Consider the following 67744-nt stretch of genomic DNA (forward strand, 5'->3'; position numbering starts at 1 on the left):
CCTCTGTCCAAGCACTTCTCACGTATTATCTCTTTGTATCCTCACAACAGTCCAAAGAGGTAGGTATTATTATTACCCACATTTAAAGATGGGGATTGGGGCTCTGAGGGGTGGGAACCTTGGCAGAAGTCACAAAGCTAGTCCCCAAGTCCCTAGGAGTCACTGTATTCAGTCTTTTTCTCCGGGGTGCTGGGCGGCTCAAGTCCACCAGGGGGCAGAGAGGAGCCAGGAATTCAGAAACAGGCTCCAGGTTCTCCTGAATTTCCCTTAGCCTTCCTTTGTGGTCAGAGATCCTGATGATCAAGGGATCTGTGACCCCACCTCTCACTTTACAATAGAATAAGCTGAGGCCAGGGAGGGGTTGTGGCCGACACAGGTGGCAGAGCCGATCAGGAGCAGAAGTGGAACCAGAGCCCAAGACTCCAACTTCCCAGCAGCTTTGACCCTGGCCCTACACTCAGGTGACCCTCAGCACCTGGGGGGAGACGGGGTGGGCATGGATTTTGGATTGTGGCCGGGGCTCTGACCCAGCTGTGACTCCACAGCCACCCGTGGCTCCACACAGCCCACACTGCCCTGCGCACAGAAAGGAGACAGCTGCCATTTTCTGAGCAAGGCTCATCACCCGTGAGTCCTGACTAGGTTCTTTGTGAAGTGGGGACAGCGCCTCCTTCATAGGAGTATGGTGAGGACTCTGAAAAGCACCTAACACAGAGGAAGTTCTCAAGAAGTGGTGGCTGCTTTATTGTTGTTGCTGCTATTTTATTATTAATGGCAAGTTGCCTGGCAACCAAGGGAGGCAGGTGTCAGTCATTTATGCCTGTTCTACAGAAGAGGAAGTGAGCTTACAATGTCCCACAGCCAGCGAGTAGTGGAGCTGGAGATTCTGGGACTCCATGCTTGCCGCCCAGCCGGGAGGTGAATGAGGGGCAGCTGTCGTGCCATTACCATACCTCTCTCTCGATCGGTACAATTATGATCCCATCTCACACACAAGAAGTCAGTTTGAGAGAAGTGTCATACGGCTGGTGCGGAGCTTTGATAAGAGTTCCTGTCTGTGTGACTTCAGAGCCTGTGTATTTAACTATTATTTTGCCCTCAACCATTGCCCTCTACTGCAGGAGTGTGTAAGTAATCAATGCAGACTTTCTGTCATTAGGGTGTGTGGGTGCATGGTCATTGGACTCTCTACCTGTTCCCTGCACTCTGCTTAGTCCATTCTAGAGTGTGGTTTGAGTAAAAATGTCTAGAAATTACTTTTGGTCACTATTTTATTGTAAAACATACATAACAAAAATTACCATGTTAACCATTTTAGATATACAGTTCAGTGGCATTAATTTTATTCACAGTGTTGTGCAACCATCACTACTATCATGTTTCCCCCAAAATAAGACCTAACCAGAAAATAAGTCCTGGCATGAATTTTCAGGATGACATCCCCTGAACATAAGCCCTAATGCGTCTTTTGGAGCAAAAATTAATATAAGACCCGGTCTTATATTCAGGGACACATGGTATCCATCTCCAGAACTTTTCATCATCCCAAACTGAAATGCTATACCCGTTAAAAAATAACTTCCTACTCCCAGCACCCCAGCCCCTGGCAACCACCATTCTACCTTTTGTCTCTGAATTTGACTAGGAATCTCAGATAAGTGAAATTATACAATATATGTCCTTTTGTGTCTGGCTTCTTTAACTTAGCATGCCTTCAAGTTTCATCCATGTTATATAGCATGTGTCAGAATTTTCTTTTTAAGGCTGAATAATATTCATTGTATGTGTATCCCACATTTTGCTTATTTATCTGTGATGAGTATTTGGATTGTTTCCACCTTTTGGCTATTGTGCATAATGCTGCTATGAATGTTGGTGTACAAATATCTATTCAACTCCCTGCTTTCAATTATACCCAGTAGTGGAACTGCTGGATCATATGGTAATTCTGTTTAGCTTTTTGAGGAGACACCATGCTATTTTCCACATCAGCTGTACCATTTTACATTCCCATCAGCAATGTACAAAGATTTCAGTTTCTCCACATTCTCACCAACACTTGTTATTGTGTGTGTGTGTGTGTGTGTGTGTGTGTGTGTTTAAATAAATTTTATTGGGGAATATTATGGAACATTGTGTTTCTCCAGGCAGTTGTCCTTCAATCTAGTTGTGGAGGGCTCAGCTCAGCTCCAAGTCCAGTTGCCGTTTTTTAATCTTTAGTCGCAGGGGGGCGCAGCCCACCATCCCATGCGGGAATTGAACTGGCAACCTTGTTGAGAGCTTGCACTCTAACCAAGTGAGCCATCTGGCCGCCCTGTGTGTGGTTTGTTTTGTTTTTGTTTTGTTTTTTAAACAATAACCATCCTAATGAATGTAAAATGGTATCTCAATGTGGTTTTGATTTGTATTTCCCTAATGATTAGTAATATTGAGTATCTTTTCATGTACTTACTGGCTGTCCATACATATTCTTTGGAGAAATGTCTGCTTAAGTCCTTTGCCCATTTCTAAATTGGTTGTTTGTTTTATTGAGTTGTAGGAGTTCTTTATGTATTCTGGATATTCTGGGTATATGATTTATAAATATTTTCTCCCATTATGTGTTGCCTTTTTTCCCTGTTGATAGTATCCCTTTGATGCACAAAAGTTTTAAATTTTGATAAAGTCCCAAAGTCCAATTGATCTGTTTTTTCTTTTGTTGCCTGTGTTTTTGGTGTCAGCTTGATAACTTTTAATTGTATTTCTAACCATTCTAACACAGAGGTCCCTCTCTATATAAAGTTCAAGCAATATTTCTCTTCAGGGGGGTTTCTTCATAAAAGAATCCCTAAAAACGGCGAGGTTTGTGTGTGTTTTTCTCAGGCAGCACAAGTTGGAGGAGGCCCTGCTGTTTTCAGGCCAGTTCATGGATGCTTTGCAGGCCTTGGTCGACTGGTTGTACAAGGTGGAGCCGCAGTTGGCCGAGGACCAGCCTGTGCACGGGGACCTGGACCTCGTCATGAATCTCATGGATGCCCACAAGGTGAGGGGTGAGATCTGGGCTGCGTGGAGGCAAAGCTGTTGGGGCCTCCACCTGTGTGTGCCTTCTGCTCATGCGCACCTTCCAGGGGAGAAAGTACATCTGAAAGAGCCTGGATCTCTGCTTGTTATAGGGGCGGCTCCCTGCTCTGTGTATTGAAACAAACTGTTGCCAGGATTCTGCATTGGTCACAGAGAATTTACCAAAATTGGTTAGATTCAGATTTGGCAATGTGTAAACTTCTCTTGGAGAGGTTTCCCCCACTCCCACCTCTACTACCATCCCCAGTCCATTCAGCCATTGGTGTCTCTCATATGAGTCACAAAATGGATTTAATTTCAGGTGGAAACCTTCAAAGATACCCATTTTCACTGACTCCCAAAATAAATGTGAGATCTCTTTAACTACTTTAGACCACACACATCAATATTTAGTGTAGCCTGAGCCTGTCGTCTTGAGCTGCATAATGTCTTCCTGTTTCAGTAGGATGGATTCTGACGAAGTGATACTTTTATCACTCTCTGCTAATATCCTTTATCTTGATATTAATACAGCCACTCCAGGCTTCTTACTCTTTAATTTTCATGATACATCTTTTTTCCATCCATTACTTTCATCCTGTTTTTTCAACCTGTTTTTCTATTTGTAGTGCATCTCTTATAGACAGCTGGTCATTTGTTCTTGTTTTTTTTTTCCCTCCCTTAACTTATCTGACAATCTCTGACTTTTAATTGGAGCATTTAGTCCATTAATAGGAGGTGACCTGACCCATTGGCTGGAGAGTCTCCATGAAGACAGGATCTTCTCATTATGTTTATTTTTTTCTTCTTGCGATGTAGGCACACCTTGGGAACATGATGAGCTGGATTTTCCCAGCATCCTAGATGCAGCCAGCCAGGAAAGTGAGTGAGTCACCCTTTAGGCCCCTCAGCAGTCATTTAATGAGGCATTATTGTATACCTACCCCATGGCTACCTCTGGGTTTGACATGGTCATGACATAGGAGCTCAAAACAGGATCCTTTGATAGGATTAAACAGGTCCTCAGATCACAGAATGCAGAGGTTAAAGGTGTCAGTGGTAACATTATCTCCATTCCTGGAGTATTTTTCTTATGGAAAATTGTTCTCTTTGCTCTTTTAAATTGCTGTTTCATTTTTATGTTCTCTATACAATAGGTCTTGATGACCATGAATTTAACCTTGTGGTTCCAGTAATGAAAATTCATGGGTTTGCATTTGTGGCTGGTGTGCAAGAAAACCAGTCACATAGCTAGAGAATAAGCCTGGCTGGCCCCCATCCCCCACACTCCAACACAGCTTCATGCTTCTGCTCACTGCCTCCCATGCAATAATAAACAATTCTTAATGAAAGGATTCGTGAAGGTTGGAGGCCACTCCTTTCTCAGAGACTAGTAAATTCAGCAAATATTTATTGAAAGCCTGAACATGAGTCTGACACTGGGATCCAAAGGTAAATTGGGACGACAGTCTCTGTCGAGAAGTTCACAGTGGAGAGAGGGAGTGGAGGGAGCAAACAGGTGAACAAATAAATGCCTTTCAGTTTGATAAAATGAGTGAGTAGGGAGGAGGAGAGATCGACCTACCCATGAAGGTGGAGGGGGCATTGGGAAGATAGGTTGTTGCTTCAGCTGCATGTCAAAGAGAGGTAATACTGGATCAGGCAGGCAAAGGGGATCGGGAACCACATGTGCCGATTAACAGAAATGTCAACAGCAGTACAGGTGAGGGGGCCCCAGCTAGTCCCATGTGACTAGAGCAAAGAGGACACCATTCGTGGCTAGATAAGACTGTGAAGGGGGGCCAACAGCAGGGACCAGGTGACAGATGCAGACCACTGAGATCACATAGTGCTCTCCTGGTCCCCAAGATGTGGTCTTCAAAAAAACCCTCAAAATCATGGTCAAATGCATTTGGGAGACATCGAGTTAAAGCTAAGCATATTTCTTTACTGCAGGATTTCTCAGCGCTTACAAAATGACAATTGCATTAGGGCTCTCCTAGGGGAAATGTAGCATACAGCATTTACTGAACTCTTTTTTGTAGAAAAGCCTTCAAAAGCCTCAGTTTGGGGAATTCTGCTGTTAGCAATGAAATACTATGGAAGGATTTTGAGTCGTTTACAGATAGCAGATTTTTATTGAGAAATTCAGTCCGGGGAATGAGGCGTGAGGGAGGGCTGGGGAATAAGATGGGAACCAAGGAGGCCAGTGGGAAACCTGTTTGTTACAGGCGTCAGTGTGGAGGGGATGCTATGTGAATCACATAGTATAGGAGGGTGTGTAAAGGCTGGAGGATTCAAGAAGCATTAGAAGGTAGAGTCAGTAGACCGAACTGCCATCAGGAAAGAGGGACCTGATTGACTCGCAGGTTTCTGGCTTTGATCGTGTCTAATGAGTGATTGACTATAATTTCTGACCTGCAGGAGTGGGGTCTGTGCTGGGATATATTTGGGAGTCAGGAATGACTATGATGGCACTGAAGTCTCAGGTGGATGAGCTCATCACCAGGTTAAAAGTCTAAGAGGGGAACACGACTACGGACAGAACTCAGAGGAATGTCAGTTTTTAAGAAGTGGGCGGGAAGGAGGAAGGAGGAGAAGCAGTGGTGTCCAGGGAGCCAAGGGAAGAGAGTGTTTCAAGAAGAGAGCAGTTAGTAATCCCCCCACGTGCACATTACAACAGCAGAGAGCTGTTTTCACTTGTCACATTGTCAGAGATTTATTTATTTTATGGATTTAACAGTAATACCTAGTGTTGGCAAGGGTGGAGACTGTGAGGCTCTTTACAATTAAGGTGCGCAAAGGCGGCTCCCTGGCGCTAAGGGCGCGAGAGCTCCTTGGCTTGGCTGGAGGCAGCTGCGCGTCTCCCGCGCGTGGCTGGATCAGCACCGGGGTCCGCAGGGGGTACGGCGACAGCTGGCGGTGACCCCGCAGCCGCTGGAACAGAGTGGGCGGCCCACCTGGGGCGCTGGCCGCGCGTACGCGGGTGGGCGCGCTGCGAGCAGCAGCTGAGCTGGCGTCGGGGAAGGAGAAGCCTCCAGCAGTGTACACATGGGGACAGCGGGGAAGGAGCCAGGAGGCCAGCTAGGAGCTGCGGTGGCGGAGAACTGGGTCTGGCTACTGCTGGCAGAGGAAGGCGCCCCACTCTCGGGCTGGTACCCACGGAGCCCTTGCAGACGGGACTGAGGCCTTGTTTCGGGTCCTGGGGCGACACTCAACGTACCAAGGCGTCGCCGCCGGATCACTCGCTGGCGGGACTCCGGATCCCCACTCCGGCGCAGGCACTTAAGGACACGCCCCGCGGGAGCAAAGGTTCCTGCTTCCCCCCCGACGGCGCGGCCAGCGGTCGGGTGAGAAGCCCAGGACGACCCTGGCCACCCAGACTGCGGGGCTGCGAACCGCTAGCCGGATCCGCCCACCACCCTCCAGCAGGTGGAATCTCCGGGGGCCACCACCCGCGACATCAATCGCAACTCAGCTCTCTCGGGGAGGAGGGTCCCGCGGGTTTGGCCCCGCCCCCCGAATCCCCATTGGCCCGACCCGGAAGGGGCGGGGCTGGATCTAAGGCCGGCGCTGGATCTGGACGGGCCGTGACGCGGGAGCTGGGCAGAGACTGCAGGTCCCACGAGCGGCTCTCGCGGGGCCGCGACTCACGGAGCTCCCACCGGAGTTTGCCCGACTCCGGACTGAGCGGTCCTCGGCAGCAGCCTGACTGCAGGGCCCAGCGGCGACAGAGAGTTTACCCGACGGTCCCCAGACGCCCGTGTAGCCCCTGCCCCGAGGCGTTGGCTGCCGCGGCCACCGATCCGGAGCCGCGACAGGTGCCGCGTGTAGGGCGCTCTAGGGACGGCGCTGCGACCGCGGGCGACTCCCGCGCTGTCCCCCGTCCCCGAGCCCGGCCCGCCGCTTGCCGTCCGGTCCCGGCCCAGGGCCGACGGCGCAGCGGATGCGCGCGGGGTGAGCGCCCCCAGTCGCCCCGCCATGGCCGCGCGCCCCGGGCCGCTCTGGCTCCTGGGCCTGGCGCTGTGCGCGCTGAGCGGCGGCGGCCCCGGCGTGCGCCCCGCTCCCGGCTGTCCGCAGCGCCGTCTGGGCCCGCGCGAGCGCCGCGACCTGCAGCGCGAGATCCTGGCGGTGCTCGGGCTGCCGGGGCGGCCCCGGCCCCGCGCGCCGCCCGCCGCCGCCCGGCTGCCCGCGTCCGCGCCGCTCTTCATGCTGGACCTCTACCACGCCATGGCCGGCGACGACGACGAGGACGGCGGCCCCCGCGGGCGGCGCCTGGGCCGCACGGACCTGGTCATGAGCTTCGTCAACATGGGTGAGTGTGGGCTCTAGGGATGGGCGTTTCTGACCGCGGTCACCGTGCCGCTCGGCGAGGACGCGCGTGTGGGGACGGCGAGCTGAGCGTCCCGGCGCCCCCACGGAGGCCCCTCGGGGCGGAGCACGGGCTGCAGGGTCGAGTGCACAACCGTGGGCGGCGGGTGCCCCTGCGGTGACCCGGGAGCCACCGCCGGGAGGACGGACCCGCGGAGGAGTGGGAACTGCCGAGGTCAGGGCAGCCGGGTCTAGGGGCGTGGGGGTCGGCGAGCTGTGGGTCTGGCGGGGCGGACGCAGGAATGTGAGTCCCAGGGGCGTGCACAGTCACCCGCTCGCAAACACACCCAAGAATAGGAATCATGTAATGTCGGGTGGACCCGGGCAGTGCCAGGAAGACAGTCTGGTCCTGGGAAGACGGATGAGTAAACAGAGGCTGTGATGCTGTCACTCCGATAAGAGCTGTACTGAAGAGAGGGACAAAGTTCGCTGTGGAAAACACTGCTCACATCACCAAAGTGACCAGAGCTGAGAGGAGAACCCACATGTCCTGATGCGCCGCAGCCGCCTCGGGGCCAAAGCCCAGGGGCCTGGAGGTGGGGGCGTGGCCGTCAGGGGAGCAGGTGGGAGGAGTGGACGCGGCCCAGTGGGGCGGTCTGTGGTCAGGTCACCCACACCCAGCACCTGGGACATGGCTTGACATGCAGTGAGTGTCCAGGCCTGTGGAATGACCTGTTGGGCAGCTTGGCTCCTCGTTGTTCTCCCAGGCAAAGCCCAGCTTTTCCTCTGCAGAGATTTCATTCCAATTCGTGGAGCCATTTACCCTTAAAGTTCTCAAAGGTATCTTTTTCCATTATACTAAACTCTTTAATCTACAGTCATGAATATTTGTCCCCCATCTGCTCTGCCTCCTCTCTGTGACCAGTGAGGGTCAAGGGTCTGGGCTCAGGCAGACACCAGACTGGACCTGGGGACCTAAGAACGACAGCTCAGCCCAAGGTGGGGAGAGCGATGGGGCCAAGAGCGGAGCGAGGACTCTTGCCAAGGCCACGAGCCTCCCGTCACCCGTGGCATCAGTCTTCATCCTCCCAACAACCCAGTTAACAGCCTATTCACCCCCATCTCCCAGATGAGGATCGTGAGGTCAGAGACATTGTCACGCCCAGGATAGCACGGCCTCTACGTGGCTGAGCCAGGACAGGCCCAGGTTGTTGGGCTCTACATCCAGTCCTCAAGGACATTCCTGCTGGCAGGAGGGCAGCCTTTCAGGGTGGAGGGAGCTTTAAGAGGGGTTTAGGCGGAGGGCTCCAGGGGACATGGAGCAGCAGCAGGTATTGTGGAGTCCTCAGCTATTTGTTTCCCACACAAGGTCAGGAAGAGGGGACAGCTAAGGAGCCCTCTGTTCCTTCCAACCCAGAACTGGTGGTGGACTGGGGTGGGGGAGCGAGCTGCCGGAGGCAGCTGTTAACCTCTGCTGGGAGCCCAGTGCCCGGCACGGGACTCCAGCCTGTCGGTTCTGGATGCCAGCTTTCTGGTTAGACGGCAGGGGTGGGGACTTGGGACAAAGAGTATGGGAATTGAGGCTGGAGCTCTATCCTCGGAACATGCTGACCCAGGGCTCAGGACCAAGAAGAGCTGTGGAGGCAGTAACCCTGAGAATGTCCCCCAGGAGCCATCTATTAAAGTGAGTCACCACCCAGGCCATGTCCTGCTTCCTCCCACATCCCCTGGGTCAAGGCTTGCACGGCTCTAGTGGGAGCTGCTGCTGTGAATTGAGCAGCACCCTGAGCTCAGGAAAACCTGGTTCCCCTTCTGACTGCTGTGTGATCTTAGGCAAGTCCGTCGCCCTCTCTGAGCCTTAGGTCCCTCCTTGTAAAATGGGACTCCCAGTCATCAGTGAATCCTCAGAGTTGTGTGATTGGTTGATACCTGGGAAGAGCAGAAAGTTATCCTCTTTTAGGGTGAACCTGGCCCTGGTCACTGCCCCTGACTCCAGCACCTCCCAGCTGCTGCCCAGCCTTGCGGTGGATGTGATGGGAATGTCCCCATGTGCCTTTTACACATGTGAAACCCAGAAACAGATTTTAAAAGCGAACCAAAGGTATTTCCAGCAGTTTTAGAATAAGAGCATTTGAAGTTCCATAGCCTTGTAAGTCCTCATATGCAGCGCCATGTGAAGCTGTTTTACCAGCCTCATTTCATGGGCTCAGAGGGGTTAAATGGCCAGGCCAGGGCGACACAGCCGTCCATGGCATCATCCAGGCTGTGGATTCCAAACCCCAGCTTCTTCCCCCGCCATCTCTGCGTGTTTCATTAGGATCTAAGGCCTCTGACTCTGTGGGATCAACAGGCAGGTCCTTGTTCAGTGGAGCCCAGTTGTGGGCGGGCCCAGCCAGCTGCCAGCAGGGCCTTCTTTATTCTGTCCTACTAATTGCACTAGCAGAACTCTCAGTGAGAGTGGTTTGACCTGGTAATTACCTGGGCTTATGTGGGGGCTTAGGCACCCAGCAGGATTCTTTTCTCCTTTGGAGGCCCAGGCCTCAGGCACATGAAGTCGGGGCCCCTAAACCCTCTGGAGTCTAACAGCAGAGAGTCTGTGCTAACAGCGCCCACGCCCAGGCTCTTGATACCTGGGAGGAGCAGAAAGTTATCCTCTTTTAGGGTGAACCTGGCCCTGGTCACTGCCCCTGACTCCAGCCCCTCCCAGCCCTGTTGCTTCCAGCTGCACCTCTCCTATCGGCCTTACCTGGCTCCTGAGAAGCCAGGCCTGCTGCCTACTAGGTCCCTGACCATCAATGGCAGCCTGTAGGAAGCAGAGGCCACGGGCCTCTCCCAGGCCTCCGGCCCTTGGGTCTTGCCTCTGTGGTCAGAGCTGGTGGCTCTGCCTGGCCTGTCTGTCAATCTCAGCCTTGTAGAACCTTGGCTGCTGTTGGCCAGGATGCAGTAATGGGGGCCAGCACTCGTGTGGAGCAGACAGAGCCTGACCCTGGTGTCGATGTGCTCAGGGAGGAGAGAGCCCTGAGCTGGGAGGCAATACGCAGCTTCTTGTCTTGTCCGGCCTGCCATTCATTCCTCCATGTCCCGAATCATGGCCCCTTCCCTTCTCTGGGCCTCTGGTTTCTTGTCCAGTACAGTGATGGTGTCAGAAAAATGAGGGGCCATGCAGCCCTGACCCTGTGGTTCTGTTGGAGGCACTTTCTGACAGCACCCTGTCCCCTCGGCCTGAGCACAGGTGTGACTGGTTGTATCTCAGGCACTTCGGGCTGACTCAGCCCCTCTGGAGGGAGGAAAGAGGCAGGAAGGATCATTTCTGCTTGTTCCTCCTGAATCCTCCTCCACGTGTCAGTGGGGTGGCAGGTGCCCATCTTCCAGATTGAGAAACTGAGGCACAAACAGCACTGCAGGCAGAAGTTCAGCCAGAAATGAATGGAGACATCTTCACTTTTGTCCTGACCCTTCCCTGCACCAGACTAATTTATTCCTGGGTTCTCAGGCAGCCAAGGACAGGGGTGTTGACGAACTGAGGCTGTTGGATTTGAGAGAGGCTGGATCAGTGGGAGTAAGAGATCTGGCCTCCGTCACTTCATTTGATTCTTTACTAGGGACTTTCATTTTTTCATTATTTCTTTCAACAATTAGTCACGTGGTACCTGCTCTGAGCCAGGCATAGTTCTAGTCACTGAGATATGACAGTGAACAAAACAAAGTCTCTGCTCTCATGGAGCTGACCTTCTAGTGGGAGAGACAAAGAACAAATACAGAAGCCATAAAGACGATTGTCACGTGGTCTAGACGGTGATACCCCCTGTCTGGAAACCCAGATGGGATAAGACACTGGGAGGACTGATAGGATCGGTGTCGGGGGTTCTGACCTGGACTCAGACAGACAGGATTTGCATCTTGGCCCCGCCACCTACTCTCAGTGTGATCATAACTTCCCAGTCTACTTCTTGGAGCATCAGTTTCCTCTTCTGCAAAACAGAGATTCTCACGGTCCCTACCTGTGGGCCATTTAGGGATAGTGTGAGATGACACCCAGTGATGACTATGCCTGATGACCACAGAACTTCCACATCTGTTCCTTCCTTTGCATCTCACAGTTATTATCACATCTTTGTTTTAAAAAGGCAAGTGAGGCTCAGAGAAGTTAGGTGATTTTCCCAAGGCAACACAGCAGGTGGCCTCCCTGTCTGTACATAGTCTGCTCTTCTCTATAGAAGCTGCCTCTCCACCCAGATAGAGGCCTGGTTGATCATTAGGTCTGGTAAATGCTGCTGAATTGGACTGTATTGAATGTGTGTTGTAGACTGAGAATCTCATTTGAAAAATGTATTTGTTTTGGGAATTATAGAACTAAGGCATGTTTATCGTAGAAAATTCATATATAGATTCATTATAGAATTTCATTATAGAAAATTCAGACCATATGTTTAGAAACACATGGAAACCCCTGGTGGTCCTGCCTCTACTTCAGAGAAACCAGCATTTTAATCCTTTGGTATAGCCCCCACCATCAACCTTGATATTTTATCAATATAGATACTAACATTTTATTATTTTTTTTGCAAAGTGGGACATAAATTGCCCACTGTTTTGCGACTTTGTCTTTCCTTTAACAGTAAATTCTTTATCCGTCTTAAGCTTATCTTACTATTAGAGGGATAACGTGCCCAAAGGTATTTCTCTTTTTAAAAAAACTAATGATTTCAGCTTTATAATAATTGACTTATAAGATATTTAAAGTGTCCGTTGTGATGATTTGATATATGTATACACTGTGAAGGGATTCCCCCACTGAGTTCATTAACGCATCCATCACCTCACATATTTGTCTTTTTTTTTTACTTGGTGAGAACATTTAAGTTCTACTCTCTCAGTAAATTTCAATTATACAATACGATGTTATCACTTACAGTCATGTTTACCCTAGATCTTCAGACCTTATTCATCTTGTAGTTGAAAGTTCGAACTCTTTTATCACCCTCCCCCTATTTTCTCCCTCCCCCCTCCCCAGCCATTGGGAAGCACTTTCTACGTTCTGTTTCTGTGTGTTCGACTGTTTCTGTGTGTGTGATTCCACATATAAGTGATACCATGCAGCATGTATCTTTGTTTGGCTTATTTCACTTAGCATAATGCCCTCAAGCTCCATCCATGTTGTCACAAATGGCAGGATTTACTTCTTTCTCATGGCTAATATGCCATTGAGTATGTATACCACATTTTTATCCATTTATCCATCGATAGACACAGGTTGTTTCCATGTCTTTGTTATTGTGAATAATGCTGCAATGAGCATGGGAGTGCAGATGTCTTTTTGATACCCTGTTTTCATTTCCTTTGGATCATACCAGAAAGTAGGATTGCCGGATCACATGGTAGTTCTATTTTTAATTTTCTGAGGAGCCTCATAATAATAATATCAATAATGGCTTCACCAGTTTACATTCCCACCAATAGTACACAAGGGTACCTTTTTCCACATCCTTCCCAACACTTGTTAACGTGTCTTTTTGATGATGGCCATTCTAACAGGTGTGAGGTGATACCTCATTTTGGTTTGGACTTCCATTTCCCTGATGATTTTTCTGATGTTGAGCACCTTTTCATGTACTTTTTCGGCTATTTGTATGTCTTCTTTGGAAAAATGTCTACTCAGTTCCTCTGCCCATTTTTAAATCAGATTTTTTGTTTGTTTGTTTTTTGCTATTGAGCTGTATGAGTTCTTTATATATTTTGGATATGAAACCCTTATCAGATACGTGGTTAGCAAATATTTCCTCCCATACCGTAAGTTGCCTTTTCATTTTGTTGATGGTTTCCAAAGCTATCTCTCTTCCCAAGAGGTGAAGGTGGATGCCTTTTCTCCAAAATCCTGTCTGGCCCCCAGGATGGTTTGCCCTCTGGATCCCTGATGACTGACTCCTCTTTCCCCACCCCCCATTTCCTCAGTGTTTTCTCACCGCGCTGGGGTAAATGACTACTATTGCCCCCAGCTGACAGAGGAGGAAGTTGAGTCTCATAAAGTAGAAGTGATGGCCCTGTTCCTGGGTACACATCCATAGGAGCAGATGTGAAAACTGGATCACAGCAATGAGGGGAGGTCGGCCCGGGGTGGGGGCGCATAATGGTTGACTACTCTGCAGTAGGACACACTGGGTTTTAATCCGGGGTCTGCCACTCAAGAGCTCTGAGATATTGAACAGGTTACTTAAAATCTCTGCATCTCAGTTTTTCACCTTTACAATTGGGATAATACCTGTGTCCTAGTATAATGGTTAAATACCGTAGGTAAGGCATTTAACAACTTAGCAAATGCCTGGCCTGCTCAAAATGGCAGTCAGCATGATGAGGGAAGAGCCTGTTGTATTTATCTACACCCCTACCCCATCACTTACCTGCGGACCTCCTGGAGCCAAGGAGTAAAGAGCACAGTTCCAGGGTCAGGCTGCCTGGGTAAGCATTACTAGAATGGCATCTGACGTGCCCAGTGTGGTGCCTCACACAGTTCAAGTGGGAGCTGGCACACTATTTCCCACCTCTATGCCTTTGTGTAGAACACTCTGCCCATTTCTGCTTGTCAGAATTCTTCCACCACTCTCACTAGGCTTCCTAGAAAAGTGTCTCTGACCCCCTCCCCCAAGGCTCCCTCCATGCTTAGAGCCCCCCCGTGCCCCATTGTACGTGTTTCTCTTGGGATTCTAGTCGCTTTCTGCCTGCAGATTTAGGGGCCTCCCCTCTTTTTCTTCCTCTGCAGGAAACTTATGAGCAACTTGAGAATAGGGACCAAATCTGACTCTTCATGATTCCCCCCCACCCTCTGTGCACCCCAGATTCTGCATGAAGGAAAGGAATTCAGTGGGAGGCAGGGGACCACATGAAGTAGGCTGGCCCAGTCAGTGGGACAAAGCAGGGCCAGACCTTCCTGTTTTTTCAGAAGCCGACAATGGGTGTAGCATGTCCCTGGAACCCCAAGTCCCCTCAGGGCCCTGCCTGGAGGAAGGGGTCTTTAGCAGGCATTCTCGGGGCACAGGCTGACAGAAGAACCTGAAGACAGGTGACCCCCTCATCCCTTTATTGCCACTGAGAGGAACTCTAGGGCCACTCTTTTTTTACCGGCTCCGAGTCTGCAATTCCACATGAAGGGCTCCTAATCTGACACGTGACACTGGCAAGTCTCTGCCCCTCTGGGCCTCAGTTTCCACCTCTATGCAGGGTTGCCCAGAAGGCCTTTCCAGCTCTGACCAAAGCATGTGGCCACTCCTAGCCTCCTGATGGAGGCTCCTCCAGGGTGAGGCATGGGGCAGGAGATACACCCAGCCTGCCTCCTCACGAGATCCCATTCCCCCTGGGAGAGAGGCATGTGTCATCGAGACCACATCTTTCTGGAAAACGCCCACAGTTCACTTCTTCCCCTGGTTTGAACTGGAGGAATCGCATCCTTCTTGCTCACATCTCCTTGGATCTATTTTTGGCCTTGGCAGGCTTGATGTGGTGGCCTGTGCGGGTGTTCCCTTTTAATTTGGGGTCTAAAGCCGTCTGAGGCCCCGACCAGTAATTATGAGTGCAGAGCCATTTATGGAAACAGCTCTGAAAAAAGTCAGTAATGGGAACTCGCTAAAAATACCTCAGAAATGAAGCCTTGGGCCGCCTCTCGGAGCGCTGAGATTTCTGGGGGGGAGGAAGCCCCTCAGGATGCAGAATCGATAGGTGATCAATTCCATGGCTCCCCTGTGGGGCAGCACAGGCCGTGGGGACACGGGTCTTGTTTTAGGCCTAAAGTGGGCCCCTCCACCTCTGTTACCAGCAGGACCAGCCAAACAGGCCCAGCCCGTCCGCCTCCAGGGCCCTGAGGGAGCCTGCTCTCCACCTCTGGGGCCACGCAAGTCCCACAGCAAAGTGAAAACATGGGTGGCCCCTGATGGAGACATGCTGGGACGTGGAAGCCACTACCAGAGCAGTAGTGATACCGTAGTCCAAGGACCAGTGGATGCTGGACACTGAGCCACTGTCCTGGGGACCAGGATCCCTTGGGGAGAAGGGGCCGGGGCCTCCCCTCTGATCCCCTGGAACACAGGGGACTTAATAAGTGGGCCACTGAGAGCCTCTAGTTTCCAGCCACATTGTTTGGTCCCTGCCCTCAAATTGTTCACTGTTCAGCCGGGCAGATGAACCAGGGCCCGGGGCACCTGGGGTGGGGGAAAGGGCAAACGTGCAGGCTGATCTGGGTGGGGTCAGAGCGAGGACAAGGGGCTTTTACAGCAGGACTGAGAGGAAAGCAGCCTTTAGACATGGTGGGATGGGGGCAGCCAGGAGAGAGCGGCTGGAGGAGGGCCTGGGGGAGGCTGTAGGCAGCCAGGAGGCCCAGGAGGCCGTGTGGATGAGACGGGCCAGCTCAGGGGGCCTGGGATGCAGAGCCGAGCTGCACCCCTCCTGGGGACCCTGCGGGGCTGGGGAGGGTTTGAGGGCAGGAAGGATGGATGGACACAGAAGATTCTGTTCCCTGGACGGCGTTCTGAGCTTGAGGAACAGGGGGTCTTTTGAAGTTTTACTTTTTGGTCAGAAACAAGACAGATTTGAGTTGTCTGGATGACTCTAAATTTTGTCCAGGGCACAAAAATAGTTGAAGCCTTTGCTGGTGTCACCTGTGGCCGCAGTTGTGTCATCTGGAGGTGTAGCCTGTAGGTGGTGGGTGCAAGGCCTCAGAAGAGGAAAGGCGGAAGTGTAGGCTGCCTCCTGCCCATAGTGGACCCTTCCCGTAAACATGGGACCCGGAGGTGGTTTAATCAGGGGCCAGAGGAGAAGGCCCACAGTCCCATTATCCCACGGTGATTCATGATTGTTTGTTGTTTCAGAAGCCACATTAAGGCGATTCAGAAACTAAATTCATCTGTTGCTTCTCCAGACAGAAGCTGGTTCAGTGTTTGAACATTTTTGGCAGCTTTTATAAATTTGTGGAAAATAAACATTTAGAGGATCCTATTGAGCCAGGCATAATTTTGGCTGCTCATATTTTAGCCATTGTGTCCTTGGCATTATCATGTCAATGGGGAACTTCATATGTATTTTTTCAGGTATTGCAAGAGGATATTGTTAGATTCCTCTCCACAGATTCCACCCAGCAGCATGTAAGAATGTTCATGTGTGTGCTTACCTATCTCTCAAAGAAATGCCGTACTGACCACCCTGTGAAAAGCACCCTCTACCTTTTCCCATTACTTTGGAGCCCATAACCCTCTATATTTCACATACAATACATATGACATGCCTTATTTTACCTTTTTTTTAAATTGGGGAAGTGGAACAGGAGTTTATTGGGGAACATTGTGTATTTCCAGGACTTTTTAAATTGGGGAACACTAGTGTGTTTTTCCCAGGACTCATCAGCTCCATCCAAGTCAAGTTGTTGTCCTTTCAATCTTAGTTGTGGAGGGTGCAGCTCAGCTCCAGGTCCAGTTGCTGTTTCTAGTTGCAGGGGGCACAGCCCACCATCCCTTGTGGGAGACGAACCAGCAACCTTGTGGTTGAGAGCCCGTGCTCCAACCAACTGAGCCATCTGGGAGCTCAGCAGCAGCTCATTGACTGCATTCTAGTTGTGGTGGGTGCAGCTCACTGGCCCATGTGGGAATCAAACAGGCAGCCCTGTTGCCCAGAGCTTGCGCTCTAACCAACTGAGTTACCTGTCCGCCCCTTATTATACTTTTTTTGTTGTTTATATTCCGTCTCCCCCATTAGACTATAAACTCCATGAGTGCAAGAGTTATCTTTCTTGTTTGCTCCTGGGTTCCCAGTGTATAGAACAGTCTTACATACAGTAAGAACTTGATAAATTTGTTTATAAATTGAGCTTGATAAGTTGATGAAAAAATATATGTGCAAATGGTACACTGATTTAGAAAAACATTATTCATAGTCTCCCCTTCCCTCCACCCCATGGCCTTGGAATTTTTACATGGCCTCCTTCCGGTATCTTGGCGTAAAGTTTGGCTCATCCTAAACTCCTATTGAATGGCCACCCTGCCCAGTCCATTGGCTGGCTGTTTACAGAGCCCTCCACAGCCCCGTGAGGAAAGCTGGGCAGTATCCTTATTCCCAGTTCACAGACGCGGAGACGAGGCCAAGAGGGGAAGTACATGCCTGGTTGGTGCAGGGTCAGGTCCTGCAATGAGCACTGACCAGAATGGTCCATGCTGCCTAAAGCTGCCTGGCTGAAGCAGACTTGGTTGCACAGTTAACCAGAAGGGAATAGAGGGGTTAGAAAATGTTCTTCCAGAACACCACTTTTGGGAAATACCTCTCCTAACTCAAAGCAACAGCCACTGAAAGATGCAAATCCACAGGTGTCCTCTTCCTATTTTCCCCACCGACCGTCTGATAGACGGGTTGATCTCTTTACCCAGTTCCACACTTTAGGAAATTTCACCAATCTTTTATTAAAATTATTTTCCTAAAAGTTTCCCACCCTCTGGTGCTTGCCTGGAAGAGCCAGGGTGGGCCGTTTCCTGTGCTGGAACTGCTGGGTGGTTTATTGATTTCAAACCCACAGAACGGAAGTTTGAAACTGGGGTGTGTTCAGGTGAACAAGGTCCTCTTGACCCAGCAAGGGCGGGAGGCCGCGAGGCTTGGTGCCCACACAGAGCTGGCAGGTTTGTGGTTTGTTGCCTCAGTCCCTGGACCCACCATGAAATGTGCCTCAGGCCTGTGGACAGAGTTCCCAGTGAGCCCCCAGGACCCGCCCGTCAGCCCCCCAGTGCCTGGGGACAGATGCACTTACTGATGCTTTGAGAAGGGGCAGGCAAAGGATGTGATGGAGTGACCCGTCCTCATTCTCTGTCACAACAGCCTGCACCCATTTCATCCTGCAGATGGGGGATTGTCACACAGCCACGCAATGGAGGTGGTCTGTGTGGTCCCTGAATCCACGGGAATTGTCACCAGTGTGTGTGTGGAGCAGGGGAGTCCTGTGTAGATATTCATGGTGGCCATCGCTCGGAGAAGGTGCAGAACCCTGCCCTCCACGCTCTGTGCCTGTGCAGGACCCCGATGGCACCTGTGTCACGCTGCCTCGGAAACAGCCTGGCTCCGGGTGGGCATTTGCTGCCTGTCCAGCGCCCTGACTGACGGTGGATGTTCTGTTTCTTCTCCTCCCCTGTCCGGGGGTGAAATGCCCATCTCCTCCTGCCCAAACATGTGTGTCCCCTGGCCCCACCCAGCACAGCTGTTTGCTTGTACATCACTGGACCAGGTCCCCACCGCGAGGACATGAAGTGCTCCCCACATCCGCCTCTGCCACCAGCCTGGTGACTTGTGGTCACTGAGCCCAGTAGCCTGACAGAGAAGTTTTAAAAAGACTCCCAGACATGTCATTAAAATCTCAGTGTTGGGTTTTGGGGAAGGCGCTGGACGGCTCCCACCCCTGCTCTCCGGAAACACAGATTTTTAGTGTTTGAAAGTGACAGGAGGCTAAAGTGAGGCGGCTCTAAATATACTGCCCTGGGCATTTCCGGGCAGCTGGGGAAATGTGGGATTTATTCCAGGTCCATGGCCTCCTGCCCAGAGTGTTGGACCAGCACCCCCACCCCTGCTGCCTCAGGTCCCCTCCCACCCGTGCTTTACTATCCCCTCTCCCCACAGCTTCCACCCAAACTACCCACTCCCTTGCTGCCCAGAACCCTGGCTCCCCACTGACCAGAGGCATAGCCTATGCTCCTAGGCCGGAGCTCCAGTCCTCAGCAGTCAGGTCACAGCTATGTTTATACCCATACCCCATACCGCTGACATGTGCATGGCTCTGGCGCCCTTAGCCTGTGCATACGAGGTCCTCTCTGCCTAGAACGCCCTCCCTACCACCTCTTCATCCTCCAAGACTATCCTTTCCAACAAGGCCAGTTCAGATGTCACCTCCTCCTGGAAGCCTACTCAGACTTCACCATGTTATCGGCCCCTTCACTACCCCAGCTTGACTGGGCCTCTTCAGGAGCTGTCACTCCTGCCTTGCTTCTTGTTCCTTCCTATCTCTCCCTCTGGCCCTCCTTCCTCCTTCACCTTGCTCCAAAAGGAACCTGCCATCTTTCACCCTTTGCTGTGTTTCCTGGCTGTTGTTTTCCTGCCTGTGCCGTGTGTCCCTCAGCTCTAGGCCTTTGCTCATGCTGGTCCTTCCTCTGCAGTGACCCTCTCCCATGACATCATGGCAAATGCACTCTCACCCTCCAAGGCCCAGTTCCATTGTCACCTGCGAGCAGTCACTCTTTCCCATGTGCCATCCACGCACATCGGCAGACTCTGAAATACACTGTCATGTCCCTGCCCAGCCCATGGCCCTTTTTTGCCTTGGTTCTGATGTCCGTCTCCCCAGGACCTGTCTTCTGCCTCATCTGGGGGTCCCAGAATCAGCAGGAGGGTTGAGCCGAGGCCTGCTGGGTTTGGGGCTTGTGGCCAGAAATGGAAGCTGCCCTTGTTGGCACCCACCATGTGCCGGGCACTGTGGTTGGTATCTCACTACAGGCCTCGTGGGGCCCTCTCAGCACCCGACGAGCAGAGCCTGGGGTCAAGCCCATTCCCCAGGGAGGGAATGCCCTCCCCAGGCTGCCCAGGCCCCTGGCTCCCCCGGGCCCTGCCACCCCAGAGCCAGAGCCCAGAGCCAGGAGTGAACACCAGCCCACTTTGTCTTGCAGTGGAGCTGGACCGCACCCTGGGCCACCAGGAGCCCCACTGGAAGGAGTTCCGCTTTGACCTGACCCAGATCCCGGCAGGGGAGGCGGTCACAGCTGCTGAGTTCCGGATTTACAAGCTGCCCAGCACCCACCCGCTCAACAGGACCTTCCACGTCAGCATGTTCGAGGTGGTCAGGGAGCGGGCCAACAGGTGCCTGCCCTGGGCCCCAACTCCTGGTCAAGCCTCTGTCCATGTGTCTCTCCCAGCCCTCAGGCGGGGGCGGGGATGACATTTCCCAGAGGACAGAGGGGAGCTTCCTGGGCGCACACCCTCACAGATGCCGGACGCTTGGCTCAAGGCCCCGGCACCTGGCGAGAGGCCTAGCATCAGTCGTTCCTTCAAGTCCCCACCCTGCCATCCTGGCTGTGGGACCTTGGATGGGTCGTTGAGCTCCCGAGCCTCAGTTTCCCCATCTGTCCACGGGCACAGTAACACCTTTCCACGGTAGACACAGTGAGACAAGGCACATAAGGTGCCCAGCCCAGAGCCAGGAGGGTCGATGCCCCACTAATTGTCCCCCAGGCGGGCACTGGAAACACGGAGGCAGCTGTGCCGGCTTCGGTTAATTGTTCTTTCGTGTCCACAGGGAGTCTGACTTGTTCTTTTTGGATCTTCAGACGCTCCAAGCTGGGGACGAGGGCTGGCTGGTGTTGGATGTGACAGTGGCCAGTGACCACTGGTTGCTGAACCGTAACAAGGATGTGGGACTCCGCCTCTATGTGGAAACGGAGGATGGTAAGACTCAGGGGTCAGACGGTGAACCTTCTTCTGGGGGCTCCTCCGAGGCTGCTGGCAGCAGGCACAGCTGGAGCCCCTGATTGCCCTGGAGCCCACCCCTTTCTCCTGTGGCCACTGGGGTGAAAATGCCCTTCCCACTGTGGGGGTCAGTGGGATAGAGGGCGAGGTTCCCACAGTTCTGGACAGCAGGAAGCCCTGACCAGCGATGATTTCCCTCCTGTCCTTCTGCAGAACCAACATTGGAGTTGCTAAGAGAGTGAGTCCCTGCTTTCTTTCCCCAAGAAATGGGCGATTCTTTATCTCTGGGGAGCCGTCTTCTATGTTGGGAGTTTCCGTGCTGGGCAGGGCACGAGGGAAAGAGATTACACCCTTAGGCTCTGGGTTTGAAGCCCAGCTCTACAGCTTTCTAACTCTGTAACCTTGGCAGGTTACTTATCTTTCCAAACCTCCGTTTTCTCCTCGCCAGAAGGAGGACTCATGCATTCATTCATTCACCAGCTGTTTTGGGGGGACAGCCTCCTTTATCCCAGGCAGTGGGGATAGAAAGCCTGAAAGTGTGCACAGGACTGACATGTTTGACTACACCAGGGGCTGCCATGGCCGGAGCAGAGCTGGCCAGGGAGAGGTCGGAAGGAGAGGAGATTGAGAGTCAGGCAGGGGGCATTCTGAGTTACGATAAACCAGGGCAAGGGGCTGGAGTTTTTAGGGGGCACTTGCATTTAATAGCAGTGGAGGATGACAGGATCTGGTTTGGGATTTTACAGAAGACCCCTCTGAGACACCCGCTCAAGGAGGTGTGGCACCCCTCCCAGCCCTTCAGTGTGGGTTACGCTTAGTGACTGGCTTCTCAGAAGGACAGTATGGAGCGGGGTGGGGCGGTAACTTGACGGTGGACAAAGCTGGCCAGCACCACCTCAGCCAGGTGATCGAGGTTCCCACGAATAAGTCACATGCCCCTGTGTACCCTGGATATGATGGGCTGGGAAAGCCTCTTCTCCTTGGTGGATCTTCTCTGAAACCCATCACCCCATCTAACAATGACAAAAACATCTGGCAAACCCAAATGAAGGACATCCTACAGAACACGTGACAAGTACTTCTCAAAACTGTCAAGGTCAAAAACAAGGAAAGCCTGGGAAATTGTCACAGCCCAGAGGCACCTGGGGAGCTGTAATGACTAAATGCCACGTGGGTCCTGGATGGGATCCTGGAAGCGAAAGACGACTTTGGAGAAAAGTAATGAAATCTGAATAAATCGCGGTGTTTAATAAATAAGATTCCAATATTGGTTCATTAGTTGTGGCAAATATATACCATAGTAATTTAAATGTTAACATTTCCCAGGGGACACTGGGTCTGGGTATATGGGAACTCTATACTGTCTTCGCCATTTTTCTGTAAATCTCAACTATTATAAAGTAAAAAATTTATATGTATATGAAATAAACAATCCTCTGGCCTCAGTGGGATATCTAAACTGTGGGGGACGAAAGTAAAGTGAAGCTGGAGAAGCCCCAGGAGCCAGTCCAGTTGAGAGGTGTGAGGGGCTTGTTGATAACAGCAGAAATGGAGAAACGTGGATAGAGGAATCATGGATAATGTGGATGTAGCCAGTGGAGTTTTTTAATAGATCTTTTTTCTGTTCTTGGGGGCTGCTCGTCAGAACAAGCACTCGCCAAGACCCAGCAGCTGCTCCAATCAGCTGGGTGTTATCAATCCTACATTAACCCCCCAGAAAGTATGGGTAGCTGGGCTAGTCCTCGGGCCTAGGAGTCCTCAGACCGAGGTGGGAACCCTGGTTCTGAGAGTCCCTGGCTGTGTGGCTCTGGGCCGTCATGGAGTGACTCTGAAGGTTCTCAGTGACACATGAGGTCCAGGATTACTGTAAAGACAAGTGGGATCATTGGTTAAAATGACGTTGAAACCTGTACATGACTGTCACCAGCACTGACCCTGTGGTTCACCAGCCCTCCTCCCACCGTCTCCCTCAGGCCTGCCTGCCTGGGGGCAAGGGCTGGACTGGGGACTCCGGGTTTCAGATGAGGAAACTGGGGCACAGTGGGTCCCCCTCAGGCCTTCAGCCCCTGTACTCCTGGGCCTGCCCAGGCCCCGGCAGAGGTCCCTGCTGTGACCACTGCCCTTGAGTGACCGCCCCTCTCCTCTCTCTGTTTCAGGTCGCAGCGTGGATCCTGGCCTGGCCGGTCTGCTGGGGCAACGGGCACCGCGCTCCAAACAGCCTTTCATGGTCACTTTTTTCAGGGCGAGCCCCAGCCCTGTCCGAGCCCCTCGGGCAGTGAGGCCCCTGGGGAAGAGGCTGCAGAAAAAAACCAACGAGCTGCCGCAGCCGAACAAGCTCCCAGGCATCTTTGGTGAGGTCTGGGGCTGGCCGGGTCTGAGCCCACAGGCTTTTGGCCGGGAAACAGTGGTGGTGACACAACCCTCTACCCCTCAGTAGGGTTCAAGCCGATGGTCACCCTCCAGCCACCTTTCCTGACACCCTCCTTTGCCCCATACCCTTGGGGACCAGCTACACTGTCTCAAAGGCCTTTCTGCCATCTAGGAGTCGCTTCTCGGCCCTCTGCTGGCTCACCAGACCTTCCCTGGAATCTCTACCAGAATCCAGTGCCTCTTCCTCCAGGCAGCACCGCCCCTGGTGGCCCTTGTTCCTTCCCCAGGTCCCCTGTGGGAGGCACAGTTGTTTAGGTGAAGGTCTCCCCACCAGTCTCAGCCCCTGGGGATCAGGGATGGTCCTGACCCACTACGGGCCTTCCTTTCCTGCATGGGGGTCGGCCCTTTGGCTGACCTCAGTGTGCGCCACGTGACCTGTGGAATGGGTGTGGCAGGAGAGGTGAGGTGTCTCAGGAGGAAAGGAGGAGGTGCCTCAGCCTAATGGCAGAGGGTCCCCAGGGCTGTTTATTGGAGCATCAGGAAGCCCACAGGTTGAAAGTCAGGGGAGGATGAGCTGAGCGTGGGGTTACTCTGGAGCCATTGGGAGCGTCTGGAGCCATCGAAGGTTCTTGAGCTGGGTCATGGCACCAGCAGAACTGCAGGGATGGGCTTTAGGAGACCAAGTGATTTAGTTTCCCATTATTCATTTATTCCATAAATGTGCCCATCAGGGCGTCCCCTGCCCTGGGAGTCCCCTGTGGTAGCCGCACAGAGCAGGACCCCAGAAAAGACCTTGCACCATCTGTCCCCTGCAGATAACGTCCACGGCTCCCATGGCCGGCAGGTTTGCCGTCGGCACGAGCTCTATGTCAGCTTCCAGGACCTCGGCTGGCTGGTAATTTCTACTCTCCTCCTTCTTTCTTAAATGACCATCCCCACCTGAAGATCGTTAGGAGTATCTCCAGGAGGAGGCAGAATTATGGGGAATTCCATTTTCTCATGAATTGTTTTCTTCTGTGTTTTCCAAGTTTTCCAAAGGGAGAATATATTACTTTTATAGTGAGAAAGTATTTTCTGATAAAAACCATGAAAATGGAGACAATCTGAATCCTGAGCCATAAAATGTCAGAGCTCCAACAGGGAAACTGAGGCCAGGGTGGCAGTGCCTCTGTGGCTTTGCTGGGACGACGGAGGCTCCAGGAGTCGTGGGGGTGGGGGCAGGCTGGGAGGACAGGCTGAGTGCTGATGCGGTGAAGGGGAAAGCTTGTTCCCGTCCTGTCTGCTGACGGTCCTCAGGTGGATGGCAGGTCTCTGGGGGACGGCCCCGTGAGGGGCCCGAGGCTGAGGGAGGGTAAGGGGCAGCCCTGAGTCGTCCCGTGACAGGTGCTGGACAGGGGTCTCGGGAGGCGCCACATGATGGGACACACCTTCCATTCTCCCCCTTCTCCCCCAGGACTGGGTCATCGCCCCCCAAGGCTACTCAGCCTATTACTGTGAGGGAGAGTGCTCCTTCCCACTGGACTCCTGCATGAACGCCACCAACCACGCCATCCTGCAGTCCCTGGTCAGTACCTCGCCTTCCTGCCTGGACCCTGGGGGGAGGGTGCGCTGAGGAGAGGGGCTCAGAAAGCCAGGAGGTGATGGGAGACCTGCTTGGGTCCCGGGGAGCTTTCTCTGCATGGAACCTTTGCTGCGTGCACGTGTGCTTACATCCCACCCGTGTGCTGGCTGGCCCGTGTGCAGACTCAGTGCTGGTGCACACACACGTGCACACACGTGCACGTGGGGACATGCAGGTACGTGTGGTGGGACCCAGACTCATACAGGCAGCCACTAGTGGTGACAAGCACACATATACGGACCAGGTGTGTATCCCACCTGGGCACCGGTGTGCTCTGAACACACGTGTACTGTGCACACTGGTGTGTTTCACCTCCTGTGACACGTGCACACGCGGGGAGAGATGGGGGTGTGTTCACCCACCGCCTCATGGCGTGTGCTGGCGCCATTCTGGGCTTGGGCTCCGCCTTCCTTTTACTCCCCGTTGGCTCGTTCTCCTGGTCCAGCTCTTGGTTTTCCACAGATGGTGTGGTTTTTGATGCCCTGGTGTCTGCGGTAACTTTAAATGTGGAAAAATGTGATGTGAGGAATATCGTTGCTGCTGCTTATTGCTCAGTGTTTAAATGTTTGCTGTGCTGAGACTTCTTTCTAGAATGTTTCCTAGACTCCCTAGTTCCTAGTATCCCCAGCCTTGTGTTTACCTCGTAGGAAGTTGTCAAAGTGATGCCTTAGGGTGAGAGTAAATGTTTGTAACAAAAGAGGCTTCAACCATGTAATACCTCCTTTGTCAATGTCCACTGGGATTTGCTGGCCCCTGGGGGCTGCCTTCCTGGGGCTGACAGGCTGCGTCCTCCAGCACGTGCGTCTCCCAGCGCCCGAGAGGGATGTGGGGTGCGTCTCCCAGCGCCCGAGAGGGATGTGGGGTGCCGACTGCACCTACACCTCCAGGGCCGTCCTTCCCCGACCCCTGCCCCACCCGAGCCCACAGACCCCAGGATGGCTCCGCAGGAGTGAGCGCTCAGCTATGCTGGGTGCAGACAAGGCGGCGGCTGCGCTCTCAGGAAGGCTGTCAGTGAACTCAGGAGCCAGGGCCAGGCCACGACGGTGGGGCCTGTGAGAACGGAGGACATGGCCTCAGCATGAGGAGGAGGAACCAGGCGGAAGGATCCAGTGCGCAGGCCCCAGGACAGCAGCAGCTGGGAGGGCACAGGGCTCACAAGAGGCAGGGCTGGAGAGGAGCGAAAAAGGCTAAGGGAGGTTACTCTGGGGTGGGCCGGGGCCACCAACATAGGCCTCGGGGTCCCTGGTAAGGTGGCAGGTGAGTGGATTGAATTCCAAGTAAAGCGAGAAGGCTTTGCAGGGTTTCAGCAAAGTAGTGTTATGATCTGACTCTTGGAACATCACTCGGGCTGCGGTGAGAGGATGGGAGGCTGGACCACGGGTGGAAGGTGGAGGCCAGGAGAGTGAGCAGGCTGCTGCGGTCACCTGACAAGAGGAACGGGTGGCTGCTGGGTGGTGAGCAGTGACTGAGGCCACAGGATGGTGGAGGCAGGGCCCCTGTCAGGAGAGAAGGGAGGGAGGGCCAAGGGCAGGAACCAGGGGCCTCCAGGGCGGGCTGAGGGACAGGTGGGTGCAGCTGTGGGCTGAGGAATCAGTCATCTGCTTCTGCCGCACGTTTGAGGCCTGATGTGACTGACCCCATGTGGCCAAGTGGGCAGGTGACTGGATCCCTGAGTCTGGACTTCAGAGGCGGCCAGGCTGAAGTGCTGAACTGGGAGACGTGGCCCGTGGCTGGTCTTCGGGGCCTGAGAACAGATAAGGTTCTCTGGGGACACAGCAGCTACAGAACAGGAGAGGCCTGGGAAGCAAGGGAGCCCTGGAGAGACTGGGGGAGCCATTGTAGGGGACTTTGGGCCATTGGGGGGCCAAGAGAAGGAAGGTGTCCCTCCAGGCTTACCCTCCAGGTCGTTCTCCACGCAGTAGCTGGGTGGTCTCACCAAAGCACAGGTCTGACCTCATCTCAGCTGAGAAACTTCCCTTCCTGCCCATTATCTCCAGGAGGCAGTCGGAGCCCTCAGCCTGGTATGCGGGGCCCCTCAGCCACCTGGCCGACCTCACCAACGTCCCCCGCACCCATCCCACTGCCCTCCTCTCCCTGCACACGCTCAATGTCAGCACATGCCCTGGGTCTCCTGCCTCCCTGTCTTTGCACTTGCCATTCTACCTGGAGGGCTTCCCCCTCTACCCTGGGCCCAGCCAGCTCCTGCCCGCCCTACATGCTTCCCCTGTGGTCCTTCCCTGCCAGGGGTGGTCACCAGCGCTCAATGCCCCACAGCGCTGAGGTCCCGCTGTGATTGTTGTGCCGCTCCCAGGGGTCCCGGCTGTCTGTAGAAGTGTTCCCCATGTCCCCTTGCCCCCGCGACTATGGGAACAGGGACCATGTCTGGGACGTTTCTGTGCTCCCTATCCTGGTTGGCAAGCACAAGGCATGTGTCTGAGATACATTTGTGTTGGACATGAGAAAAGTAGCATTATACCCATTTGGCAGAGGAGAAAAATGAGGCCCACAAGTGAGAGAAATGTACCTAAAGTAACAGAACCTCTGATTCGTCTCCTAGTGGCTCAAAAACAAATTCAATGGAATGGCACATTAGACTCCACAAATCAACCTGTTTGGTGCCAGATGGAATACAAGGCTGTTCTCTTTCTGTCGCTGATCTGATACAGCTCTGGTCTAGGGTGGAGTCGCAGAATGGCAGCAGCCGTGTGGCACCCGATTTCTCTCTCCAGTGTCCCAACTCAGGAAAGGCCCTCCCTGGTTTCCAGCCACTTAGAGCCCCAGGGCTGTGCACGAGCGTGGTGTCACCCGGTTTTCTTCACGTGGGCCCATGAATGCCAAGCCCAGACAACACATGTGGAGTGGCAGTGGCCCCCATGTCCCATTCTGGCTGGACATCTTCAAAGAGGCCTCAGCTTCCCCAGCGGGACACAGAGGAGCCCTGGCAGGCTGGCTCAGACCTGGGGCTCCCAGGACAGGGCTGGGCATTGGGGAACGGGAGCCAGGCTGCCGAGCAGGTCCCCCTGACAGCCTCATGCAGGTCCTGCTCAGCAGCCTGTGAGGGCCAGGCGGGCCTGGGCCCTCGGAGCAGCCACGACGCACGAGATGGAAGCAGGTTTCCTCTCCTGCCCCTGACAGCTCGGGGCTGCCTTCATGGCCCCTCTGTGTAGGGCCTGATGAGGAGACCAGTGTAAACTCAGCTCATCCTGCCAAGCAAGTCTCAGGATGTTTGTCTGGAGGCCGAAATAGCTCCCTCAGTCAGGCTCTTTTTCTGTGGGTAAAGCTGTTTAGGAGGAGGGCGTGGGACCACTACACCCAGGTCCAAGTCCTGCCACAGGCCACGGGGCCCGTGTGCCCTCAGTTTCTTCATCTCCCAGAGTAATGCTGAGCCTTAGAAGCTGTTATGAGGGGCGAAAAGTGCTTTGAGAAACAATGGTGTTGAACACCCCGGGAGAACCTAGAATCCTTGGCTTAGCCGGTTGTTCCACGACTCTGAGCTCCCAGAGAGGAGGAGGAGAAAGCATGGACAGTGCAGGTGGACAAGACAGCGTCAGGGGCGTTACAGAAGCACGGAGAAGAGAGAGGCGTGGAGGGGCCCCCAGAGGGTCAGTGCTTCAGGGACACCAGGCAGAGGGACCAGTCACCAGGCGCCCCTTGTAGGGCCTAAGGGGAGTGGACGTGGCAGGGAGCAGGTGGGTGCCCAGGTGGCGCTCTGAGAGCCTCGGGGGAGGGAAGGGGTCAAGGAGAGCAGGGTTGGGCACATGTGCACGTGACGCCTTCCTGGCTGGAGAATGGAGGCTCCAGGGCAGGCAGGAGCCGGGGGCCGGGGCCGGCGGGTCCTGGGGGGCCAGCGTGCTCATGCCTCTGCCTGCCGCCCCTCCCCGGCAGGTGCACTTGATGAAGCCAGACGCAGTCCCCAAGGCGTGCTGTGCGCCCACCAAGCTGAGCGCCACCTCCGTGCTCTACTATGACAGCAGCAACAATGTCATCCTGCGCAAACACCGCAATATGGTGGTCAAGGCCTGCGGCTGCCACTGAGGCCCTGCCCTCGGGAGGCTGCAGCCTCCACCTGGCTCAGGCCCCTCTCCGGGGGCAGGAGACCTTCAAACCCAGCAAGACTTCAGGCAGAATTGGCATGGAGAGTGCCCAGAGATAACATGTCCCTGCCCTCCCTCCTTCCTGCCAGGGTTGGAGCTTTCCCAGGTTCCTCTGCTTCCCTTCCCTGCCTGAGGTTGTGACAGAGTCCAGCTCCAATCAGGTGGTCTGAGTCAGCAAGCAGGATTCTGCCCCAGCCCTCTCCCCCAGAGGCACATGCTGACTGGCTCTTTGGGGTTGGCACAGAAGTCCCAGTTGAGGACCTGCCCAAGTTCATTGCGGGTCCAGGCTGTTGGCAGATGTGGGTGACCTGAGAGGCACCTGGAGCACAAGATGGCCACCTCAGGCCCTCCACTATTCATTACAGGGCTTGGAGATGTGTGGACAGGGTCTGGACCACCTGCAGTTGCCTGCCTTTCCCAGGTACAAAACTAGGCATTTCTGGACACTTCTGTTAAAGAGTGTGGACTTACACTCTCTGTTCTATATTCATGAGTTTGAAATACTAAACTGCTGGCCACAGGGAGGCATATGGGGCAACTCAGAAAGAGCTGAATGAATAACATGGTTTAGGTCTCAGGGCAATGGCATTTATCTTTCCCATCTTCCTGCCTTGATCTGCCTCTGTGTGGGGAAGACATCAACATTTGTGTGCAGTGCATCGACATTTTGCCTTTGGAGAAACAAAAAATCTTGGGGGCCAACCCATCTATGTGTCACCATGTCGAACCATTGGGAGTTCAGCTCTGTGGGAAAGTTATCTTTTTGCCTAGCCAAGGGTGGTGGATCCATTGAGTGGCCTGGGATGACAGTGCTCAGCGCAGACGATATAATTTCCCTTTCACTTCTGCATGGCAGACATCAACAATCAACCTTGATATTTTTTCTGCCAAATCTGGATAGAATTTCAAAATAATCAGCACAAAACTCCTGGTAGCGACTTCCAACAGTTGGCACGTGAAGTGAAAACTGTTTGCCATCTCCTGCTGAGGGGCAATCCATTCTACCCAGAGCAATACATCTGCGACATTGGGCAGTCTGTGGCCAAGTATGGGGCCAGAGCAGGGGCTTGTCAGTACCTGTGGTGCCCATAAGTTGTCAAAAACTGGCTGGTCCCCAAGTCTTTGTCACCCTGTGTGCCCAGGAGCCCCATCCTGTTTCTTGGGGCCTCTGAGCCAAAGAAAAGGCCCCTGTCCCAGGGGAGTGACAGGTGGTAATTAGGCTGAGCTGGGTGGGGAAGTTCCCGGAAACCACTGTTCTCCTTGGAGCAGCAGAAGCAGTTGGAGTGTTTATTTGATTTCTGACTTGCTAAGCCTATAATTTACCTGCTGGAGCAGACAGAGTCCAGCTGCCTGAACCCTGAAATACTGTGTCATTAATAGCAGGTCCTGGGCCTGCCCCAACCCACAGGCACAGCCCAGAGGCAGAATGACCCATGTGCCCAAGGACACCCATCCCTGGAATTCACTCTGCACCCAGGTTTCCAGAGAGCAGGTCTGGAGCAGGGGTGGAGGCTGGGGCCACGCTGCGGGTCAGCAGTCCCCCACCTGGACCTGGGAGGGACTCTGGAAGCGAGTACAGAGGAAGAGATCCCCCGCCCCACCATGTACACAGGGGGCTGGTCCAGACTGTCCTGAAGGATGTAGTAAGTTCCCCATCATTGTAGGGATCTGAGCTCTGGCTTAGATGTTAAGAGACCGACCGATAGGTGGCTTCCTTCTCTGGGCCTCATTTCCCATCTTTAACATGAAGGCAAGGGACTTTCTGATCTCCAAAAGACCTTCAGCCAGGGAATGAGTGTCTACCGACCCTTTTTAACACTGAGCCCAGCTGCAGCCTCAGGACCCTGAACAGATCTCAGGGGGTCATCAAGATGAGTCGTGCTTCAGGTGTCCATCACAAATTGGCACCTCACATGGAACCTGTTTCCCGTTCTAGTACTTGTCTAACAGCTCTCTATTCCCAACATCAAGGAGTGCCTTTTAGGGAACTGTAAATTTAAAATTCGCCAGTCATTTTAACAACTAAGTGTTTTATTTCCCTTAGTATCTTGAGTGCCCAGTCAATGGCCTGGTGTAGGGAGGGGTGCAACAGGAATGTCTGTCAAATTACCCAAAGGCTTGTAGATACTGAGTACACCTTCCCTATCAATCTACACACAGTAGGAATGGAATTGCAATCCTCCTTTTCCATGAAGAACAGCTAAGAAACTCACTGCTTGCCTACCCAGCCATCCGCAACTTCTGAGATCTAGTCACTAAATCAAATCACCTGGAAGCCCTGAGCAGTGAAACTAGTGTGGACACGAAGCCCATGCATTTTATTCCATGAGTTATCTATTTGCTGAGCCAAGCATGGCAGCCGCAATGGGTGGCCCAGGCTGGCAGACATGCAGCACAGATGCCATTTCCTTTTCTTTTACTGAGGACATGGCTCGTTTATCTGGTCACACCAGACCAGAAGGATAGATAGAGGTGGTCAGACCCACTGACATCACTGAGAAATCAGTGCCAATTGACAAGGACGACACATGGAAAAGGGAGCTAAGGAGAAATGCATAGTAGTAGTCTTGGTATCTGCACTTGAATCCTGGCCTTGAGACCGAGTTGTCAGAATGGTAGTGTTCATTTTTATTACCTAAGGTAGGGAAATAACATGTTCTGGGAAAATCTCTAATAAATAAATAGGAAAGAGGCAGTGGAGCAGGGGTACCGATTTTTGGAGCCTCCACAGCAGAGCAGGGTATTGGTTCTTTCCTTCCAAGCTATTACGAAGATCAGATACTGTGTTTCCCCGAAAATAAGCCCCAGGTAAGATCGTCAGCCAGACGGACGCATTTAGTACGTTATGACGATGTTCCAGATGACATGACTGTATTTGAATAAATGTAGATGGTGGTACATGAAAAAAATAAGACATCCCCTGAAAATATACCCTAATGTGACTTTTGGGGCAAAAATCAATAGAAGCCCCGTTCTTATTTTCGGGGAAACATGGTATGTGCATAACTATTTAGGACAATGTCTGGCTTCTAAATATTTAACTGGTACCTGCTTGTATTGTTACAAGGAATTTGCTAATTTTGAGCCCCTTCCGTGCTTGTCCACTAAACCTCCTCCCAGAATGTGTTTTGTGGATGATGGTATATTTATTTCAGAGCTGTGCTTTTCTGTAAAGTAGTTACACACTGCAATCCTTTGAGGGCAGGATTTGAATTCTCAAGTGCTTGAAAGGCCTGAGGCAAGTGCCCAGTTTTGCCCACAGTGGTCAGGGCCATGAAACTTTGCTGGGTTCCCAGAAACACGGGGTCCCACTGTCCTGCTGAGGGCATTCAGCACCCAAGTACCGCTTTTAGCAATTTAAACAAGGGGTTGTCCATCCCAGGTTTTCCTACATAAGGAAAAGACTGTGCAAGCACTTTGACCACACTTCTTTTAAATGTGTTTTTCATTTACTACAAAAATAATGCAAGTTTGGAGGAAAAGTTTAAAAAAAAAAAAATATATATATATATATATATATATATATATATATATATATATGAAATACAATTCAAATGACCATAGTCGTACAACTCAGATAAACACACTATTGGTATTTGTGAATTTATTTCACTTTTTTCATAGGATATACATATATGGATGTTTACATATTATAGCTATTTTGACAAAATTGGTATACTGTACTATATAAAGTGCTTGAAATATGCTTTTCCCACTTTATTATATGGTGAAAATTTCCCTGTTAATAAATATTTTTTAAAAACATGGCCTTGAGTTTTCTATCACCTAAACTCTACGAGATTCAGTTTTCAGCATTAAAAGGTGGGCCCCACAGTCCCTCCCTCGGAGGGTTGTAGGAGGCTGCTGTGACTGTGATGTGTATCGTGCCAGCAGCGCCTGGAGGCAGATGTGCTATTAGAGGAAACTCCAGGAAGGATCCCGGGGCCACAAGCCCATGTCTCTTCCTTTGTGCAGCCATCAGAGGAGCAGCGCACGGACGGGGCTCCACCCTGAAGGAAGTACTGAGGGAATGCATCGGCAAAACCGAGCCTCCAGTCCTGGTGCTGGAGCAGCAGGAATGTGGACAGGGAGGCCGCCTTCGACGGGAGCCAAACAGTCCCAGGAAAGCAGCTTTGTCCTTCAGGCTGCAGCAAAGGCCCCACAGCACCCCAGGGGTCCACTTCCCTACAGAGCCCTCCTAAGCAAGGGGGACAGGGGTCAGTGTTGTGCTGAGTAGCTGAACTAGGTGGCTAGGTTACTGCTCCCCAAGCTCTAGTACCTTTCTCCTGCCTGGAAGAGTCAGGCTGTGTCTTCAAGTCGCACCACAAGGGTCCAGACCAAGCATGGGGACTATGACTGTTTCCCCCCAGGCCCTTGGGCCTCCCTGCCATAGACTGAGCCTAGAGCCCAGTACAACTCCCAAGACTCCATTATGATGGAGGGGAGGGTGGGGAGATGGGCCGAGCTTCGTGTCCCAGCTCTGCCACATTGTCCTGGGTGACCTTTGCAGTCATGATCCCTGAGCCTTCGTTTACCTCTGTACAGGGTTCTGGGGTGGACACGGCAAGGTAATACCCATGGACACCCTGGTAGTGCCTTGGGAGCGGCAGCGACCAAACTTGCTAAGCTTTCCAATCCTGGAGTCGCAGGGCCAAAGGGCAAAGGGCCTCTCCTGCCTCCTGGTTCATCCGGATCTCAACAGAAGATGAAAAAGCCCAGCCCAATGGATTCTGAATAGCTTGAGCACCCAACCCACAGGGCGGTCCCTGCTCAGAACTTTCTGCATGAGGGATCTTTAACGTCACCTGGCCAACCAGAATATGGAGCGGGAGTGGAGACAAGCCAGCCCGCGTTGAGCATCAAGCAGAGACTGCACACAGTAGGACCAGACGGTGAGCTTAGTATGGGATAGAACCATTTGTCTCATTCAGGGGTCAGCAAACTTTCTGTAAAATTCAGGTAGTAAATATTTAGGGAATTGTATTGGTTAATTTTATGTACCCACTTGGCTAGGCCATGATATCCAGTTTTTGGTCAAACACCAGTCCAGATGTTGCTGTGAAGCTATTTTTCAGACATGATTAACATTTAAATCAGTAGGGTTGAAGTAAAGAGTTACCCTCCATAATGTGAGTGGTCTTCATGCAATCAGTGAAGGCCTCAAGAGAGAAAAGATTTTTCTGGCATTTATTATATCTGGTAAAACAAACTAGGATTTATTTTACCAGAAGAAAACATTCAGGAGCCACAGTGGTGGCCCAGGAGAGGCCCTGGCAGCAAAGGCCTGGAAAGGTGGTGGGGAGGGTGGTGCCAGGGCTGGCTCCCAGGCCCACGGCCATGCTTGGGAAAGAGCCAGAGGAAGCCCAGGCTATGCCTGCAGAGGAGCTGCTCCAAGCTGACACCGAGAAGGGCCATGGCACAGATCGCTGCTTAACAGGGACACCCTCGGGTGCTGGTTCCCCGGGGCTGACGGCTCTTGGACACACAGCGGCCACGCAGAGAAAGCGCCTCTTACACGTACTCCCCACAGTCAGCAATGATCACTTTCTGCTTTGGCTTCCCATCCTTGCTGCCCTGGGCCTTTGCAGGTGGAACAGAAGAGGAGAAACCGGGGGAGAGAGGGTGAAGGTTAAAGGCAGGCTCAGGGACACCCCCACACACCAGACTAAGCAGAGGCAGCCTCCTCCTGGGAACAGCTGGGGTCCCTCACTCCAGCTCTCCAGGCCACAAGGGGCCCGCTCCAGCTCTCCCATGGGGCTGTGCACCAAGGGCCCGGACAGCCACCTACCTCAATCTGTCGCAAGACATCCAGGCCTTCTGTGACCTCCCCGAATACCACATGCTTGCCATCCAGCCAATCTGTCTTGTCACACGTCAGGAAGAACTGGGAGCCATTGGTGTTTGGGCCGGAGTTTGCCATGGAGAGCAGGCCTGGGGGAGAGAAGGAGCATGTCAACTCCCTCTACCCTGGCTCCTCCGGCCAGGCAGTCTCAGACCTGGGGATGTACTGACCACGCAGATGCCTTACCTTCCACTCAACTGATAGTCAGTGAAGCGGTAAGCAGGCTTGTTTCAGTCATTTTATACTGGTGTGTTCTGTCATTTGTTCAATAAATACTTATTGTCTGCCTTGAAACCAGGCCCCTGTTGAGCCCTGGGGACCTTGGTCCCAGCTCTGGTAGAGCTCACAGTCTAATGGAAAAGTCAATGAAAAGAGAATTGTGCTGTGACAACCGTGACATCGTGAAGCCCAGTGACACAGACATCTGTGCAGGGAATGGAAGCACACGAGGCAGTCACCTAAGAGAATCTGTGCATGTGTGTTTTATATGTGTGTGCTGGTACCACCGTCCTGGAAGGCTTTCTGGTGGAGGTGACATCGGAATTTCGTCTAAAAGGCCCTGGTTTGGCGGGGCTGAGGGTGTGTAGCGCGAAGAGCCGCAGCTTGTCTGTGGTGGCCTCTGCACCGTGTGCTCCCTCTCGATGGGGACTGTGTCCCCTTCTCCTCTCAAAGCCAGAGTAGATCAGGGTCTGACACACATCAAAGCAGCCCTGGGAATATCTGTTTCAGATATTCAAATATTAATTGTCTTTATTATGTGTCAGACGTTGTTCCAGAATACAGTGGTGAAAAGAAAGCCTGGGTCTTGCCCTCATGAGGCTGACACTCTCAGAAGAACAGAGAATAAATAAATAGGAAGATAAATTTATCATTTCAGGTAAGACGTGTGTGACAAAAAAAGCTGACTAAAAAGAAGAGTGAGATGGCAGGACAGCCCATTTTGGAGAGGGCAGTCAGGGCAGGTCTCTCGGGTAAGTGACGCGTGTGTGACACCTGCAGGAAGTGGGGGTGAACCCTGTGGAGACTGGAGGAAGAACGCTCCAGGAGAGGCAGCAGCATTTGCCAAGGCCCCAGGGGAGTGAGCTCTGGGTGTGTGAGAAATAGCAAGACCACGGTGGGGACGCCGAGGGCAGAGCAGCTCGCTCAGCGAGCCTGGGAAGGTGCCAGGCCCCAGCTCACTCTGACCACCTCTCGAGGAGTAGACTACGAGGGGGAGGAGGCGAGAGCGGAAATGGGGAGGTGAGCTCGCAGCACCTAGGTGGGTGTGGAGGGGAAGAGCGGCCGAACCAGGAGGTGATTTGAAGGTGGACCTGAGGTGTGAGGTGTGGGTGACGGAGGAGAGGGGTCAAGGATGAGCCCTAAATTTCTGACTAACCGGCTAGATGGGTGGTGGTGTCACTGGCTGAAACAGGGAAGAGGGGGAGGAAGAGTTTGGGGGAGAAGAACAAGCGCTGTTCGGGCCTGTGAAGCCTGTGAGGTGTCCAGAGGGGAGACGACAGGGGAAGATGGGCATGGAGTGGAGACGTAAAGTGGGCAGGATTAATTTACAGCCAGGATTGAGAGCCCCGGGATTAGAAGTCTGCCTGTGTTCTCAATTGGGTTGGTCCAGGGGCCCTTTGGAAATTTAAATGTATTTTTGAATATCAGAAATATTAGGGTGTATACAGGCATTAGTGGTTGGGGGCCTGGAATGCTACATGTTCTGCAATATCTCACTCAATGAGAAACTGTCCCATATCCTATTAGACTTTCAAATGTCCTGCCACACACTGGTGTAGGTGGAAGATCTGTTTACAATTACCTGCACCCAAAACCTAACTGCATTAATACATTTTAGCCCAAAGTTTTTTATTTTGTTTTGTGGTTTTTTCCCCAACTACTATCAAGAGAATACTGTTTTTGAATTCAGAATTTAACCAACTGTATTTACCATTCCACAAAATCACGCATGTCACCAACAGCAATTCTACTGCTGGCATCCACAGTGCATTTCTCCTCGCTACACCTAAAAGGTTCCTTTTGTCATCGGGCATAGCTGTGCCTGAACATTTACCTACTAAAAGCCAGACTCTTCTACTACAACTTCCTTTCCTTTGATGTTCTTTTCTAGTAGTTATACAATAATACTGATCTTTAAATAACTGTGTGGGTAGGTAGTATATATCCCCCATGAATTTTGCTTCAGCACAGCAAAGAGGGGCACTACAAACTACTAGTTAGAAAAAGGGGGTAAAGGGTGACAGGCATCCATGGGGAACACAGACTGAACTCCAAACCACTTCTATTTTGGGGGGTCAGGAAAAGGAAGAGACAGCAAAGACTGAGAAAAAGCTGTCAATCAGGTAAAAAGAAAACTTGAAGAGGGAGGAGTCCTGCCAGAGAAATGAAGAAAGATTCAAAGAGCTGGGGGTTAGCAGCGTAAATGCTGCTGGGGACGGGACAACATGAAGCCAAGAACTGGCTGTTGGAGGATAGAAGCTGTTTGCATCTTTGATAAAAATGGGGAGATGGGGCTAGAAGTCTGGCTAGAGGGGTAGAGAGAGAACAGAAAGCAAGAGTCTACACAACTTTTTCAAAAAGTTTTGCTTAGGGGACCAGAGGCCTGGGTGATAGCTAAGGGGGGATATGAGTCAAATGATGATTTTTTTTTTAAAGATTGACACCACATACATTTATGCTAATGAATGCTCTAGCAGAGCAGAGGAATGGAGTACACAAGGCAGCAGGGGGACAACTGCAGAAGCGAGGTCCCCGAGGAGGGGACAGGGGCCGGCCTCGGGAGACAGCTCATTCCCTCACTCGGGGGAAGTCAGAACGGCCATGTGTGCGGAGATGGAGGAGGCCACGCTGAGGCAGAGGGCGATGTGGGGGCTTCGGGAGTAAAGGAAGGAGTGGAACCACCTTCCTTTGGACCACCTCAGTCCCTTTCTGATTGGGACTGAGCATTAACGATGGAAACCTAGTAAGGCTGCCCAGGTCCCCTGAAGAACTGTAGTCACAAATTTCAAGTGGGACCATTCAGTACAGTTCTGTGTCTTTCTCTAGTTGCTGGGGGACCAACCACTGCGATTTTTTACTGGGTAAGTCTGACAAAGAGCGGGGCAGTGGGGTTGAGAAAGTAAGAGAGCGCTTACAATGGCAGACCACAGAATCTAAACAAGGCTAATAGGGAGTGTGGACACCGTGGGGGGATGGGCAGTATGAGAACGGAAGCAAGCTTACTCCACTGTAGCCAGGCTGAATGCGGCTTCTCTGTGCACCAGCTGGGTTTCCTCCAGACTTCCGACCCCTCAGCCAGAACCACCGCCTGTCACTCCATCCTGCACAGCCATCCTGCCCCGGCCCAGCCCCATTCGTCACCACCCACTGATCGGGTCCCACCTGGTCCGGTGTGTTTGAGTATAAAATTCTCGTCATCAAACTTCTTTCCATAGATGGACTTGCCCCCGGTGCCGTTGTGGTTCGTGAAATCACCGCCCTGGCACATGAACTGGGGAATGATGCGGTGGAAGCTGCTCCCCTTGAAGCCAAAGCCCTTCTCGTGGGTGCACAGGCACCGGAAATTCTCTGGGGTTGTGAGAGGACGAGTGCTGAGGTTAGAAAACAACAAACAAACAAACAAAACCTCCCTCTAACTAGACTCTGAAAACTGCATTTGTTTAAATTTTCTTTTTAAATCTTTGTGGTATCTTAAAGGACTCTGGGGATTCTGAGTAAAGGAGGAGGAGTGAATACAGGCATTCTAGCTCTGCTCCACACTAAATTCACCAATTTGGTAAAGAGATCCTTTAAAAGAAAACTCAAACAGGATCTTAGAAGACAACATGGGGAAATCTTTGTGACTTTGCATATAGCAATGGTTCTTAAATATAACACCAAAGCATTGGTAACAAAAGAAATAGATAAATTAGGCTTCATCAAAATTAAAAACTTTTGTGTATCAAAGGATACTCTTAAAGTGAAGACGTATCACACGGAGAAAATCCTATCTGATAAGAGTTTAATATTCACAATATATAATGAGTTCCTACAACTCAATAACAAAAAGACAAACAACCCAATTATTAAAAAGGCAAAAGACTGGAATAGACAATTCTCCAAAGAAGATATACAAGTAACCAATAAAGCACATAAAAAGATGCTCAACATTAGTCATTAGAGAAATGTAAATCAAAGCCACAATGAGACACCACTTCACATCTACTAGTAGGATCGCTATGATAAACAAAAAATAACCAGTGTTAGTGAGGATACGGGGTAAATGGAACCCTCATCCATTGCTGGTGGGAATGTAAAATGGTGTTTTCCACTGTGGAAAACAGTTTGGTGGTTCCTCAAAAAGTTAAACAGAATTACATATGACCCAGCATTTCCATTCTTAGGTATTTACCCAAAAGAACTGAAAATGGATTTATACACATACATATATATGAACGTTTATCACTCACGATAGCCAGAAAGTGGAAAGAACGCTCAAGTGTCCATCAAGCAATAAATGGATAAACAAAATGTGGTCTATCCACACAATAGAATACTGCTTGGAAATAAAAACAAATGAAAAACAGATACATGCTATGACATACATGACCCTGGAAAACATTAAGCTAAGTGAAATAAACCAGGCACAAAAGGACTACTACTGGTAAGATTCCCTTTATATGAGATATCTAGAACAGGCAAATCCAGAGAGACATGAGTAGGTTAGAGGTTACCAGGGGCTGCAGGGAAAGGAGAATGGGTAGTTATTGAACAGGTACAGAGTTTCTGTTTGGAGTAACGAAAAAAATTTGAAAATAGTGCTGATGGTTGTTCAACATCGTGAATGCAATTATGCCATTGAATTGTACATTAAAAAATGGATAAAATGGCCAGAAAAGGAGAGAGACAACAGCAACAAAAAAATTTTGAAAGCTAGAAAACAAATAGACGATATAGCAAACCTAAGACAGCAGAATATTAAGTGGGTAAAGCCAAGAAACAACTTAATTTATGTTGTAGAAACGTCGGAAGCTCAAGTGCGGGAGGATAGCAGGACTGCTTTCTCTCAAAACAAGCTTCGAATTTGACTTTTTAAACTGTATGTCCATATAATAAAATTTTGATTAGAAGAATAAATATTATGTCAGTATTTAACAAACTAGAAGGAATACTCAAGAAACTTAGTTAACAGCAGTTACTTCTACAGAGGCTGTGGAAAGGTAAGACAACTTAAATTTTAAATTTATTTAAAAAATAATTTAAAAAATTTTAAATTTATGAATTTATTGTCTTCAATATTATTGGACTATATGTGCATGGTATATATTTTTTTACCACGAATACATGTTTACTTGTATTAAAAAAAATGTTTTAAGATAGTAACCCAGCACTTCTAAAACTTCAAAAATGCCTGCTCTGACTCATCTGTTACTAGATCTCAGGATCTGAGATGCCTTAAATAAGGGGTGTCCAAACTGCGGCCTGCGGGCCAACTGCGGCCCACAATCCATTTTTAATTGGCCCGCAGCAAATTCCAAAAATATATTTAGTTTACTTAAATAAACCAGGTGAGGCAATACATACTTCACCTCGAGTGAGTGGCCCGGCTGTTTGTGTATTTTACTGCATATAGCCCTTGATGAAAAACGTTGAAAAAAATTTGGACACCCCTGCCTTAAATCAACTCAGGTCAGAAACAATGTCAAGGGCACAAGAACTGAGGCATGGAGAACCTTGGGAAGGCTCAGTGTTCAGCCACCAGCTTCCTGGCCGTCCCGACCCGAATCCTGCTCACCTGCTGTCATGGGGACGACATCTGAACGCAGGAGCATCTGGATGCGGCCGGCTGGCTTGTTCCCAATCTTGATGTCCATGTACACCTGAGGATTTGACCGGGCCTTCTTTGCAGTGGGCTCTCCCTAAGCGCAGAAGAAATCATTTCATCAGAGTGAACTCCTTGACTCCCAGGTAGGAGAGCGAAGATTCTTCGGAATACACGCCCAGACCCAACTGCAGTGAGCAGGCTGGGGCAAGGTGCTGAGAGGGAAAGCCCTGGGCCTGACGGGGCTGCAGAAGGGAGAGGCCGCGGCCACAGCGCCCAGCTGGACGTGTAGTGACAGGAGACTCAGCGCTACCTACCTGGAGCTGCACCCCACAGGCATGTAACGTCAGCACACCCACCCTCACACACGTCGCTGGCCTCACCCTTCCTGCAGTCACAGGAGAACACTGTCCTGGCCCACAGTACACTCTCAACGTCTCCAAACCCCAGCTCGAGCCCACCCACGTTCCGCCAGTTAAACTGACCCATTTACGTGACATCACTTCCTCCTTCTGTGCTTAGCCCTGCACAGCCATAGGCTGGCTGCAATGGAAGCAAGGAGGGCAGCCCTCTGGCTTGGGCCTAGGTGTTCAGAAGACAATGGAGGAGGTTAAGGGGGGGCTTGCTTTAATACTCAAGTAGACAAGGCTAAGCAGAGAATAAGGAGACATTTAATACAGCCGTCACATTTGTTCCAAAGACAAAAGTCAAGTGTTCATCATTTGTGGTTAGCTGAACAAACGTCCTGAGGTATCACGCTGGGCACTGAGGACGCTATTACTATCATTTGCTGCTAACAATAGCAGTAGCATAGTAACAGTAGCAAATACATAGCATTTGCCATGTACAGGCTACTATTCTAAATGTTTTTTATATAGTAGTTCATTTAATCCCCATAACCACCGTTGAGATCAGTATCACTATTATCCCCATTTTATAGACTGGGAAACCGAGGCACAATTCAGTTCAGTAACTTGCCCAAGGTAAGTGGAGAAGATGGAATTGAAACCTAAACCACTCACTCCCTCTCCACCCAGTCCATACTCTGAATCACTTTACCCTACATGACATTTTTATTAACAAGATGCATTAATGTAAGGCCCCTATCCTTACAGAGTTTACTGCCTAGAAAGGGAAAAGCAACAAGCTCTTGACTAGCCTGTACGAAAGCAAAGACATACAGGGAAATACAAAGCATGGTTTCACCAAGAGTGTAAAACGCGGACTGCAATGTGGAAAGGTGGGATTGAGACCAGCAAGATGGGCACGGTCAAGCACGTGGAGAGTCCATCTATCTTGGACTTTATCCCAAGGGACAGGTCATGGGGAGCCACTGAAAAGGTCTCAGTAGGAGAGTCAGATGAATGGTCTTTAAAAAAATCATTCCAGCCGTCTTTATGAAAGACTGGAGGAGAGCAAGACTGCAGCCGGAAGACTAGTTAGGAAGCTATTGCAATTATCCAAATGAGATGAGAGGTTAACCTGGGACGATGCAACAATCGAGGGGGGATTCAAGGAAGACTTAAGAGAAAAACAGCAGAATATGATGATGTATTGTCTCTAGGACCAGTTAGGAGCTCTGCTTTGCATCCGAATTTCTGGCTTGGGTCAATGTGTGGATAAATGGTGGCAAATTAAAAAGCTTGAGAACACAGGAAGAACAGAATTAGAGAAGGGAAGACATCCATTTTAGACAACTTTAAGCTGCCTGTGTGACTGGCAGCAGCAATGTCAGAAGTTCAACACTAGAAACAGAGACCAGGAAAAGTCAATAGCACAGGAGAGAGGCTGCAAAAAATCAGACTGACTGCTACTATTTTGGCTGAGAGAAGAGGACGATGCCATGATCCAAGAAAGAAACGACATTCCCCAGGAGGAGGGGGAGGCCTGACAAGCAATCGTCAGGGGGCTGCTGAGAACCAGGAGAAAGTGCCAAGGTAGGTTCTCTGAGGGAGAACCTCACACCTATGTACAGACTGAAGGGATGGTACCACTACCCTGCCCTGACTCTCCTGTGTCAGGGCAGCGACAGGAAGACCATGAACCTCATGCCAAACGCTTCGGTGAAGGAGTGGGCCTGACGGGGGGAGGGGGTGTGTGAAGAGGAGCACGCACTACCCTTCTTCACCATGGGCTTCCTCCTCGCCAGCCGCCAATCACATATCAGTACCTAAACTGAGCTAAGAAGCTCATTACACAGAACACGAGGATGAGAGGCCGAAAGCTTCTCTATTCAGTTCACTCATTACCACCTTTACTGAAGTACTAAGAGTTCATTTCATGTTCGCTCTGCTTTTGTACATATATTTGCAAATTTCCATAAAAACTTAAAAAGAAAAGCGTTCTGTGGAAGCACAGCCTTCGATCTCACCTCCTGCGTTTCCGCTTTGGGAGGCTCCGATCCTTCTTCCTCTTTATTCTCTTCCAGAGTCTTCCCAGAAAACTTCTTCAACCAGTCATCATCTGACCAAACTGAAGGGAAAGAATCAAACAAGTGTTAAAAGAGATTTGAGCTATCAGCCAACTGCTTATTAGCTGCTTTGGTGGACAAAGTGGGAATATACTCTGTGGCCCACTCAGCCCGAGGATTCTGCTTTGGGAACTCCCCAGGGTAAGGAAAGTTCCCATTGGGAATGTCTGCCCAGAAGTCCTCCAGCTCTCAGCAGGGTGAAGTGAAAAACTACGCCAAAGGGAAAAGTGTAGCCTTCAGTTCCAGCCCTTGGTAGAACCCCAGGAATGAAAACACTGAGAAAGACAAAGGATTAGGCAGGCTTTCTCTCATAATGGAAACAATTACCCCGAGAAGCTCAAACTTCTTTTATTCCCCACAAAGGTGGCACATGCCCTTCGCCATCCTCTACTCCTGTCCACCAGTAATGGCACTTAGCACATACTTCCAAGTAAACAGGGATGAAAAAGTCACAGTGGAAGATGTGATGGGGAATCCGTGGTTGCTCCCACTCACCTGGTCTGGAAGAGCCTTCTTTAATTCTCATTGGTTTGGCCAAATTGACACGAATTGTCCGTCCAAAGAGCTCAGATTCATTCTGAAAAGATTGAAAATCCAGCTGTTTAAACACGGTTAGGTTCAATGAGAGTCAGACAGCTTTTCTGTTTGCTTCTGATACTTCTGAGACATGCTCATGATTTGTTCTCTCTTAAGCCCTGAGCCCCTAACAGCAAGCTCTGCACCCACCAAAGCAGCCCGTGGGTTGAAGGGAACAGCCTCCCTAGAGCCATCACACACCTCCTTTCTTTCAATGCCAGCCAAGACCTGTGCTACCAAAGTAACTCCGGGTTCAGAGCACTCTGAAATTACAAGGATAAATGTAGTTTTCAAGTACCTGAGTTCACCTTCAAAAGTCAAGATCTTTGAAATGGTGAGAAATGATCTCCGAGAGCCAAGGAATGTGTTTGGTGAATGGGTAACAGAGACCAGGCATAAAAGAGAACCTTACTATCTAAATATACTTGGTACCAGGAAAGGTTATTTTATGTGAACCCATTTATAGCAGTGAAGAAAATTACATGGTAAAAAGTGAAGGGAAAAAATGTCCCCTGGAACTTTATAGTGATGTAACTAAAAATAATGAAAATAAATTTCTTATAATTAAAATTCAGGTTTAACTATGCACACATTTGTAGAACAAATATGTAACGGGTGCTGATTAATTTGCAGTATTTTTTCCAACAAAATTCTATCCAACAGTATGATATGACTGACATCTTTGCACATCGTATCTGATGATGAAAATCACAAGGATCGCAAAGAGGGCATAAATACTCAAGAGTGTCATCCTTTTCCCCAAGGACCTCTCCAGAACATTCAATCCTTTGCATCAGTAGCACACTGTCATTATCCTTGTTGAACTTCTCTTCTCAATTGTTAACTGATCTAAGGCTTCATGATATCCTGCCTCTTTTACAAAATATGCAATTGCACTGTGCAATCAGTTTGCATAGTGTTTGCAATTTATTACCCTAGACCCGGGGTAGCCAGTGACAGATTGGCCAATAAGGGCAATTAGGATTTATATTATCGTTAAATGGGGAAAGATGTTTGAATAAGGATTAATCTTGTAAGTGATTAATTCATTGTGAATATTTTCACATGAAGACAATTTTTACTTCTCCATGCAACCTTGTAACAAATATATAAACCAATATATAAACAAGGACCCTCTGTACCACCACCCGAAACCAACTTCAGTAAGAATGAAGATACCAGACATACCATGTTGTCAATAGCTGCTGCAGCATCCTGCCAAGAAAAGACACGGTACGAGTTTAGCTTCCTGTGGTAGCTAAACAAATACTCAGTAGGAAAAAGAAAACAGGAAAGTCACCCCTATACTTCTTGCCTAGGTTGCATGTGCGTGTAGCACAGAGCACTTCCTGGCTGACTTTAGAGCTGGTGGTATAGCAGTTGGCCATCTAGTAGAAGGCATAAGAGAATCACCAGTGCTGCCAGGAAAGAATGCTCTAGGAGCAGGCCTGCAGGAGTTCTGCAGACCAAGAGGGGCAGGACCTGGCAGGTCTGGGATGTTAACCACAGTCTACAGTTTGATTAAGTGAGGGAGGTTTTTCTTCAAACAGCACTTCTTGTCTCTCTGTAAGCATCAGCATGAGGCCCAAAAACCTAACCAACTGGAGAACAGCTCCTTTTGTAACCAGTAATAACAGTAACACAAGCCAAATAAGAAACATAGGTAACAAAGAATTTTCTCACCTCTGCCAACTCAAATTCAACAAAAGCAAATCCTCGGTGCTTTTCTAAAAATAAAAAGGAAAACACAAACAAGTAATTTCCACGTGGGGCAATGGGAAGAAACAGATGGTCACAAGAAAAGTAAAGTTAGTAACATGCCATATCCAGACACTAGAAATGCACCCAATCACTATTTGGACTCTCATTCTTTGACTCTTCCTAGTTTAAACAAGATTTCAAGCAATATTAAACATTTTTTAGTGAATATAGCTAAATAATAAACTACACTTTTAATCTTTAAGCATTCAATTCTTCCACCAAAGCCAAATTAAAACCTTAAGCTTTGCATGCAAGGGAATTAGAAAAAATACGTCATTTATTCTCTCAATTATTCATTACAAATATACATTTTGAGCATCAACAGTGCATAAAGCATGAATCCTAAAGATAAGAATGCTCAGTCTTTATCCTCAGAAATATGCTGACCTACCTAAAAAGGCCAAGCACAAAAGTTTTAATTTAATTAAATTAACCAACTAATCTTAGAGAACCAATATAACTTACGATTTTTTACAGATAAAGATTCCAGGCCCAGGGAGTTCAAAGACATTGCTAACAATCATACAGGGTCAATGATAGAGCTGGGCCTAAAACTCCAATGTTAAAAATGACAACAAAGGTAAAATAGAAAACTGAACTGTGATACCTATTGTAGAAAAACTTACCCAGGTGCAGAGGCCAAGGTCCCAGTGTTGGGTTTGGGTTTCCTGCTGCCCTGTTTAACAGCACAGCTGCCAAGAAGGGAGCACGTGTGGTGGGGTAACCAGCAAGGATCCCCATGTAGCTCAAAACCTATCTTCCTATTGGGTTACTGAAAATTTTGTGTTATCTCAAACCCAACAGATGGGACTCTGCAAACTTATGTGACAGTTCACAAACACAAGCCTCAGAATATTCCTTCGGCATCAAGATGGCTGCCACACTGCCCTACTGAGACAGTCACCAGAACTTTCCTACATACTAACCATATTTGGAATGCACTATGATATGACTTTAAAATTTTTTAAAAAGTTATTTTCCTAGTAGGAGGATTCTGAACATGAGAGACACGAAAAGGACTCACCTGTTTCATAATCCAGAGGAATCTGAATATCTGTGATGTCTCCGAAAGGAATAAAAGCAGCATGAAGAACTTTGTCGTCTACCTCCTCTGCAAGTCCACCTGCAAAGACATCAAGGGCCTTCTGAGTCACTGTCCTTCATTCTCTTAAGAAGTCCCTGCATGCTACAGCCAAGGGGAGGGGTCATTCCATCCAGGACTTTGGGTATAAGCACCCCACTCATCTGCTCCCTCATCCATACTTATGAAACACACTGCTCTCTCTACCCTTCTTGCAGACCCTCATCTAGACCTGGAATTACTACAGTGACTTACTAACTAATCTCCCTCTCCTCCACACAGCCAATTAGAATGATCCTGGGAAGGTGCCGATTTGAACCCATCACTTAGCCGTTTAAACTCCTTCAGAGGTTTCCCACTGGCCTCAGGATAAGGAACAAACTCCTTAGCAGGCTCTCCCTAACAGGAGCCCTGCCCACTTCTTCAGCCTCTTTCCCTTTGCTTCCCGCAAAATGACCCACCTGCCCCTACAAGTAAGACTATTTCACACCGTTGGGCTTCTGCTCTTGCTGCTCCTTTTCTGTAAACACATTTGCTTCTACTTTGGCTGCCTGGCTAGCTCCGGCTCATCAGCTCCGGAGTCACCGCATCCTGAAAGTTTGTTCTTACCTCTTCAGATGGAAGCATCATTTCTCCCCGCACCCAGGCCCCTGTCATCATTGTCCGTCCCGATCAAAGCGCTCAATCAAACCGTGCTGATTGAGATTATTCTCACTTCTACCTGACTAGTCTGGCAATCCCCTCCTTTAGGGCAGGGCCCAGGACTGAGCCATCGCTGCAAGTGAATGTTTGTAAAATGAGTGGGCGCGAGGATTTGGAGGCCCATAATATTCCGCTACCAATCCTCCGGGCCCGGGAGACGAAGAGGTTCCTGTTAGAGCTCAGCAGACTCGGAAGGGAGCCGGCAAGATCTCTACGTTTCGGGCTAACACTCCGAAGCATAGCAGGAAAGCCACAGGTGCCGCCCAGACAGCTGCTCGCCGCCCTTCGCCTCCGATCCCACGCGTGGCCCCAATTGGATCGCACTCGCCCAGCCCGCGCCTAGCGCCTGCGCCTGCTCACCCACGTACAGCACACGCTTCGTGGTGGCCATCTTGCTCCCGGCAGTCCCTCCGGAAGCCGGCGTTGGGCCCGCCCACCTCGCCCACGGCCCCGCCCCTCCGCCCCGCCCTCGCGTCTCGGCGCTTGCAGACCCCGCCCACTCCTGCGAGGGCACAGTCCGCCTCCAGCGCTACCCGAGGTGAGCGATTAGAAGGAAGCTCCCTGGTCCAGGTACCGCCGGTGCTCAGTGCTGCTGGAAACAAGTCTGGTCAGAATCAGGCGGAGTCCTCCAATAATAAACTGCGGTCCGCCGGCTTTTTGGGCAACCTGTAAGCTAGGAATGGTTTTACATCTTTAAATACTTGGGGAAAAATTAAAGCAAGAATATCTCGTGACACGTGAAGAGGTATGAAATTCAATTTTCAGTGTCCGTAAATAAAGTTTTGTGGGAACACAGCCATGCTCATTCCTTTAAGTATTGTCTGTGGCTGCTTTCACGCTACAAAGGCAGGAGACTTACGGCCTGCAAGGCCTAAAATACTCGGTATTTACCACCTGGCTCTTCAGGAAAAAAGCGTGCAGACGCTTGGGATAAACCAACTAAAGCATAAATCACAGATTGACGTGTGGTAGAAAACAATAGGGCCATCTATTTTAGAGCAGTGGATTAAGTCCTCCCTGAGGTCACATTTAAACTGAAATCTGAAGGAAGAGGAGCCAGAGAGAGGCGGGAAGTGGGAAAAGGATTTCAGGGAGAGGAGACAGCTTCTGCACGATCAAGGAACTGAAAGGCCACATCGTGGGGGATATGAAATCAGGCAGGAAAGGTGGGCAAGGGCCTCACCCTGCAGGGCCCTGTAAGCCATGTGGAGGATTTGGGGGCTTTGAGAAGTTACCAGAGGTCGTAATGGGAAGTTCATGGTCGCATTTATGTTCTAAAATGGGCTCTCCCTGACCACTGTGCCCAGAACGGATTGGGCGGAACCCTGGAGACCGGGAGGTTAATGCCATAGAGTAGGGAAAGGCTGATGGTGGCTTTCTCATCGACCTTGAGGTTAGGACAGTCCAACCATTGAATACCTGGATGCTACCATTCAGAAAACCCGGGACGGGGAGGGCTAACAGTCTCCGAGCAAATTCAGCCCACTGAGGGGAGTGGTGGGAATATAAAAAAAACTACATAAATTCTCATATGTATATATTCATATGCACAGTAAAATGCAATACGATTAGAAAGAGGAGGTGAAATGAACACATCCAGAACACACCTGCTCGGTGTCAGGCCTATTGCAAGGCAGCTATTCCACAGACATTTAGTCCTCACAAACGTTTTCAGGTACAGATTATCATCCCATTTTACCCATCACACTCAATGAGCTCAAGTAATTTGCAAAATAATAACAGTATTGAATTTGTTTATTAAACATACAAAGCTACAGCAACTGTCTTTTAGTGGCACAGCTCTTTTCTAAAGACTACCTTACCCCTTTGGAGGGACTCCCAAAAGTGACTGGGCCAAAGGGCATGACTATCAAAGCGGTTATTATGTACCATACTACCTCTCTCATAAAAGGTTCTAGAAACATTAGATGTTTCTAGATGTCAATGTCTACTTCTTTTAGGTCAATGATGATCTCAAGCCTAAAAGCAGGCCCTTGAAGTCTATAGAAAATATATCTTTTCACATGGCATTAAGTTTTGGAAATCCCACCTTTAGAGACTTTTAGATAGGTGAAATGAGTGGGAGAGTGGGATTCATAGATTTCTGAAGGGAACAGTTAGCTATCTTGGTCATACTTAGCATGATTTATATCTACTTTTAAAAATTCCCTTCTCTCCTACTAGAAAAAGAGCATTTTGAGAGCAGAGAACATGTCAGTTTGTTTACCTCTGTGACTCCAGCTCACTGAACAATTCCTTGGCATTTAGAGGAGTTTTAATATCTGATGAATGAGGCAGAGAAAAGCTTCTTTCAAATAATGTTGAAATGGAAAATTCTATTCTTAGCACATTGGGTGCCTGGTCCTCCTTTGCAGAAACTGAATCGCAGGACGTGGGCTGCCAACACTGGAGGTGCATTGATGTGGAGCAATAGCACAAGGAGGAGCGCGAACAGGTGCTACGGTAAGTGCTGCACAGCAGCGGGAACCCCTAAAGAAAAGAACAAGCCAAATTAAAGCCCATCACTCTGGGCAACCAGTCTCCAGGAGTCTTCCTTTGATTCAATGGTTGTACCATGGAGACTGTTTGAAGGACTAGAAGCTAAGACATTCTCTCTGCTAGCCAGGGACACTTTTCTTCACTGGTAGCAGGAGGGACAGATGTCCGGGTCTGCCAGACCTAGAGCTGACGGTCACTTTTCCTGCCTTATACTATCGTCTTTTAGCACTGGATTCACCAATGCCCTAGATTCCAGTCCTAGGTATGGCAGGTTCCATATTCTCGGATGGTGGTTCTGAACTTGAGCAGACATCAGAATCATCTGGAGGGCTTGTTAAAACTCCCAGAGTTGCTGATTTAGTAGGTCCAGAGTGGACTGGGAACTAACAAGTTCCCAGGTGACATTGAAGCTGCTGGCTGGGGAGGCCCACTTTCAGAACGACTTTTTCAAAGAAAAGTCATGGTATATCAAGAGCAGGGCAGTAGAAGCAATCTATTACGGGTGTAAACAATAAAAGGGTGTGTTGTCTATAGAGAATTTTCAGACAATAATAAAACCACTAGAAAATCAGTCATCATGCTCAGGCAACTCTGAACAATATCAGTTACAAAATACTCCTGGGGCGGGGGGCGGGGGGAGAAACACCTCAGTAGTCTAAATTGAAACAATTACTGTGACTACTCTTGAATACGCTTCAAATTAGCACATTTTTCTTATCCTTAATAAATATTGTATCGTATATAACGGCTAATTTGGGAATCTAATTATACACTTGGTCCCCAATACACTTGGACTCAGCTACATATTCATATTTGGCGAGTAAGTTCCTGGTGTTTCTTAATGGTTTGAGCTCCTTCAAACTCACTTTGGGCACAGTTTGTGTCTAACCCTTCTGTTACTACAGATTTCTGCATTTAAACAGTATATTCAAAATTTTAAAAGAATATAGTTGTATATGACTTTTCTTTTCCAAGGTAATCTTATTTTTCTGGTGTGAAGTTTTAGATGAGGTTAATATGACAAAAATATTCTCAAACAGTGGGACTCAGCCTTAAACAATGTACAGTAAAATATTAAACTTAAAAATTGTCCCTTGGATTTGGCAATGGTTTCTTAAGTAAGACACCAAAAGCACAAGCAACTAAAGAAAGAATAGGTAAATCAGACTTCATCAAAATTATAAATTCATAATTTTAAAGTGTATATTCACAAAGTTGTGCAACCATCACTGTAATCCAGTTCTAGAACATTTTCATCACCCCAAAAAAGAAACCCCATACCCGTTAGCAGTTGTTCCCATTACCCTTTCGCCCCAGCCCCTGGCAACCACTAACCTACTTTCTGTCTATATGGATTTGCCTCTTCCAGACATTTCATATAAATGGAATAATACAATGGGTGGTCCTTTGTGATTGATTTCTTTCATTTAGCATCATTCTTTCAAGGATCCTCCATGTTGTAGTGTAGCTCAGAACTTCATTTCTTTTGATTTCCATATAATAAGCCATCATACGAATATGCATGCCACATTTTATTTACCCACTCATCAGTTGATGGATTATTGGCTACTATAAATAATACTTTTATGAACATCCACATGCAAGTGTTTGTGTAGACATGTTTTCAATTCTCTTGGGTATATACCTAGGAGAATTGCTGGGTCATGTGGTAACTCTGTGTTCAACTCCCGGAGGAACTGCCTCTAAGTCTGGCTCTATCACTTACTATCTGTGTGACCAAGGGCAGATTATTTCATTGCCCTGTGGCTCAGGTACCTCATCTATAAAAATGGGACAATAAAGGACATTTTTGCTGATTTCTAAAGCCATTGCACCATTTTACATTCCCACCAGCAATGTATGAGAGGACCTATAGCACATCTCGTACAGTAGTGGTGGGAATGTAAAATGGTTTTCCCATGTCTGTTTCATTATAGCCATTGTAGTTGGTGTGAAGTGGTATCTCACTGTGGGTTTGATTTGTATTTACCTAAATATTAATGATGTTAAACATGACCATGGTTTTCCTATTCTGAGTTTTGCTTGTACATATCATTAGGCTTTCCTTTTTTCTCCCCTATTGGATTGTTTTCTCTTGTTTATTTATAGAGATTTTCCAAATGAAGAGTCCATTGTTCCTATACTACTTATTAGCATAGTCCAATCCCCCTCGACTCCACTTGCCATATAGTAAGTCTCCAATATGTTTGATCTGTATCTGAGCTGTCTACCCCTTTAAATTGATCTGAGATAATTCTATCCTATTTAATTTCTATAGTTTAATATTAAATCTTTATCTCTGGTATCTTGTTCTTTTTTTCAGAATTATCTTGGATATTCTTGGATATTTACTCTTCCATATGAATTTTAGAATCCACTTAGCTAATTACACAAAATATCCTAAGTTTTTATTGGCATAAATTGAATTTGTAGATTTATTTTGAGGGAGAAGTGACATTTTTATGATAATGAGTATTCCCATCCATACACAGGTTATACTTCTCCATTTTTTCTTTTATTTCTTTTTTATAGCTTTAAAAATATTTTATATTTTCCTCTGTAAGCTATAGCACATTGTTTATAAGATATATTCCTAGATACCTTATAGGTTTTATTGACATAGAAAATGGTATCTTTTCACCTATTATATCTTCTAGTTTCTTATTTCTGTATGTAGTAATTATTGATTTTTATATGGTGATGGTGTACCTAGTAAAACTGCTAAACTCTCTTATTAGTTCAAATAGTTTTTCTCTAGATGTTCTTGGATTTTCTAAATTGACAGTAATGTAACCTGCAAATACAGACAGTGTTGTCTCTTTCTAACTTTTACACCTCTTATTTATTTCTCTTATTACATTGGCTAGGAACTCCAGAATAATGGTGAATAGTAGTGGGGATAGAGAGCAGTCTTACCTTGTTCCTCATTTAATGGAAATGCTTCCAAATTTCCATCTTAAGTATAAAGTTTAGATTTGGGGTCAATACCATCTAATGGATTGAATTTTTCCCTCCTATTCCTAATTTGCTAAGAATTTTTATTGTGAACTCATGTTTAGTTTTGTTGACTGATATTTCTGCATTTTGGAAAGGATCATATGATTTTTCTCCTGTACTAGTTAATTGGCAAATCACAGTGATAGATTAACTAATGTTAAATTACCCGCCTGTGAGTCAAGGGAAAATTAATATCAGGCCTGGGCGATGCATGCCTGCCTGACTCTTGCTCTTCCAAGGTACTGTTTCCTTGGAAACTGCAGAGTTAAGATAAATGGGGGATACTGTGTATGCCACCTTTGTTGCGTGCATAGGTTTAGAGGAGTTGTCAGAGGGCATGCAGGCTTTGGGCTTACACAACCAGAAGGTATAAAATATTGGTGGGAAACAGAGGCTGCAGCTTCTGTGAGTTAACAGGTCCACAATCCTTATCTGCAATTCCAAAATTCAAAAAGTTCTGAAAACTGGCACTAGGCTGTTTGTTTTTCCTGGGGGGGTGGGAGGGAGGAGGAGGCATGTTTTCAGCCAACTCATTTGGCAGCAAAACCTCATCTAAACTGATCTGAGGTTATTTATAGTTTGTATTTATCCTGCTTAGTATGTTTTGCTGCAGAAATAGTAACTATTTGACTGTGGGAGCTGGTCCAGACTGTGCTGGGGATGTTATACACAACCTACACACTGCATAATCTCTCTAAACTCTGAAACCTCAAAAATGTTTAAGATAAAGGATTATGGACCTGCTTTAGCCTAATAAAATGAATTGATCGGATTTTCCTTTTTTTTTTATTTGAAATAGTTTGGGTAAAAAAAGGGGATAATTTGTTTCTTTGAAATGTGGGAAACTTGTTTGTAAAGCTATCTGGGCTTCTTGTCGTGTGTGTGTGTGTGTGTGTGTGTGTGTGTGTGTGTGTGTGTGTGTGTGTGTGTGTGTGAGAGTGTGTGTGTGTTGGTGGTGCCTTTCCTGGGAATCAATTAGTTGATGCCATTCTGCCCTGCAGTACCCAACTGGGCCAAGCCTTCCTAGTTTCCTTTGAGGAAGCCTGTTCTTGCAATTCAAAGACATTGGAGACGTTAAAAACCAGCTGTCACTGAGCCATTTGATTTGCAAAAACTACTGGGTTTTTGGCTCAACAATTTGGGAAGAAAAAAGGCTTTCTGGGATTGTTTGGAGGGTAGGGTTTTTTAGCCTTGTGATGGAGTCTGTGTTTTAATTTTACCTCTAGGGGGCAGTCTTGGATCACAAATTGGTATTCTATTTTTAACACCATTACCTCAAATAGATTAAATGGAGTGTCTATTTAGGTATGGCTTATTTTCACACTTTACAGATGAGGAAACTGAGACTTAGAAAAACTAAGTAACTTGCTTAGTTCACGGAAGTTGTATATAACATAAGGCAGATCTGGGGTTTTAACCTAGGTCTTAACAACATTATACTTTCAGTCTCTTTCTCTCCCTCCCTCCCCCACCCCTTCTTGCCCATAAAAGCACTATAGCAAAGTGGTTAAATGTATCAACTCTAAAGTCAACTTGCTTGACCAGGAAGGTTTGGCCCAAATGAGTACCTGCAGGGCAGAATGGCATCAGGAAATTGATTTTCGTGAAGAGTAAGTAATCTACCATACCTACCAAAGTCTAGCTCTATCGTTTACCATCTGTGTGACCAAGGGAAGGTTACTTAATTGCTCTGTGGCTCAGGCTCCGCATCAGTAAAAATGAGATGATAAAGGAAATTTTTGCTGAGTCTTGAGCAAATGCAAACGGACTTAACCTACTACATAATTCTAAGCCTGTGTTGCTAATAAAGTACAAGAAAGCAATCGTCAGGGCCCCAGAAGAAGACACCAAGGAAACTGCTTCTTGGTGAACTAATCAGAATAAGCCAAAAAAACAGCCTGATGATGAACTTGTTATATTTGTGATCTGTGCCTCAACTGTACTATGTGCACTCAACCTAATGGACTTATCAAGTCAATGAAGTTCCAAAAACCACAAATGGAATTAGGACTCAGCTCCATTACAAACAAAACAATCTGTGCTGACAAACTAAACACTTGTTTAAACCAGCCAGTCACCTCTCCTTATGAAACCATGCCTCTTGTCCTTATCTTGTCTTTGACCTGGGAGTCAGTCTTCATGGAGCCAGTTCTCCCTTGTGTAATACCTACCTAAAAGTAACCTCCCCTGCTTTAGCTAAGCCCCCAAGTTATTTGTTAACGTTCATTGTGAAGACCCATACCCACGTTACCTAACTTCTGCATTGAATCAAGTGTTCCTGCCTTATCTGGCAGCACAGTCAGTTTAACAATCACTACATGTCAGTGTTTATTTTTCCTTTTATTTGGGTAATGGTTCCCATCTCATAAGATTATTTTAATGATAAAATGAGATGATACGCGTAGGGCACTTAGAACAAAACCTCTGTAAATGTTACTGCTATTAATTCAACAAACATTTTTTTTTGAGTTCTTCCGATGTCAGGCACTGTTCTCTGTTCAAAGGACACTAAGGTATGTGTACCAGGAAGGGTCCTATCAGGAGATAGAAACCATACTAGTTATTTAACCAGAGAGAATTTAATCTAAAGAATTGTTCCTTGTATATAATTGACTGGTTAACTGACAAGGCAAGAAAAGAACAGTAAGTTATCTCAGAGACAGCAATTAAGGAAGCAACTATAGCAGTACCCCCTTATCATGGGGTCTATGTTCCAAGCCCCCCAGTGGATGCCTGAAACCGCGGATAGTACCTAACCCCATATATACACTATGTTTTTCTCTATACATACATATCTTTTCACTTAAAGGAAACACTTTACAGTTTCTCTTTCGCATATACAAATTGCCAGCAATACTACTGTTGCCCTTTGGGACCCTTATTAAGTAAAATAAGCGTTACTTGAACATAAGCATGCGACAATTGATCTGATAACTGAGATGGCTGCTAAAAGACTAACGGTGGGTAGCATGTACAGCATGGATACACTAGACAGAGCTGTTGAAGGGATTAAGAGGGACAAGAATATGAAAAAGAATATAAAATTGCTATTGGATTTGGCAAAGTGGAGAACTTTTGTACCCTGGGTTGCCTTTAAATAGGAAATGAACATGTCTCCGTTTTCATGGGGCAAGAGATATGGATCCAAACATAAGTGGTTCGTAAACTTGATAATAGAAAGACAATGGAGTTTTTCTTTTTTCCTAACAAAATGTCAATAAAATGACTTCATGAGTTGTGACCACTAGTCAAAAAAGGCATATGAGATCATTAAAATCCCATCAAACACATTTTAGATAATATGAACTACAAGACTAACCCTTGACATGACTATAAACAGGGCTTATGTAACAGTTGTGACAGTGAGGAGAATCACCATGGATGTTTGCAACTCCAGATCTCACCAGGTGAAAATCTCTAGTCATTTGTAACTTCAAGAATGACCAGAGATGTTTATTAGTTGGGGTAATTAACAGCTGCTATAACAAACAACTCCAAAATGTAAGTGGCTTATCTTAATAGAAAGTTATTTCTCATTCACATCATAGTCTGATACAGATTGGTGAAAACTTTGCCTTGTATATTCAGAGGCCCAGACTTCTTCCACCTTAGGGTTTTGCCTTCTTCTAGGTCCACGAAGTCTTCTCCACTCAGCTGTAGATGGAGAATAGAAAGGATCATGCGTGGGAGGTTTGTATGGGCCAGGCCTGGAAGCGATACGTATCACTTCCTTTCACATTCTGTTGGCCAGATCTCAGTCACATGTCCACACCCCAACTTTCCCGGCTAAGGTCCCCACCGACACTGGCATCAAGCACCTGACGTGTGTGATGATGTCTCCAGATGACTTTAGTGCTCTGCTGTCAAATTGTCCCAGTTGAAGCCCCAGACAATGAAGAACAGAGATAAGCTGCCCCCCAATATGCCCTGAACGAATCCCTATAATTGCATAAATTCTAATCCTTTAATAAATTCCTTTCTCCATACTATTCATGGTGTTTCTGCTTGTCTGATCCAGCCCTCATTGATACAAACTATGAATTTTAACAGAACATAATTGCCATGCTGAATGGTACAAGTGCCACACAAGTTGAGCACCTTTAATTCTTTTTTTTTTTAACATGATATAGCCTTTTTCTTCTTTTTTTTTTTTTTTAAAGATTTTATTGGGGAAGGGGAACAGGACTTTATTGGGGAACAGTGTGTACTTCCAGGACTATTTTCCAAGTCAAGTTGTTGTCCTTTCAATCATAGTTGTGGAGGGTGCCATTCAGCTCCAGGTCTAGTTGTCCTTGCCAGTTGCAGGGGGCACAGCCCACCATCCCTTGGGGGAGTCGAGTTGTTGAACCGGCAGCCTTGTGGTTGAGAGCCCACTGGCCCATGTGGGAATCGAACCGGCAGCCTTCGGAGTTAGGAGCACGGAGCTCTAACCGCCTGAGCCACCGGGCCGGCCCGAGCACCTTTAATTCTTAATATATTTTTAAATGTCTCCCCCAGATTCAGAAAGTTATCATTACTGATATTTAAAGAAACACTATCCAAACATCATTGTCTCTTTATCCTGGGTGTTCATCTTTAAAATGTTTCTGTCAGTTCTGGATTTTTTAAGAAAACAAAGCCCTCCTCACTTACTACTTATACAAATATGCACCAACAATAAAACCAAACTAAAGGGTAAACTATTTAGAGGCACTAACACGTGAGTCATTTGAGGATAAAGATAAACTGGTGATTCCTCTAAAGCACAAAGTGCTTCATAAAGAATGAGCGGTGTGTGCTGTCGGCAGAGATGAAGGCAAAGTAACAGACAGTGCCCTCCGTGTTTCTCAGAAGCGGCTATTTTAGGAGGCCTGTTTATGAATGTTCATGATGGCATCCAATGAATTAATGAGTTTATATTATAACGTATTTATAAATAATTAATGGAACTATTTATTGCAGTTGCTAATTACCATTCGCCAACTAGTTTATTAGTATTTCAATATTTCATCAACTGTCCCAGTCACCTGTCTCCCTGGGGGTGGAAGTGGGACCCAGTTGAGGTCTTTCCCCACCTGCAAATTCTCCTTTCAGAATTTAATTATAGAAGGGTTTTGTTCTTCTTAAACAGGAAAATCATTTCCCTTATTCAGTCAAACCCTGTGTCCTCACCCTTTTCACATCTAGTTTATTCTGGGGGGTCAAATATACCCCCAGGTCTGACAATTAAGGTCTGACAATTAAGTTTGCGAACTTGTTGCAACCATGTTGCTAACCTTTTTTTATATCAGAGGAATTATTCGTGATGAATTTGTACCAATTGGACAAACAGTTCACCAAGTTTACTATTTGGCAGTGCTGAAAAGGTTGCATGAAAAAGTTAGACGACCTAAGCTTTTCACCAACAATTCATGGCTCTTGCATCACGACAATGTACCAGCTCACAGGGCACTGTCTGTGAGGGAGTTTTGAGCCAGTAAATAAATAACTGTATTGGAACATCGTACCTACTCATCTGATATGGCTCCCAGTGACTTCTTTCTTTACCCGAAAATACAGGAAATATTGAAAGGAAGACATTTTGATGACATTCAGGACATCAAGGGTAATAACGACGACAGCTCTGATGGCCATTCCAGAAAGAGTTCCATAATTGCTTTGAAAGGTGGACTAGGCACTGGCGTCAGTGCATAGCTTCCCAAGGGGAGCTACGTAGCACTTTTTCTAGGATGAATTCTCAAACTTAATTGTCCAACCTCCCATATATATATATATGTTTCAGAACTCAGTCTAGTTACCCGCTATCTACCAGGAAGAGAGGAGTAAGTTTAGCGCTTCTCTGTACATGGGGTGGCTAAGTCAGTGTCCCTCCTCCCCAGCACCCCAATGCACAGGCATCTTCCTACACAGCACCCAGATGCCCCTGATATCTGGAGTGGGGGTCAGGCTGCCAGTCACCTTCCATGTTATAGCTATGGGAGGCTGTGAGAGCAGAATTGCAGACTCTCTTCCCATCAACTCTTACCTGCTCACCCGTCTCCCTCGGGCTGCCAGCACTCTAGTCCAGACCTGCATGCCCTCAACCATGCCACCTCTCCACCGCCACTTTCAGACCCCCTCCAACCCACTCTCTGCCTAGAAACTTGAGTAATCCTTAAAAATGTGATTCATGTTATCCACACCCAGCCACAAGACAGTCTGATGGCACTTAGGATACCACCCAGACTTCTGGCCACAGTCTTCTCTCAGCAAACGCACTTCTCTCCAGCCACAGAAGTCTTCTCTGAGCTCCTGTGACAAGCCACTCTTCCTCACTCGGGGTCTCTGCCCATGTGGTCCCTTCAGCCTAGAACACTTCCTCTTCTTTCACCTGGCTGGCTACTTCTAATCCTTTAGATGCCATCTTCTTGGAGGCGCTCCCCCACACCTCCAATCTGTCATCGATTTGAGCACCCCCTTATTTGATCATAGCACCCTGTTCATCTCTCTCACAGCATGTTATGGGTAATTACATAGTTTCTGGTTTACATTTTGTGTCTGTTGCTCCTGTGTGACTATAAACTCCACAAAAGGAGCTGCCATTTGGTCTTTATGATGTTTAATTTCATGTGTCAACTTGACTGAACCATGGGGTACCCAGAACATTATTCTGGGTGTGTCTGTGAGGGTGTTTCTGGATGAGATTAGCCTTTGAATCAGGGGACTCAGTAAAGCAGATTGTCTCCCCGACACCCCCATGAGGGGTAGACCTTATCCAATCCATTAAGGTCTGAATAGAAGAAAGAGCTGAGGGAGAATTCCCTCTCTCTGCCTGGCTATTTTCTATCTTGGCTATTGGTCTTCTCCTGCCTTTGGACTTGCACTAGGGCTAAAATTTACACCATCAGCTTGTCTGTCCCCAGCTTACTGATTGTAGATCCTGAGATTTCTCAGTCTCCATAATTGTGACAGCCATTCCTTACAATAAATATATCTATATCTATATCATCTATATTTATATATGCCTTTTGGTTCTTTTTCCCTTGAACCCAGACTAATAGAGTCTTATTCACATTTCCATTCCCAGAGTTTGAAACTAAATAGGCATCCAATAAATATGTATTAAATGAATGAGTGAACGATGAAAGTTGAAAGAAGACGCATGTAGGATTCTCATGAAAAAGGAGGCCCAAGGTTGTGAAAGTGGAGAGAGCTGATTCCTCCCCATCCCCCACTTAGCAAATGGCCTGCTTCACAAAGACTACAGAGACGCCTGTGTGAGGGGAGGAAGCCTCTCGACTTCCACGTCTGCCCCAAAGTTTTCCAGTATTTGTCCTAATTTCCTTTCCTATCACCTTAAAGGAGAAGGTGCCCCATTTCCCTTTTCCAGAGGGTTCCACCAAACTTTGCCCTCAGAATCTTGCTTCCACCCCTTCCTCTCCTCTTCCACACCAAGCGCCTCCTGACAACATCCCTGTTCTCTGGAAGCATCCAAAATCTGTGACCACTATGATCACTGGTCATCTTTTGTTGTCACTTGTCATTTCCTGGCTCTATCTCTGACTCTTTGATTATGTATTCAGTGAAATAAGAACAATAATAGCTAAAATGTTTGAACAGTGTATGCACCAGACAATGTTCTAAGCACTTAAGAGGCTTTGTTGCATTTAATCCTCACAACAATCTTGTAAGGTAGGTTCTAATTTTTGTCCCAGTTTTACAACAAATGAGGAAACCAGAGAGGTTAGGTGACTTGCCCAAGATCATGCAGTGAGTGAAGTGAATGATATAGCTATGATTGATTGGAACAAAGGCTTCGATTTTCCATCTCACCACTTCCTTTTGTGCCCTCCCTACCCTTGCTAGGATACGACACTGCAAGAAGAGACTTGTTCTCATTGTCTGGTTCTTCTACCCATCTTCCTTCCAAAGGCCTCCAGAACCTCTGGGGCCACTCAAAGTCCCCTTCAAAGTGTGCCCCACAGCGCTCTCTGCTCGCACCTGCCTCTCACTGCAGCTTCTGTCTCTGCCCTTACATGGCCTTTATTAGTTGTGGTTCGCTGAGCAAGCTATAGAAACCAGCTTTGGCTAACTTAAGGGGAAAAACGGTGGGGGGAGTGGGGAGAACAGGGGATGAACATTAGAAGGGTCATAGGGTAGCTCCTGGATTCCAAGACAGGGTTAAACAGCTAAGGAATTGTTACCGAAGGGCTTGCCTAGACCCCCACCCCACCACCGCAGCAGGAGCTCACAAGAACTTCTTCCTCACTGCCATCAACTTGCTTAAGGGCCAGAGCCAGCTGGGCATGGGTGTGTGTGTGTGTGTGTGTGTGTGTGTGTGTGTGTGTGTGTGTAAGTGGCCAAAGGACCGGCAGGCCCTGGGCTGAGAGGCTGAGCATCCTAGGACCAGGGTGAAGGAGGATATGTGCCAAGGATTGGCAATGGAGTCAGGGAAAGATCCATAAGGAGATCAGTTCTTGGATCTAGGGAGTTGATGTTTTCACCCTCCCTCCCATCCATGCCCCAATCCTGAGCCCATCATTTCAATCACTTTTAGTACTTGAAATTCAATTCAATTAACTAAATTCAGCTTCACATGTGAGTCAAAAGCTCTCTCCCAGCCTACTCCGTGAAGGGCAGACTTAAGGCTCCAGAGGCAGGGGGGAGGGCGGGAACTCTTACACACTCACCTCCTGCCTTGTGATTGTTCCTGTGTGGGCTTTAGGGAGGAGGGAGAAAGGAAAGAACAGGTTTCTCCTGTGCCTGCTCATGGTGAGCTGGAGCAGGCCTCTTCCTGTGGGTTATAACTGCAGTTCCCCTGCACACGGAACCACGCATCGGTTGCTGTGCTTTTAGTGTCTAACACCAGGGGTGATGTTCCAAATATTTAACAACCAGAAATGCATAGACACCAACCCATCAGAACAGTTGCTGGCCAATCCCAGAGCAGGGTCTGAAAGCTCCCTGCTGTGCCGGGCCAGAGGTAGGGACCAGTGGTGGTTCCACTTGGTGGTTCAAAAGTCCAGGGAGAAGAGGGCAGGATGGCTGGGGAGGCAGGAGGCACTGGGGGAAGTGGCTATTTACCAACTGATATGAAAATGTTTGAATATTTTAACAATTGGCGTGGTTGTTCTGGTATGTTCTGGTTGAATTTCAGTCTTGCTACACTAATCAATCCATTGTCTGTAGACTCAGAACCAGCAACGAGATCCCTACAGGCCCTGCTGGTGAGAGACTTGATTGCAAGCCATTCTCTTGGGTATCAATGGTCTCTTGAAACACAACTACATTTTGTTTTCTTGCTGATCCCAAGCAAAAATAAGTTGGGAATAAGTTGGCAGCTTGCCATGTTCCTTTGCAGCAGTTCTAGCAAGCCTCCAGCTTTCAATCTCATCTAGCCTCTTTACCCCAACTTCAGGGTCTATAGCTATGCTGTCCAGTCTAAAAGTACAACCTACCTGTGATTATTTAAATTAAAATTAAACAAAAATGTAAAGTTCAGTTCCTCATTCACACTAGCCACATTTCACATGCTCGGTAGCCACACATGACTAGTAGCTACCATACGGGCAGCCTGGACATAGAACATTTTAGTCATTGCAAAAAGTTGTCTTGGTCAGTGCGGGATCCATCTTCTGCAACTCTCAGGAGCTGACCACTCAAGGGGACAATCTTTACCCTCTCTCCAGCTGGCATTGCCACCATATCTTCTCTCCCCAGAACTTTTTCCTACCTTATCCTACCCCTGCTATTGCAGCCCTGAGGCAGATCAACACAGCTTATGGGTCAGCTGATACAGAAATGGGAAATAAGAGTCAGACTCTCTTCCTGAAGCTACCCCAAAACTTCATGAGCTAATCCTTTGGGGTCTCCCTGCCAGTACTTTGGGGAAGGGAGCCCTTTGAATACACCTACGAGGAATGAGGGGAGAGAATAGTATGTCTGCTTTTACAGGCATAGCATTCCTTCTGTCTCAGTCCTCTTTATAGAAATATAGTGGAAGGGTAAGAGATTCTTGGGCTAGTGTTTGTTTGTTTGTGTGTTTTAAGCTTATAAGAGTTTATTTAAGCCACACTGACGACAATTGCTGGGAAGCAAAATCTCAACAGATTGAGATTATGCTCGTTGGGCTAGTTTTGAAGTTGAGCCTTGTCATGCAGGGGACCCTGCTCGCTGCGCCATTTGTCGTGCAGGGTCTCAGCTCCCACTCCCCGCCCAAGAACGCAGGACACGGTAAGGCCAAAAAGGAACACCCACGGAGCCATAGGTAGGGAAGTCAAACCAATATATTCTCGCTGGCGGCTGGGCTGGAGACACAGGAAGCAGGATCTACATAATCTGCCTAACAGCAGTCCGCGCTTGCCAGCCACCATCTTCTTGCTAGCCCTCATTCCTTTTCTGCTAGCGTAGCCACAGCCGTTATATCAGTGGCCAATGGCCTACGGGTTACAGCTGACGGCCAACTAGCCACAGCTGCTGGCATCTGATCACAGTTGATGGCCATTTACTACCCGAGCCAGCACCTTTCTATGTGAGGCCGAGAGCCTGGAAACTGTTTTTTGGGGTTTTGTCCCCACAAGCCTCTCAGCAAACACTGCAGAAAAGTAGCTGGAACTACAGTCTTCAGTACTCTGAACTTATGGTACCAGTCACTTACCTGCTTGTTATCAACTCTGTTCTCATCCTACTGTGCTCTCGTCTGTATAGCAAGGGTCTGGGAGCCTATACACTGTTTTCCTGATTGCTTTAAACTGGCTTCCCATTAGGTTATGCCAATGAGAGGCACTAGTGGGACTTTGGAAGGTAGAAGGGAGAAGCGATTTTTCTGTCTTCCAGAAGTGATAGGAGCAGCAGCTGCCACAGCAGCAGACAGAGTGGGTGAGTGTAGGCTCATGTGTTCCTGCTCAAGCAGTTCCACAGACCGTGACTGGGGAGGGCACTATAGCAACCTCTGAGCACAGCGCTCACGAATTCTCTCTCTGGCAGCCACAACAGCAGCAGCAAGAGTGGGAGCTCCTGGCTTCCTGCTGGGTACCAGTGCTGGTGCTAATGGTGGCAGCAGCAGGTGCTCCAGTGGACTGAGCAATGCATCGGCTCTGGATTGCATCATTTTCCAGGTTTTCCCCCTTCAGCCTAGGTGTGGTAGTGGCTTCCTCTAATTAGAAATCTCTGGGTAACCTCACTGTGTTTTGTTCCTCTAGCCCTTCTAACACTTTTGTGTCCAATCTCCTGTATTAAATTCCTTCTTTGAAATACTAGAATGATTTTTGTTTTCCCTGTAATAGGAAAGGATGTGCTGTGAGCCACTGCCAGCTTCCTCCACTCCCTCTTTCCTTTTTCACTGGCTGGAAACCCCAAGGGATGGTAGAACCACAAGGTAGAAGGAGCCTTGGTCCCAAATCCCTATAAGGAGAGCCACCCATCAACCTGACACTGACCCTAGACTGTACATAAACAAGAAACACGGTTCTGTTGCATCAGAGTTATTACATGTTTGGATCTGTTTGTTACAGCAGTTTAACCTTTGCCCCGTCTAATATAGCACCTTAACCATGATTTATATATTTATGTGAATATACTGCTTACTTGTGCTAGGCACTCTGCTAAGCACTTTATCCTTGTTGAATCCTCACACAAGTAGTTATTTTTATGATTCCCATTTACAGACTAGGAAACAATTGCAGAGAGGTAAGAGCAACTTGTCCAAGGGCTTTCTAACTAGCCCCTGAGTCTTTTACTATGTACTTGAATAGATATGTATATTGGAATTTTATGTACATATATGGATATAATGTGTGTGTCTATATAGGTAGATTTCAGAGTAGTCCTTTGAAATTGGTATAAGTATAGAGATAGGGATGGAGATAGAGATGAGAGAGTCTATTCCCATTGGAAATAGAGATATAGTCTATTCACTCTGCTTGCCTCCACCCTCTACCCTCTGTGCTGCTCCAGGAAACTAACTTGTGAACTGCATCACCTGGGCTTCTTTGTCCTCCGACTTCCAGTTGGGTTTGGCCAATAGTAACAGGAATAGGAGAATGACACATGGGAATAGAAGGAGATCAAGGTATTTATTCCACCCACCCTTAGTCTCTCCCTGCCAGGCCACATGTTTGCAGTGGCTGTGTTCACTTACCAAAAGCCAGGGGTCCCACTGGAAGGCTTTCCCCTCACTGCTGCCTTCCCTTCCCTTGAGGCCTAGAGGGGGTAATGGCCCTCCACTGGTGCTAGCTCCAGGGTGCTTGACAATACCTTGTTGATTTCTCTCAACTCTCCCTATATCTGTGTAAATAGTACCCTCATTGACCTATCTTCAGTTATCTCTTTGAATGCCCTCTGTTTCCTGTCAGCATATGTATACTTGTATGTGTTTTTATAACTTAGGAACTTCTGCCACCCTTGGTAGGAACACCCACCTTCCCTACTCTGGGTACACAAGCTTCGGGAGGAGTTGACTTTCTGTCTCAGTTCTAAGGTAGGCAAGTGACTCAGCCCTGGGCAATCAGAATCTTCCTGCTTCAGTGATTGATTCTGAGCTTAGCATAGACCCCAAATAAGGCCAATGAGGACCAGCGCAGGATGGTGACTGGCTGTGCTGGGGAAGAGAAGCTCTCTCCTTTTCTGTAGGACTCTAACCTGAGGGTGTGTTGGCTTACAGATGCTGGCAGGTTTCTTGCCTTTATGTGGATCCTAAGAATGAAGTCAACATAGAAGAGCAAAGACCTGGAAAGAGGTCACATATTAATCACGGTGTTTAAGCTCCTGAATCAAGCCATCCCTAAAGTTCAATCTACTCCTGGGTTTTTCTCTTACTTGAGTCACTATATTTATTCTCTTTTTGCTTAACCTGTTGTGGGCTAGATTTTCTGTCACTTGCACCCAAGTGTCGTAAGTGATAGAGAAATATGCCAAACTCCTATGTGGTTTCTGCAAGCAAACAGAAATCACCTCTAGATAAGTCAAGAAAGAAAGGAAGAAAAGAAGGAAGGAAAGAAGGAAGGCAGGAAGGAAGGACGGAGAGAAGGCAAGGGAAGGGAAGGGAAGAGAAGGGAAGAAAAGGGAAGGGAAAGGAAAGGAAAGGAAAAGAAAGCAAAGGAAAGGGAAAAAAAAAGAAAAAAGAAAAGGGAAAGGAAAGGAAAGGGAAGGGAAGGGAAGGGAAGGGAAGGGAAGGGAAGGGAAGGGAAGGGAAGGGAAGGGAAGGGAAGGAAAGGGGAAAAGACATGCTGGGATAGGGATGTGAAGTGGCTCACAGAACCAAAGGAGAAACAGAAGTAGGTCTTGGAAAGGACACGTACCAGAGTGGTCCCTGGGGATTCAGATAGCAGAAATGAATGGACAGTGTCATCAGAGCACTGCCCTAGAATAAACCAGTGATAACTATCCTTGAGTCACTTTATTCAAGATTCAGATTAACTTGGAAAAGAAAGAGAGAGAATGAGAAAAAGAGAGAGTTTACTTAGCCTTACTTAAGTCTCATGCCCAACCTTGTCCATGGGAAAGCAGGACAACTGGATTGATAGTCCCAGCTACACTGTACACAATTGGGCTGGGTAATCCCCCGAAGCAAAATCTGTTCTAAGCACTTTGCATATTTATTAGCTCATTTTAACCCTCAGAGTAGCCCTTTGAAATAGGTACTGTTATTATTTTCCATATTTTACAGGTGAGGAAATTGAGACACAGGGAGGTAAAATAACTTGCCTGTGGTCACACAGCTGGAAACAAACCCAGGTAGCCTAGCTCCAGAGTGTGCATTTAACTCTCTACACTATAGGGCTTCACCGGCAGGAGGGCAATGAAGGCAGGGCGGGCAGAAACACAGGGTCCCCCACAGGTAATGCTCAGGAAAGGGATTATGGGGTACTTCCACTTTTCCACTTTCTCTGTATCAATTTTTAAGCCACCTTGTATTAACCAGACCAAAAAAAAAAAAAAAAAGATTATTTCTACTTTGGAAAATTAAAGAAAAAAAATCCTGCTTAGCCAATAGGAGAAAGGGAAGAAGCCCAAAGCTGGTGATCTCACTCTCTTCCAGCCACAAAGAAGACTGTGAAATATCTAGGACCCAGGGGAATTCCAGCTGTCACCAGGCTGCATTCGCCAAGGCTGAGGAAACCCAGGGAGTCAGGAAGGCATTATCCATCATAAAGGTCCTGCTCAGGACCCAGAGGGGAAGAAAGCTAGCTAGCACTCTGCTGAAGAAAATCGAAGTGGCCACTGCTTACAGACCTCTGCCCTCACTGAACCCTCAATTCCCTCTGTGCCCCTTTTTAGGGTTTCCGCACAACTGCACTTTCCTTCTTCCATGCAGCCTGCTCTGCCCTCATTTTACAGGGCCCGCTCTTTCAACAGTGTGGAACAGGTATTGCCACGGCTCCAAGCCTGAGAACAACAAGGCCACAACAAAGCTCCAGAACTTAAACCTCATCCCTCTGGCTCAGCCTTTAGCTGCAGAACAATGGAGAAACCCCAGCTCTGTTCTGGACACTGCCCCTTCCCAGGAACACAGGTCAGTTGGTGGTTAAGAGTGTGGGCTTTGGAGTCAGACCTAGGTTGGCGTCCCAACTGTGTCACTAACAGGCTGTGTTACAATAGGCAAGTTGTCTAACCTCTCTGAGCTTCCATCCACTGCCATGAAATAAAGTAATAATACCAGGGCTGAAATTCAGTCCCTATGAACTGGTACAACTGAACTGGCTGTTAAAATACTAAAATACTTCTAAATTGACTGGTAAATCAGTAGCAGTAGCCCATGGGCCACCACCTCTCTAGTTTTTCTCCTGCCTGCTCCTCTTGATCCAATAACTAAAGTGTTAACTCTTGGCAAAACAGAGACCTACTACCGTGTGTCCCGAAAATAAGACCAGGTCTTATATTAATTTTTGCTTCAAAAGACGCATTAGGGCTTATGTTCAGGGGATGTCATCCTGAAAAATCATGCTAGGGCTTATTTTCCGGTTAGGTCTTATATTTGGGGAAACTCGGTAAGTCTTTGCTCTAGCACTAAGGCCAGCATCCGTTCTGATTGGTAATGCTCGTGCTGAACAGGGTTGTTAGATATTTTTAATATCACGCCTGGCAGTGGTCATTTCTGGGATTAAGTGAGATAATGCAGATAAAGGACTTGGCAGAGAGTCTGGTATATAGTGA

General features: G+C 48.5%; 2 protein-coding genes across 3 annotated transcripts; one reads left to right on the plus strand and one right to left on the minus strand.

Annotated features, from left to right (window-relative positions):
- Nucleotides 1–7020: 7020 nt before the first annotated feature.
- LOC308500884 (bone morphogenetic protein 8B-like) lies at nucleotides 7021–28857 on the plus strand (the record flags this gene model as incomplete). Of its 2 annotated transcripts, none has more annotated exons than XM_081056408.1 (7): nucleotides 7021–7354; nucleotides 20025–20214; nucleotides 20651–20799; nucleotides 22977–23171; nucleotides 24006–24085; nucleotides 24644–24793; nucleotides 28697–28857. In XM_081056408.1, 7 exons carry the CDS (start codon nucleotides 7021–7023, stop codon nucleotides 28844–28846), a joined length of 1248 nt encoding a protein of 415 aa, XP_080912534.1. In that variant the 3' UTR covers nucleotides 28847–28857. The 2 variants fall into 2 exon arrangements, with proteins under 2 accessions (XP_080912534.1, XP_080912535.1); XM_081056409.1 differs by having other exon boundaries at nucleotides 24644–24754.
- A 3637-nt stretch (nucleotides 28858–32494) lies between these two features.
- PPIE (peptidylprolyl isomerase E) lies at nucleotides 32495–47557 on the minus strand. The gene is made up of 10 exons (XM_081054948.1): nucleotides 47498–47557; nucleotides 46379–46477; nucleotides 45277–45320; nucleotides 44782–44808; nucleotides 43513–43594; nucleotides 42919–43019; nucleotides 40521–40644; nucleotides 38129–38314; nucleotides 34694–34836; nucleotides 32495–34485 (listed from the first exon to the last, which is right to left on the minus strand). Exons 1-10 carry the CDS (start codon nucleotides 47526–47528, stop codon nucleotides 34417–34419), a joined length of 906 nt encoding a protein of 301 aa, XP_080911074.1. The 5' UTR covers nucleotides 47529–47557; the 3' UTR covers nucleotides 32495–34416.
- Between the last annotated feature and the right edge of the window lie 20187 nt (nucleotides 47558–67744).

Source organism: Rhinolophus hipposideros (genome assembly GCF_964194185.1).
Source record: "Rhinolophus hipposideros genome assembly, chromosome: 8".
Taxonomy (NCBI): domain Eukaryota; kingdom Metazoa; phylum Chordata; class Mammalia; order Chiroptera; family Rhinolophidae; genus Rhinolophus; species Rhinolophus hipposideros.

Bases quoted from the DNA above. Each gene is read 5' to 3' on its own strand.
- PPIE (XM_081054948.1), bottom strand. From the start codon at position 47,528: ATGGCCACCACGAAGCGTGTGCTGTACGTGG. The intron at 45,321-46,378 runs GTGAGTCCTTTT...TTTTATTTTTAG, and splicing joins TCCTCTGGATTATGAAACAG to AAAAGCACCGAGGATTTGCT. The intron at 34,837-38,128 runs GTGGGACCCGAT...TCTCTCCCCCAG, and splicing joins ACTCAAACACACCGGACCAG to GCCTGCTCTCCATGGCAAAC.